Source organism: Heteronotia binoei, chromosome 1 (genome assembly GCF_032191835.1).
Source record: "Heteronotia binoei isolate CCM8104 ecotype False Entrance Well chromosome 1, APGP_CSIRO_Hbin_v1, whole genome shotgun sequence".
Taxonomy (NCBI): domain Eukaryota; kingdom Metazoa; phylum Chordata; class Lepidosauria; order Squamata; family Gekkonidae; genus Heteronotia; species Heteronotia binoei.
The window spans coordinates 106,397,381-106,469,469 of NC_083223.1; the positions used below are offsets into that span (position 1 = coordinate 106,397,381).

Here is a 72,089-nt window from a genome sequence, read left to right on the forward strand (position 1 = left end):
TCCTGCTTGCGGAGGGGGTGGTTGCTTGTTATTGATTATAAGGAAAAAAAACAAAGATAGATTTTGAGGAGCAAACAGCTAATCCAATAACAAACATTATTGAAGAAGGATGAGTTTGTAGAGAAGGTAAATGTGTACTGGGCATCCATTGAAAGTCATTCAGCTTCAGTACAAGTATCCTAGGAAGAAAAATTATCTTTCAGCATTAGCTGGAGCAAATAATGGAACAAATAATGTACTTTGCGAAAGTATTAGTAATCCTCAATGTAATCTTTTAAAAATGTAATAATAAGGCTCCAACATTTTAATTAATACAAAAACTTGAAGAAATTTTTGATTGCAGATTAAAATTCTCCTTTTCTGATTAATCAACAGATGAACATATATGAACATATGAAGCTGCCTTATACTGAATCAGAGCCTTGGTCCATCAAAGTCAGTATTGTCTACTTAGCCTCTCCAGGGTCTCAAACTGAAATTTGCTAACAAGACCTGCAGCCTGATCCTGCACAGGTTGAGTCAGAAGTAAATCTCACCAAGTTCAATTAGACTTACTTCACTATGTGTACATAGTCCTTTAACTGTATTTTCTCTTCCAGAACTTAGAATGTCCTGAGTGTTTCTTCCTTGTTCCATGGTTGTAATACGAAATATCCATATTCCTAAATAAATAGATGCTGTGATGAGAAAAGGTTACCTTACTTGCATGAAGCAGCTGGTAAAGTTAAAAGGTTCTCTTACAGAAAAAGCAAAAACTGATAACTTAATCATACGATAAATAATAGCAAGTTAACTTCCTGCTAGTCAACAGATTTTCAGTTCCCAAGGTACCAAAGGTGAGGGGTCAGCCAAATTCTTCAAATAACATTTTTTGTACAAGACAGTATCCACCGTAAAACTTTTAATCCACTTTCAAAAGAACTACTGACTGATTAGTGTTATAGAACTGCTAAATAAATCTGGAAATTGCTTATTTAATGAAAAAATCTTGCCTGTTTTCAATCTTGTGGCTGGAGAAGGATGAAAGAGATGCTTCGGAGCCTTTTTAAAATACATGGTCATTGAAAATCCATATATTTTATAGCCCTTTATAAAAGGCCTCTTATCTTTCCTCACAACAATTCTATGGTATCACATTGGACCAAACTAGGAAATTGCAGATAACAGAAGTGTTTGCAGATTAGACCTCAGGCAATAAATAAAATCTATTTCCCATGCCAGCCAAAATAAAGACTCCTTATCATTGTTTAAACCTTATGCTCTTTGTGAAACTTGCTAATATTTTAACCAGAGGGACTGTCTCTACTCTTTTTTTTTGCAAAAGGAGAACCAACAGCTGTATTTATCTTTTTATCAGATGTTACACTATAAAAGAGCACACGATACCCACAAATTCATGTTGCAGACTGCAATTAACTGGTACTCCTCAGGAAGGTGCTACTTAGGAAAGATGCTGATGTTTTACATTTTATTCCTTTTGTTTCCCTTGCACAGTGATGTTGCTGCCATGTGCCCACGAAAATGCAACTGTGACTTGTTAAGGAGAGTGCAATGCTATAAAGTTGGACAGATGCCTAAAGAGATTGCTTCCACTACCAGGAGACTTTACATCAGCCACAGCAAAATCAAACAGCTCCAGGTAGGATGCTTTGTTCATGGAGTAGCTGAAGTAGAGGCTGCCAGGATAGCCAGATGCACTGGAGGATGGGGCTCCAGATTTTCTGGACAGGTGGCAGAGACATTTCCTAAATTAATGATGGGGTTGTAGAAGTTGGACTTTTCACTACAGATGCTTTGTAGAAGAGAAAAACCAATCCCTTCTATAGAAAGTTGAAGAATTCCATTCTTTGCATCTGGTCACCCTAAGGCTGCAGTCCTGACTGTGCTTGTCAAGGAATAACTCCCATAAACCTCAACAGGTCTTATTTCTGCATAAATGTATCTAGGTTGTTTTGGCTTAATACATCTATACAGTAACTAAATGTATTTGCTTAAAATCACAAAGTAGTGAGATAGCTTTCAAGTTTCACAGAACAGGAAAAAGGGGAGGGGAAATGCTGATGGTAAGTGATGTCCAGCTTTAACATTCATGTAGCATCATCCCACTCATTTCATTGAAGAGTAGGTCCCACTGATTTCAATGAGACTGTAACTGCACATAGATATTTTTAAATAGGAATTGTCAGACAAAGCCATTGAAGAAACACAGACAAATACTAGCAATTTTTCCTGTTTTGAGCTGGATTCTACTTATACCTATATTTCATTAAATAACCGATCAAGTGATTATAACATTCTTTATGGCTCTATCAAAAGCATGGTGGAACATTATTAAATCTATTAAAGCTAATGGATTTAGAAGGATGTAACTCTGCTTAGGGTTACACTATCTATCCCACACTCCTCAATGAATTCCCAAAGTATTTATACAGCTTCCATTATAAATTAAGCCTTCTGTTGATAGTTTCATTTTTATCATTCATAAGTTTTAAAAATGAAAACATACCATTTTCAGCATATTGGTCTGCCTGCCTAATAACAGCCATAGAAATGTACGCACTTTAGAAATAAAAAATCCTGTATTAAAAAGACTATGACAGCTTTGGCTACCAAGGGCTTCACTGCTGAGTTTTTCAGTTACTTTCAGCAGCAAAGAATCCTGAATCCAAAACCAGCTAAAGAAAGATTTCTATAAAAGAATGTGAAATATTATGCCTCAGACATATTTGGAACAGGCACGCCAATTCCTAAATATTTGATCCTATCCAAACTAAATGGAGTTGTGACTTAGAGCAACGCTAAGTAGGTCTGCTCAGAATCCTTCTTGTTCCATTCAAGATAGAAAGCTCATGCTAGCTCCAGGGTTGGGAAATATCTGGAGATTTTGGGGGTGAGCAGGGCAAGATTTGGGGAGGGGAGGGACTTCAACAGGGCATAATACCATAGAGTTCACCTTTCAAAGTGGCCATTTTCTTCCAGGTGAACTGATCTCTGTCGCCTGAAGATCAATTGTAATTGCAGGAGGCCTCCAGACACTACCTAGAGATTGGCAATCCCATGCCTGAGACAAAATTCACAAATGCTAAACTCTGGGACATGCAAAATGCCATTTCTCATCATTGAATTACTACAAACTGATCTGAAGCTTTTTTTTGTAACCCTTCAATTCCATAAATGAATGGTTAGTAATCAGATGCTCTCTACTGAACACATATACACCATGAAAAGCAAAATCAACCTGTAGTTTTAGTCTCAGCTAAGAGTCCTATCACACAGTTCATTTGCTACCAAGCAGTGGAGTTTTTTTTGAGCAGAAACACAGTTCCGGCTGGCTTGGTGTCAGATGGTGTGGCCTAATAGGCAGATAAGTTCCTGCTGAGCTTTTCTACAAAAAAGCCCTGTGTGAAACCATTGTGATTTCAGGGGGTGTGGCCTAATATGTAAATAGCTGTCCCCTATATGCTACATATATTTGCAACTCCCTGCTCCTTGCATTCACCCATAAGATTTTAGGGTTCCCCTCAGTTTCTTCATTATTTTGGCCTGAAGAAGCACACATTTCAGGTACCCAACTGGTCTTCTAAACAACAGCATCAAAAAATATCCCTTTCAGTGCAATCCTATGCACATTCACTCAGCATTCAGTTCCACTTTATTGATTGGGGCTTACTACCAGAGAAATGTGCATAGGGTTACAGCCTAAGCTGCTATTTTATACACGCTTGCTAGGGATGAAGTTCCACTGAACTCACTGGAATTTATTTAGATGCTGAGGATTGCACGGTTACTCTCTCAAGAGCTTGAGCTGCTGACATGAAGCCAAAAAGAAACATTCAGGTAGCTCTACTATCTACTTGAACAAATGCATTTAAGTTTAAAGTAGATCTGTTATGGACGGATTTGTGGATTAAAGCTAAAATTTACTGGAGTAGTTCTGATATAGTTGCGGGTGGTATTTATTCTTGTACAAATAGGCCTGTTTGCTCATTAGTATAAACTGTAACCATAATTTTGTGGACAAGAGGAAATAGTATTTGCATGTCATGACCAGAAAGAAAAATGGAGGTTCTTTATCAATGTAATTTACTATTTTGTCAAATACCAACCTGATAACAGTAGAAATGCAAACTTCAAAAGTGCCTTTGAAAAGAACCATTGTTCTGACAGTTTAAATCTCCGAAATAAACATCTAAAATATGTTATCAGTGTAATCCCCTCCCCTGTCTTTCTCTGTGAAATAAATAAGTAGTGCTAATGTTTCTCATTCTGTCCACTTAATTTGTCTCTGACATAGCAGGATATTTTAAATAAATGACAAAATGGAGTCAAAATTAAATGAAGTATCTTCAAGACTACAGCCCTGAGAATTTATTTGAAGTAACAAGTAGATTGAGCAAAGTGGTCTTATTTCTGAATAAATTTACCCAAGATTAAAAAGCATGGTTGTAATCCAGAAACCACTTACTAAAGAGGAAGGGAAAAGGGATGTGGCTGAACAGAAGAACATCTGCTTAACTTGCTGAAGGTCTCAGGTTCAATCCCCAACATCTTCAGTTGAAAAAAACCAAGTAGTTGGCTATGTGGAATACCTCTGCCTGTGACCCTGGAAAGCCACTGCTAGTCTGAGTAGACAATACTGATCTTGATGGACAAATGGCCTGATTCAATATAAGGAAACTTCATGTGTCCATGTGTCTTCAAGTATCATTTAACAGAGAGGCTTGTAATGTTCCCTCTAAGCTGTGGAGTGAGCAAAAATTTTAAATTTATCAGAATTTTAATGTTAAATGTAACTTTGTTTTTTGTATAACTGAATGATGTTGTTAGCCGCCCTGAGCCTGCTCCGGTGGGGAGGGCGGGATATAAATAAAATTACCTACCTACCTACCTACCTACCTACATTTTTAAGCTATTAGCTTTAAACGTGAGCTACTGGCATTAAACTTGTGAACTGCTGCATAAATTAGGTTGCTCTGGGGCCATTTTTCCTAAGCTGAGACAAAAATGTGTGAGCTGGAGGCTAAAACATTTTGAGCTAGCTCACATTAACTCAGCTTAGCGGGAATACTGGAGGCTTGTATGTAAGTAAATATACTTAAAATCATGCTGCATGCATGCCCCACTGATATCAATTGAAGATTAAGTGTGTTCTTAATTTTCTCCCATTTAAATTATTGGGATCAACATTTTGAAAGATGCCAGCCTCCAGGTAGGACCTGGGGATCCCCCAGAATTACAGTTTATCTCCAGACTAAAGAGATCAGTTCCTCTGGAGAAAATGGATGCTTTGGGGAGTGGACTCTAGGGCATTGTACCTAGGGTTGCCAAGTCCAATTCAAGAAATATCTGGGGACTTTGGGGGCGGAGCCAGGAGACTTTGGGGACGGAGCCAGGAGACATTGGGGGAGGAGCTAGGAGCAAGGCTGTGACAAGCATAATTGAACTCCAAAGGGAGTTCTGGCCATTGCATTTAAAGGGACGGCACACCTTTTCAATGCCTTCCCTCCATAGGAAATAATGAAGGATAAGGGCACTTTCTTTTGGGGCTCATAGAATTGGACCCCCTTGTCCAATCGTTTTGAAACTTGGGGGGTATTTTGGGGAGATGCACTAGATGCTGTACCGAAAATTTGGTGCCTCTACCTCAAAAAACAGTCCCCCCAGGGCCCCAGATACCCGCGGATCAATTCTCCATGATTTTCTATGGGAATAAATCTCCATAGGGAATAACAGAGTTCCCAGCAGACATTTCCCTCTCCTCCCCCCGCTTTCTGACGACCCTGAAGCGGGGGGAGGGCCTCCAAAGCGGGGGATCCCCTGCCCCCACCTGGGGATTGGCAACCCTAATTGTACCCCACTGAGGTCCCTGTTCTCCTCAGGTGCAATCCCTAAATCTCCCAGAGTTTCACAATCTAGATCTGGCAACTCTCCCCTCCCCATCTCATTGGTGGCTGGGTAGGATTGCCAAACTTCAGGTGGTAGCTGGAGATCTCCCACTATTACAACTGATCTCCAAGCAACAAAGATCTGTTCATCTGGAGAAAATAGTCAGTTTGGAAGGTGAACTCCAGGACTTTTTTTTTTTGGTAGCAGGAACTCCTTTGCATATTAGGCCACACACCCCTGATGTAGCCAATCCTCCAAGAGCTTACAGTAGGCCCTGTAATAAGGAGTTCCTGCTACAAAAAAAAAGCCTATGGCATTATGTCCCATTGAAGTCCTTTCTCTCCCCAAATCCCACCCTCCACCCCATAAATATTCCATATTTCCCAACCTGAAACCGGCAACCCTGGAGGGACTTGGCCACCCTACCTCTTGAGCCTATAAATATTTACGCAAAATATTGGAGTGCAGTTGGATTTATTCTAAGTGTGACTAGGACTATAGCCTTTAAAATGATCTGTATGTTGTACACAAATATTTGGAGGGTGCTAGCTTGGCACAGAATATACTGTACATAACAAAAGTAATTTAGGAGCACACTTACAGCTTTAAACATTCAAAAAGAACTAATATTGTTTCACAAAATACATTGATAAAAGTTTGAATAATACAAAATTTGAGAGTCCATCAGTTTAAAGTCCACCAGGACGTGCTACTCAAGTGTAGCTATGTTGACATGCAGACCTGTCCATAAAGAAACAATGTAACTGTTTAAGGAACTTTCAAAAGTAATTTTTAGTAGGATACTGATCTCTGCCACCTGGAGATAGGCTGCCCCAATTTCATTCTGTATAACTCTTTCCTGCCCATCACTTCCATTCATTTAAATATATTTAATCAGGAAAATTCCAGATGGTTTATGGCCATGGAGGAGCTAGTGAAATGATCCTGCTGTGACAGCACATTGGTAATTTTGCCCCCAATAATTTTACCCCCAAAATCATTTTGCTGTGGTTTTTGCCTTTAGATTTCTGATGTCAGTCGAATGCTTGCCCTTGAAGAATTTGTTCTAACCTGCAGTGGGACAGAATCAGTGGAGAGGAATGCTTTCAATGCCCTGGCTGCCTTGAGGATACTGGAACTCTGGAAAAATAAGCTGAGACATATACCTACCTTGCTTCCAGCAAACCTGGAAATACTGAAGCTTGGTGATAATTTAATAAGTGTTCTGAATGAGTCCGATTTTGAAGGTTTGAAAAAATTAAGAGTTCTTGATATACAAAACAATCCAATTTTGGCTCTTTCTTCTAGTACCCTTTCCTCCCTTAGCAGTTTACAGAGTTTGATTTTGGATGGGAATAATATGGAATCAGTGTCAGGACCACTCAACCTTCTTAGCCTGAAGTACCTGAGCATGGAGAATAATAAACTGCAGTCTTTTCCAGGAAGCTTTTTCACAGCTCTCCAAACTCTTTTGTTCCTCAATTTAAATGGCAATTTGCTAACCAAAGCCCCTTCAGACTTGCCCAGATCCTTATTATCCCTGATGCTAGAAAGGAATCAGCTAAAAATGCTACGATCTGAAGATGTGAAACAACTGGCAAACTTGTCAGAACTTTGCTTGTCTGAAAACCAGCTTTCATCAGTTGATGGAGCTCAGTTTCTTTCCAGCCTGACTAGGTTGGAACTGGCTGGAAACAAACTCCAAACAATTCCAGTCAGTCTACCAGTCACATTACAAAAGATTGACTTCAGCAATAATCGAATTGAGAAAATTAAAGCCCAAGATTTCCAGAATCTTCAGAACCTAAAGCATTTGTTTCTTGACAACAATGTTGTTAAAACATTTGAGGATGGGGCATTCCAGAGATGCACAGTACTGTCTAACCTGGCACTTGAACAAAACCTACTTAGTTCTATACCACTAAGGTAAGTGATACTAAATGCCAAAAATCCTAAAAATGTAATTTTGTTAAGTTTAATGTATTAGTGGGATAGTTAAAGGGCATTTAATTTTGATAATCGATGCATTTTATACTGTGTTTCACAAGAAATTAACAAAATGTAATTGTCAATGTACTATTGTAGTATGTTCCACAAGAAAAAAACACTGAAAACAGAAAAAGGGGGAAAAACTTAACCCAAAACAAAATGAATTAAGTATCTTAAGGTTAAGAAAATATAAACATACAGGACAAATAATGTTGTTAGTCAATTTAAAAATTAACAAGTATTAACAAATATACAAAAATACATGCATTTATTTCAGATAATGGCTCTTATAATAGCTGCAGTTATCATTGATATGGTTGTCAAGTCCAGTTCAAGAAATATCTGAGGACTTTGGGGGTGGATCCAGGAGACTTTAGAAGTGGAGCCAGGAGACATTGGGGGTGGGGCCAGGAGCAAGGTTGTGACAAGCATCATTGAGCTCTGAAGGCAGTTCTAGCCATCACATTTAAAGGGATCACGTGCATTTTAAATGCTTTCCCTCCATTGGAAATAATGAAGGATAGGGGTGGCTTCTTTTGGGGTTCATAGAATTGGACCCCCTGGTCCAATCCTTTTGAACCTTGGAGGGTGTTTTGAGGAGAGGCACTGGATGCAAAATTGGTGCCTCTACCTTAAAAACAGCCCCCCTCCCCAGAGCCCTAGATACCCGCAGATCAATTCTCCATTTTTCCCTATGGGAATCAGTCTCCATAGGGAATAATGGAGTGCCCAGCAGACATTTCCCTCCCCCCTCGCTTTCTGATGACCCTGAAGTGGGGGTCACTTAAGTTGTTCACAGTGACTTGAAGTTTGGAGACTTGAATTTCTTGGCGTTCATACCCTTGTATCTGAAATTGATTACTTGATGCTAGAAGAAGCAGTTGTGAAACAAGGCAATAGTACATCCTTGTTGCAATAATTGGACTGCTAGCTGCCTTAAAATTTGAATTTAGTTGGACATCACTCATCATTCTTCTCCAGGGCTGCATTAGACCTTTCACCAAGGAAACAGCTTTGGACTGCTTTAAAAATTGGACTTGATTTCTGATGGCCACTTTGGGATGTTCTATTTCCTAAATTATTGAGTTGTGTCTGTGCTTTATGTTACATAGAATACACTAAGCTTTTGATAATATTGTTATTGTTTCTTTAGTGTCTGAGGCTGGTAATCACAGAGCAGCCACCCATTTCCACCCCCCACCCGAGACTACCCATCAGCCCCATTCTTGTGCATGCTGCATCTAGCAGCCATCAAAGTGTGACAGGGGGGAAGGGAGTGGGGACCAGTGTTCCCTCTAAGGAGTTAGCGTGAGCTAGCTCACAGATTTTTAGCCTCCAGCTCACACATTTTTGTCTCCGTTCAGGAAAAATGGCCCCAGAAAAAGCTAATTTGTGCAGTAGCTCACAACTTTAATACCGGTAGCTCACAAAGTAGAATTTTTGCTCACAAGACTCTGCAGCTTAGAGGGAACATTGGTGGGGACCTTAGTATGGGGTCAGCTTCTAAGATGCCACTGGACCCCTGTTATGTTTGGCAGCTGAACTATATAGAAGACCAGTGGCACCTGAAAGACTAAAAACACTGGCCTGCCCTCTTGGACATATGAAGAGGAATCCCTAAAGGGAAATCACAGATTGGGAGGAGGAGGTAGGGAGGCAGGGACTTTGTCTCATCTGCTCACAAACAAACAAAAAGGGGCAAAGCTGTTACTTTACTGAAATGCAAATCATGAAGTGATCTAATGGAGAAAATGGCTGCTTTGATGGGTGGACTCTATGGCATTGTACCATGCTGAGACCCCTTTCCTCCCCAAACCCTTCCCTCTACCAGATCTACCCCTAAGGACTCCAGGTATTTTCCAACACAGACCTGGCAACACTATCTCCAGACTACAGAGATCAGTTCCCCTGAGTAAATGGATACTTTGGAGGTTGGCCTTATATGGCATTGTACCCCACTCATATCCTTGTCTGCCCTAGGATCCATTCCCAAACCTCCAGGTGTTTCCCAGCCTGTATCTGGCAGCCCTACCCCCCCAATCCCCCACCAGTGGCCAGGGGGACCTGGCTATCCTACATAGGCCATGGTGCTGGTTTGGGTTTGACACCACTGGCTTTGGTTGTGGGAGTGGTGCCCAGCCTTATGTCAGGGGAATGGTGAAAGCATATGAGGACTTCCAGGCTGGGACAGCAGGATTCCTACCCCTGCTTACCTATCAGCAATTTTGATTTGATTAGAACAACTTTGTTATAAACAACTGTAATGGTCACGACATACCAGACACTTTAATGGCTGTCTGTGTAGGTTCAGCTGGCCAGGAGAGAGTTTCTGAAGATCCACCCATCTACAAGTCATGAAGCCTCAGTTGGCCTCAGAGCCACGTGGAAAAGAGAACTTTCTATTTGGATTCAGTAATCAATACCAATTCCCTTGCTGTGTTGTTAGCAGTTAAAGGGTGATTGGGGGTGGGGGTGGGGACACTGAAAGGTGTCCTTAAAAATATTTACAATGAAAATAATGAAGTAAGGAGTCCAGTTTTGATTAACAAGACAATGGAGGTTGAAGGGTTAAACTCTTTCTGCCCATTCTGCACAGTACAGAGGCAAATTGAGTTTCCTTGAGCCATTTTATAAATGGATGAGATGTTCAAACATCCTCTCAACTGTGTCAGTAAAAGTTGCCTTTGAACTGCTTCATAGTCTGAAATGCTAGAATGACTTGAAAATATAGAGTACTAAATGCACCATGGAACTGCACCACGGCACTGTAGGCTTCCCAAATCCCCCGCCTGGGCGGGGGACCCCCAATTTGGAGCCTCCTCCCCCTGCTCACCAAAGATCTGGAAAGCGGGGGGGAGGGGGAATAGCGGCCCTTCCCACCAAGCCCCGATCCCAGCAGCTTCTCCTTGCCCCTTCCCTTCCCACCAATCCCCAATGCTTCTCCTCGTCCCTTCGCTTCCCACCCCGGATTGCAGCAGCTTCTCCTTGCCCTTCCCTTCCCACCCAGCCCCGATCGCAGCAGCCTTTCTTCCGTTTTCCCAGGCTGCTTCCCGCCCCCAGTCAGCTGGCTGGCGGGGGTAAGCCCCGCCCTGCCCGCAAAGGACCATGTGCCTTTGCACCTCCGGAGGCTTGACTTGAAAGGCTTCAATTTGGGATGGTGTGTCTGTGTTGCTGTGAAGAAGCTGGCAGCAACTGGTGAGAGGCCAATCCCCTGCTTCAGACTCGCCAGAAACGGGGGAGGGGGGGAGGGAAACGTCTTCATTATTCCCTGTGTGGAGATCGATTCTCATAGGGTATAATGGGGAATTGTTCTGGAGGTTTTGGGAGTTCTGGGGGAGCTGTTTTTTTGAGGTAGAGGCACCAAATTTTCAATATAGTATCTAGTGCCTCTCTCCAAAGTACCCCCCAAGTTTCAAAACAATTGGACCAGGGGGTCCAATTCTATGAGCCCCAAAAGAAGGTGCCCCTATCCATTATTTCCTATGGAAGGAAGACATTTAAAAAGGTGTGCTGTCCCTTTAAATGTGATGGCCAGAACTCTCTTGGAGTTCAATTATACTTGTCACACCCTTGTTCCTGGCTCCGCCCCCAATGTCTCCTGGCTCCACCCCCAAAGTCCCCAGATATTTCTTGAATTGGCCTTGGCAACCCTACGGCAATGAAAATAGAGCAGTACTAGGTTCCACAAATACCAATCATCAAAAACCCTCGTTGGGTTTATAAAGGCAACTGTATTGTAATGTGTTCCACTGTTTGTTGTACGTATTATTGTGCATTACTAGAGTACTAAGGTTGCCACTTTTCTGGCCTTTTCTGGCCACCAGCGGAAGTTGGGGGAGTAGGGTTGCCAGCTCCAGGCTGGAAAACTCCTAGAGATTTGGGGATGGAGCCTGGGAAAGGCAGGTACCTCAGTGGGGTACAATGCCATAGAGACCACCCTTCAAAACTTCCATTTTCTCCAGAGGAACTGACCTCTGTAGTCTGTAATTGAGCTGTAATTCTGGTGGATCCCTAGGTCCCACATGGAGGCTGGCGTCTGTTTAGTACTGCGTTACTGTCTAGTAGGGTTGCAAATCCCCAAGTGGGGGCAGGGGATCCCCTAGTTTGGAAGCGCTCCCCCCATTCAGGGCCATCAGAAAGTGGGGGTGGGGGAGGGAAATGTCTGCTGGGCATTCCATTATTCCCTATGGAGACCGATTCCATAGGATATAATGGAGAATTGATCTACAGGTATCTCAAGCTCTGGGGGACTGTTTTTTGAGGTAGAGCCAGTCTTGAATTCAGCAGTTTACAGGAGCACAGCTCCTGAACCTTTCTGAGAGTTCCCCCTCCTGCTCCCCACCTACCTATCTTGTCCATTGAATAGTAGGTACAGCTGCATAACAATCCCTGGATGAGCTCCACCACCTATTTTTCTTCAAAATGACCCCAGAACCAAATTTGTAGCATAGCATCCAGTGCCTCTCCTCAAAACACCCTCCGAGTTAAAAAAGATTGGACCAGGGGGTCCAATTCCATGAGCTCCCAAAAGAAGGTGACCCTATCCTTCATTATTTCCAGTGGAGGAAAGGCATTTAAAAGGTGTGTGGTCCCTTTAAATGTGATGGTCAGAACTTCCTTTGGAGTTCTATTATTGTGTCACAACCTTGCTCCTGGCTCTACCCTCAAAGTCCCCAGATATTTTTTGAATTGGACATGGGAACCCAGAGTCATCTGCTCATGACCTGAGTTCGATCCCAGCAGAAGCTGGTTCAGGTAGCTGGCTCCAGGTTGACTCATCCCTCTAGCCTTCCAAGGTCGGTAAAATGAGTACCCAGCTTGCGGGGGGGGGGGGAGTGTAGATGACTGGGGAAGGCAATGGCAAACCACCCCGTAAAAAAGTCTGCCGTGAAAACGTTGTGAAAGCAATATTACCCCAGAGTCGGAAATGACTGGTGCCTGCACAGGGGACTACCTTTACCTTTTTAAAAATCCACACTGAGTCTTAGTGAGAAAGGGAGGGTATGAATAAATATGAGAAGTTTTATCCCCCCACCTTGGTTTTCATCATAAATGTGATACATAAAGTATTCTTTATTGAAGATATATGTTGTTCATATTCTTTTCTTCAGCCTTCCACATACTCTAGCCAGATTAGATCTGAAAGGAAACAACATACAAAGAATTCAAGAGCAAGAACTGAAGAATTTAGGGCAGCTACAGGTTTTGAATCTACGAAACAACAAGATAACTGCCCTGGACCATGGCCTCTTGAAATATTTGCCTCGCCTCAGGCATCTGTATCTGGAAGGCAACCCATGGAATTGCACTTGTGACCTCTTCAGAACCAGAAGAGTGCTCACAGCCAAAGGCACAGATGTCAAAGGGGGACAGTGCTCTGCCCCCACAGAAAGCAAGGGAGAGAGCTGGATGTCTTCAAAAAGGATTCTGCATTTGTGCATTCATGACAAGTTCTATTCAGATGAAGAGAGCAAGGAAATCAGAAAGAAAGCAAATGCTGATCATCCTTTCAGCCTCAGAGCAGACACAGATGATTATTATGACTATGAAACAGATTAAGTACAAATATCTAATAAACTTCTGAGTATAGCTTTCTCTGTGCTCTCTGAAGAAGAGCTACAAACAAATGATTAACTCATGGGAACTTTTAAAATTTGAAATAAGGCCACACAGAATATCAGATCCATCCTATGCAGAGAAGAGTGTTTAGACTTGTTGAAATTAATAGGCAAGTGCATATAAAGAGGCTGTGGTTCTTTCCTAGGTTTAAGAATTTGTAGCGAGCTAGTATTAATGGTGTTTAGACATTAATACCGTATTAGTTGTATAGGCAGTTGGCAGCAATGGTTCTAAAATAACAAGAAATTTTTAAAGAAACTGCTTTAGTATATATTTAATACAAAATGTTTAGGATTTTAAAATACAAATATGTATAATAAAAGATCTTGTATGGTCATTTCTACTTTGCTTGTTCATGAGTACACATTTGGGAGATATTTGTGTATCCAGAGTTATACCTGTTTCCATCTCCAGCGATCTGAAAGTACTAGTGAGATGGATCATCTCAAAAGAAACCACAGCCCTCAGTTTGCAAGATCTGAAAATGGCTGGAAATGATAGGACGTTTTGGAGAATATTAATTCCTAATTCCCAGTTGGGGGCAGGGGATCCCCCGATTTGGAGGCCCTTCCCTGCTTTAGGGTAATCAGCAAGAGATGGGGGGAGGGAAATGTCTGTTGGGCACTCCATTATTCCCTATGGAGATCAAGTCCCATAGGATATAATGGAGAATTGATCCATGGGTATGTGGGGCTCTGGTGGGGGGGAGCTGATTTTAGAGGTAGAGGCACCAAATTTGTAGTGTAGCATCTAGTTCCTCTCCTCAAAACACCCTCCAATTTTAAAAAAAATATTGAACCAGGGGGTCCAATTCTATGAACCCCAAAAGAAGGCACCCCTATCCTTCATTATTTCCAATGGAGGGAAGGTGTTTAAAAAGGTGTGCAGTCCCTTTAAGTGTGATGGCCCGAACTCCCTTTGGAGTTCAATTATGCTTGTCACAATCTTGCTCCTGGCTCCACCCCCAAAGTCCCCAGATGATTCATGAATTGCACCGGGCAACCCTATTAATTCATAGGATCGCCATCTGGGTTGGAAGCGACTTGACAGCACTTAATGCACACGCATGTACAAATCACAGACGCTTGCTACGGCAACGATTTTCCAGCGGAATACCTACACCAGCCATTAGATGGCACTGTGTATGAGGCACTGCACATGCTAAATGTAACCGAGCGACTCCGTGGGCGAACAAGAGCGTCGTCCCTTCTTTCTTAGGCGGAATGTGGTCGAAGGCGCTTCCTTTAGGGGGCCACGTCATTCGCTCCATCAACCCGGAAATGACACTGAGAGGTGGTTTTCTGGACCAATGAGAGTGTTGTGCGTAGGCAAAAGGGGAAAGGTCATCGACGCTATGGAGATGGTGGCGCTAAAGGAGGTTGCCGGGCAGATAAAACCGTGTCAGTAAGGGCTAAGTGAGCGAGATGGTGTCTGCTTCGCGCTTCGGCTGAACCTTTCTTGTGACCTCTTAGCCTCTCTGGTTGCCCTCGCGCCCTCCTCCGTCCTCTCCAATGAGCGGCGCGTACGAGTTGCTATGGCGGTTCCTGCACGCCCTCCTCTTTGCCCAGCGCGCGCTCTTCGCCTGGTTCCGAGAGCAGTTTGGAGGACGCGGCTCGTGGGTCAGCCGTTGGCGGCATGGCGCGACTTCGGTGGCCGTGGCCGCCTCGCGGGCTCTTGTGGTGCCGGCAGCTTTTGCCTTTCATAAGCCCGCCGCAGCGGGGAGGAAAGTGCTGAACAACCAGAGCCGGTGGCGGCGGGATGGGAAGTCCTTGCAGAAGCTGCCGGGCCATGTGGGCCTGGTAGTGACCGAAGAGGAGCCGAGCTATGCGGACATGGCCAGTCTGGTGGTGTGGTGCATGGCTGTGGGCATCTCGTATGTCAGCGTCTACGACCACGATGGTGAGTTGCTTTCAGTGGCTGTCTTGCTGTGGCTGTCCCTTCCCCGCGCCCTTGCAGCTCTCGCGTCCTCTGCCTCAGCTTTCGCTGCGTGTTGGTTAATCCGCAAGAGCTGCCCTTCCCTGGCCCTCATGCTGGAAGGAGGGAGAAGTGCCCTTTTCCTCCGGTCGTTTCTCTTTTCGCCTCGGTTGTTATAAGGAGCTACTGTGTTGCCGGCCCACTTAAGCACTTGTGAAGTACTGATGGCGAGGAGGAAGCTGGGCTGTCGGGGCCAGTAGAACAAAGCATCGGCTTTGTCTGGCTCCTAGCTGCATTTCTTAGTTGCTCTTCTCCCATTTCCATGCTCTTGTCTTTGGAAACCCATAATAACATCTGCCCGACTGGATTCGTGTTCACGCCTCACTCTTAGGCCGCTAATTAGGTCATTCTAGAGTGAATAAATCTTTAAGGCATAGAATCTTAAAGGGACTAGATGAATTTATCCAGTTTAAACCTCTGTAATTTTGGGGTAGATAAATGTAAAAAATGCCACCAGTGTTTTCTGGGCTTTTCTTGAGGGTGGTGTCAAATCAAATGAGAGAAAATGAAATTTAAAATGGGAAGGGACCACTTAATCCAGTGGTAACTAAACGCTTAATGTAGAAGAAGACTGCAGATTTATACCCCGCCCTTTTCTCTGAATCAGAGACTCAGAGCTGTTTACAATCTCCTATATCTTCTCCCCCCCACGATAGACACCAACACCCTATGAAGTGGGTGGGGCTGAGACAGCTTTCCCAGAAACTGCCCTTTCAAGGACAACTCCTACAAGAGCTATGGATAACCCAAGGCCGTTCCAGCAGGTGCAAGTGGAGGAGTGGGGAATCAAACCTGGTTCGCCCAGATAGGAGTCCACACACTTAACCACTACACCAAACTGGCTCTTCAGAGGCATCTTGCTGTGGCTGTCTCTTCCCCGCACTCTTGCAGCTCTCGCCACATGTAAGAGCCACATAGAATAAACGTCAGATGTTTGAGAGCCACAAGACATGAGTAAATATTGCACACATGTCTTTATTAAAACTCATAGTACTTTCTTTGCACAGAAAGATAAAATGCATGTTATGTGCTTTACAACAAGATCATGCAAGAAGGAGACTTTTTTAAAAAAAAAGCTGGGGATAACAGTTGCCATAAAACCAGCATAGAGGAATCTTAGGAAATTATTTGTTGGCACTGGGAGAGAAGGAAATGCACATGTACCATATAAATCACTGGCCACTGTTTGCATCATTACGCATCTCTCTTTGCCTTGACACCAAGGTTAGTAAGTACAGCTACAAGAGCTATGAAACTAAGGGAGAAGCCTGTACCACGTTCTTAAATTCCATCCCACCTTCCAGTGGCTCTTGTGCTCTCTTTCCCCGTTCTAGATCTCCAGGTGACCTCTATGATGGTGGTGAAGGTCTTGCAAGCCTGTCTATTCCCTCTCTTTCTCCACTTCACACACAGTGGAAATAGTTGCTGACCTATGAGTCAGTGCTCAGAGGCTGACTGAGGTTCCAATGCTAAACATGCTTATGCATTAAGTTCCTCCTTGACCTCCAGGAGCCGCACAATATGAATGGCTCCTGAACCACAGTTTGGCCACCCCGGCTTAATTCTATCCTGTGATGTTTTCTGTTCTCAAACGGTCTGTCTGAACTGTATTTATCCCAGTGAGGTAAAACATACTTTCTAATCCTTATGCAGAAAAGCAGGATATAAATTTGTATGTGTTATTTGTGTCTGTCTCAGCACTTTAAATAGCTTTAGTGACTTGAAAGCTGATGTAAAATGAAGGGGCAATCCAAATCCCAATCCCTACTACTATGTATCAATTAAAAATGCTTTGAAATTCAAGCAGATATTCCAGAGTCCTTGATCATGTTTAGGATTGCTACTCCATCTCTCACTGAGGATTGGTTTGTGATCTCCAAAGTATATATAATATTGTTTGAAAACAAAAGCAACTGGGTTTTAGAAACAGTTCTGTATCACAAAGCAGGAGTCAGTTTGCACCTTTATGACCAACCAAGTTTTATTCAGAACGTAAGCTTCGTGTGCTCTCTAAGCACACTTCATCAGACGAGGGGATCAGGTATTGTGTATCAGTCAGTCATTGCCTGCTGTTGGTCTGGAATGGCCAGAACAAGCAATGGTACTGGTGATGGCTCACTGTCAGATTCCTGTGTTGTCTCTTTCTGCTCTGTATTCATATATCTAGGGGTACTGTGGATATAATTGAGAGAAGTTATCTTATCATTTTTGGTGGTGATGGAAAGTGCCATCAAATGAAAACTGACTTCTGGCAATCCCATGGGCGTTTTTTGAGGCAACAGATGTTCAGAGGTGGTTTGTTATTGCCTTTCTCTGTGTCACAAACCTGGCAATCTTTGGAGGTCTCTCATCCATGGCCAACCCTGCTTAGCTTCTGAGATGTTGTGAGATAGCCTGAGCTATCCAGGTCAGGGATCATTTTGGTACCCCAACAAAATTACTTTGAAGGTATGAAGCCTTAATCTTTCATCCTTTATAAACTGACAATGTTTAACTAAAACTCTGGTATTTTTATTTAAAAATAGTATCAAAAGTTTAGTAGTTTGAATGAAATCTGCAGTCTCCTGAACAAAGAATATTTGAAACTGGTGATTAATCCATGTTGTAGATATGGTCACAGGGGACCAGTTGCTCAACCTTAGCTCTGCTTGCCAGGGCTCAGTGCCAGCCAGCCCTGTTCTACCCCGCCTTAGTCACAGCTGCCTCCATACGTCTTTTGCAAACACAGTGGTAGATGGGTCGTGATTCCTTCTGAGCATTTTTCCATGGGGCAGATAGTACTTCATTGGTTCAGTACAGTCTGACTCACTACTGTACTTTCAGCAAATGACTGAGAATTTTACACGATGCCATAATATACCTTACAAGGACAAAATAATAGTCAGCATTTCACTCTCTTACTATGTCAGTATTACTATGTCAGTTTGAACAATATATAATTGCACTTGAAAACCCACCAAGTGATTCAGTTGCATATGTTTAACACTAGGCATCTATCTAGTCCAAAGTCATTTACTTGAAGTCATTTACTTTTTGTTCCTCACACATGTCTCAGGAAATTGATTTTTTCCCCTGTTCCTCATTGTTGGGTCAGGGATGAACAAAACAAAGTCTAGTTCTGCTTTTCTCACTAATTACCACAGCTTTATGCCTGATAGAATCTGATAAAATTGTTTTTGTGAGAGAGGTTATGTAAAAGATGCTTAATAAGAAACACCAGTGCATCACACATTAACTTAGCCAGTCAACATTATATACAACATTATATTGTTGAAGCTTAGTTAAAGAAATTTGTATGATGAGTACTTTTCAAAGAATTCATAGATATGTTTGTGTATTTTTTCCATCAATACTTACATGATATGATGGTTTACGGGAAACTGGAAGCAATTGTGGTAGAATCCTGTGTAAAACTGTTAATCTGTAGTTGAATTAATTAATAAGAAAATTGGAAAAGGGCATACTGTATTGCCTCTGCTTGCTTTTAGGCATACATTGTAGTGTTCTTTTAAATATGTTATAAATTAATCAGGATCAGCAGCAAATGATGCAATTCTGTGTAGGCTAAATTTTATTTTGTTTGTCTGGTTAAAGATGCAAGCATATTATTAATTAAGATGCTGGTGTTTGTCATACTTTGAAGTGAATCACTGGAACTGTATGGAAGAGGGAAGTGTTTTCCACAGACTAGATACTTTAAAAGCCAAAGATAAATGTTTAATGTTCTAGGAAGCTGTTTAGAGATGTACAGATCCTGTTTCTCAGAGGTACTCAGACCATGATTTTTTTAAAAACAAGGCATGACTTCTTTTTAAAAGGTCCAGCCCTATAGTAAATTGTAGTTCAGTAAAGTCAGTGTATAAACACAATACTATACCTCCACATTAATTGTTGTAATTAATCTTATATAATATTGTACCTCCATATTAATTGTTGTAATTAATCTTAACACATTGCAAGAAAAAGGGCATCATGGATGCTTGCTCATTAACAGGTTTGGTTGATGGCTGCTCCCAAGTTGCAGTCATTTTTAATACTTCATCTGCTTCCCCCCATTGGGGATCCAAAGCTGCTGACGTTGTTCTTCTCTTTTACTCAGGACTGACCCAAGGGTTCCCTCTTGAGAGAGCCAGTTTGGTGTAGAGGTTAAGTGAGCAGACTCTTATCTGGGGAAAACGGGTTTGATTCCCTACGCTTCCACTTGCAGCTGATGGAATGGCCTTGGGTCAGCCATAGCTCTCATAGGAGTTGTCCTTGAAAGGGCAGCTGCTGTGAGAGCCCTCTCAGCCCCACCCACCTCACAGGGTGTGGAGGAAGAAGATAAAGGAGACTGTAAGCCTCTCTGAGTCTCTGATTCAGAGAGAAGGGCAGGGTATAAATTGGCAGTCGTCTTTTTCTTCTTCTCTCCCCCGCACCCCAAAAATGAGTTTAGAATGAATATTTTCTACTATTTATCTGGCATTTGAAGTGAACAACATAAAATAAAAATAGGTGCTTTGATGGGTTTTAAAAATAATATAATTTTTTAAAGTTGTAACTCTTTTGTACTAGGCCATCAGTTTGTATAATCATAGGAGTTTCACTTTATGTGTTTTTGCTGACACAAATTGGGTAATAAGTTGAAACAAAGGTTTGAAGCTATTTTGTGTCCTGTCAAGATGGTGGCTGGTATAACAAATCTCTTGCAAAATGACACAGAACAGTGTATAAACTTTCAAATTTCCCAGAACTCTTAATGTCTTAGACCATGATCTTAAGATTGATGGAAAGGTCAGGAGAACTCAAAAGCTTGAATACAGTTTTGGGTCACTTTACAAAAGAGATCAGGCCCTAAGTGGTTTTTGCAGCATCCAGCATAGTGAAAAGTTCTAGAGAACTCAAATGCTTGCATACTGTTTTGTGTCACTTTGGCTGGTACTAATAAAAGACATTACATAAAATCTGCTTTTGTCTTCAGATATTATTTCTTAGAAAACTGTCCCTTCAGCTATTCAGAAGTAATATTGGAATGCACATCAGATGCCTTAGCTACAGAAGTATCTTGTATTTTGCCTGCCGCAAATGTGGCCTGTCTGCAGAAAGTTAAGAATAGAAAGCGCTAAGGAAAATCAGCAAACAGATACATGAAACATTTAAATACTGAACTGTAAATACAGATTTTTCATCCATTCTACAGCAAGATACCTAATCTTGTGGTAGAAACTGTCTCAGTCAAAATTATATCAAATACATGTATTCTCTTCAGTTGCTGTGTCTTTCTGTTCTGTTAATCGTGTATATGAAATACTGATTTAGAACTATGTAAATGGTCAGAAGTTTCCTATTTCTGGTGCTTATAATATTTGTCTACTCCCTGACTAATGATCCAAAATCTACCTCATTTTTTTCCTGCAATTCACTAGATAAGAAGTTTACATAGAAAGGTTTCTATATAAGGCAACTTAGAACAGCTTCAAAGTGTAAAATAGCAAGAGTATTGGCTTTCTAAATGTTGGCAATGGATTAGCAAATGCTCAGTGTGGGTTTTTAAAAATACAAAATCAGAAGTGAAGGATGAAGGAAGGATCAGAAGTCAATGTTGGATTAGGATTTCGAATCAGAGGGTCATAGGCAGAGATTACGGTAATCTTGCTGACTGCAACAGAGAAGTGAAGCAATGAAGTGTTCTTTTAACATATATTCAGGTGGGTAGCTGTGTTTTTCTGAAACAGCAGAACAAAGTTTGAATCCAACAAAGACCAACCAACAATTTTTTATTCAGAGTACAAGCTTTCGTGTGCACTTTAAACTTCAGACAACCACACAGTCTACCACAATAGGTGGAGCTATATGCATCCAAAAAGGAAGTCCAAGAGCAGGAATAATATATAAAAATACACTAAAAAAGAGGAATGAGAGAGAATGGAACCAATGCTGGGCAAGTGCCCCGCCTGGCCTCACTGAAAACGTTTGGTGGATGCTAGGAAACATGTCAGCAGCCATCACAGGTCCCACATGGGGGAACCCCTGATATAAACTTAGATAGAGTGAAACGTATGCATCAGGAGTCCCCCATTCTTTTAGAAACTGTGGGCACCTTTGGAATTCTGACACAGGGTGGTGGAGCCCGTCACAAAATGACTGCTGCAGAGGCATAGCCAACCACAAAATGCCAGGAAGGTCATATATAGTTTTAATAGTAACTATTCAACATTTCAGGCAGAATCTCTATTTAATAGGATGCCTTTTAAAATGAACATATTGTTTATTGTATTTTCTTGCATGCATACATACAGATTGCCTACAGTCATGCTGTAGTGGCAGCTACTGCTAAAGGGATGTCTTCATCCACTTTTCTAAAAAGAGTTGGCAGATGCTAGCAGCGTGTCAATGGCTGCCATGTTGGGGATGCATGATATACAGGATCAAACAAGGATTTTAAATTGGGCACACACACCCAACTACTTGTAAGAGAGGCAAGAACCAAATTCATTTAAAAATGACGGTAAATAAATGTATCCTCACCTGGTGCTGAACAATCGCTTTAATGCAAGGCAGATTGAAGAGAGGAAAGTATTCCAGTTGGGCAGGGCCTCTGATGATCACAGGCAAATACAGGTATAGATCCTTCAAGAATAACGGTCCCCAAACATTTAGAACCTTAAAAGACCACTACCCTGATTTGGGTCCAGAAACAAATTGGCTACCTGTGTGGTAATTTCAGTATTGGATAAATATGGTCCTTGTAGAAGAAATTAGTGAGTAGTGTGGTTGCTGTGTACTACACCAGTTGAAGCTTTAGAGGTAGTCCCATGTAAAGATAATTATAAGTAATCTAAGGCAGGGGTGTCGAACTCATTTGTTATGACGGCTGGATTTGACATAAATGAGACCTTGTTGGGCCAGGCCATGTGTGTCATAAAATGTAATGCCAGGTAGTGGACATATAAATTTTATAAAGGGCACAGACAAACACAATTAAAGATTTTTTAAAAATTTAAAATAAAACATGCTTAAAACATTAGCACACTTGAAATATTTTGTTTTACAGTCTCTGATAAATGTCACCTCTTGTTATGAAGCTTGGGAGTGCTTCAGAGAATGTCTGTGTTATACCAGTCTTGAATATGTTGTTCAGGTGTGCACATCTGTAAGTTGCAAACCTACTTTTGATTTATTGACGTTCGTTACAGAGATCTCATGGTCAATGCTTTGAACCTAAGACCCACTAGAAGGAAGAAAGTCTTGACTCAGTAGTTCTGCAATGTGATTGATTGAGCCTGGCAAACTTAATCATACAGCAGAGCTATAGAGCCAAGCTCCTTCATTGGCTGAGGCTCCTCCTCCCTTTGGGGAAAAGGAGGGGGAAGAAGGAAAGAGTGATGAGGAGAGGTTGCTTTGCTAGCTGGCTTATCAAAGGGGAGAAACACAAATGGTTACCGAAGAAAGTGGTCAATGGCTTGTGGGCCTGATTGGCACCCTCTGGGGGCCAGATCAGGCCTGCGGGCCATATGTTTGACACCCCTGATCTAGGGTATCTGTAGCATAGATACACCGTGCCAGCCCAAAACTGAAAAAGCACCCACATTACAGGGGAGATGTGAACACCCATCTTTAATTTACTAGCACTCCCAAACTGTGAAACTGCTTAAAGAATGCAATTCTGGAAAATACTTAGAAGGGTGACTGTTAGTCTTCCCTTCAAGTTTTCCAGTCAGCTAGAAATGGGTAGTGAAGGTGAAACTGAAGTAGTGGATGACACAAATGTGGAATGGGTTTTCTGTTCCTGTTTTTATCAAGTTATTAAGTTATTTTTCTCACTAATTGAACACCTGTTTCTATGCATTTTACACAAATCTGTTCAAAGTCTGATGAAGGTATTGGGTTGCATCCTACCACTGTTTCTGTGGTAGGAGAGGAAGTAAGGAGTTGATCTTTTATAAATTCCCTTCCTAATTGCAGTCCCCTGCTCCGTGTGCCTTTTTGTCTTTCTGTGGTCACAGGGGGCTGCTGAGGAAATGGGAAAGCAGGGAAAGATCTGATTTTGCCATTGGCATATCTGTTGGGTGCAACCGATTAGGCTTCCGTGAACGGAAGGGATAGTGCCTCCCCCCCATGGCTCCTCCCATTTCCAGGCAAATCCTGTTCCCCTAAAGCAGCATTTAAGGGGGCATTTTAATTAGCAGTGGAAGAGGGAGGTGAGCAAGTTCCAATCTGTTGCCAGAAATAGCTCTTCAACAGAGTTTGATGTTTATTTTTATCTCATTTTATATTGCTGCTTTCTGTTTAGTCTGGGAACCATCCATAGACTAAAACAGTAGTGATCACTCTTCCAAAGAAAAAGAAATTGCATCTTTGGCTTAATGTGAAAATAATAACTGCAGTCTTCATTGAACTTCTTGATTTAATGTGTGTGTACAATATCATGGGCAATGTAATCATTGCAGTTAAACTGTGTAATGACTGGATGTGGTTGTAGATTTATTTTTATGTATTTATTTATTTTGGTGCAACACAACTTCTTTTGAATAGTACTGTCCATGTTAATGTAATCTTTAATTTGGCTGGTAGAGTTAACTCAGGATAGTTTTCAGTTTACAGAACACTACTTCCAGGTATATATGAGATCAAAAACTATACTGGCTTGAACATCCTAAACTGATAGGTGGCTTTTTGTTAACTGAAAAGCGATGCTACTTTGCATCTTTATATTATGAATATTGAGAATGCTAAACACAATTGTGTTGTACTGTATTTACATTACTTTGGGTGCTCTTCTGAAGAGATGTAGGTAGACAACAATGTCTTGAAAAAATTCCAGATCTTGCATTAGTACCAAAAGCAGCAGTAAGACTAACTGGTACTAGTTAGAGCAGGGGTGTCAAACTCATGAGGGCCAGATCTGACATAAATGAGACCTTGTTGGGTGGGGCCATGTGTGTTAGAAAATGTAATACCAAGTAGCAGAGATAGAAACTTTATCAAGGACACAGACCAGCAGATTTTTAAAAAACTTAAAACATGCTTAAAAGGTTGACACTCTTGCAATATTTTGTTTAATAGCCTCTGATAGCTGACACCTCTTGCGCTGAATTATTGCATCAAAAATCTGGAGGCAATGTCTGTGCTGTAGCAATCTTGAGTATGCTGTTCAAGTGTTGTTCAAGTGTGTATAAGCTGAACACCTAATTTTGACTTATTGACATTCATTAGAGAAATCTCGTGGTAAACGTAAGTTGCTTCTTATGCTGGTCAAGAACATGTGAAGGCACCATGACACAGACTGGGAGCTATGTGTTTATCTACAAACTATAGTATTCCCCAGAGAAATAACTACAGTTTCTATGAGGCAGTGCAGGAATACAGAGACAGCAATGTATAGTGGTCAGTATCAAAGCTCCCTCTAAGCTGTGAAGTCTTGTGAGCAAAAATTCTACTTTGTGGGCTACTGACATTAAATACAATTTCCAGGCATTAATTGAGCTGCATCAGCTGGAGGAACTGGTCGAAATTGCTATCTCCTGGTTGATACAGGCCAACAGTTTGGGGATGGGGTTTTTTTTTGGGGGGGGGGGGAGAAGAGAATAGAGGTAGGTGGTTTAGATGCACGCATTTTAGTAACCTTGATCTCATTATGACCCTACAGAAGAGGCAAGAGATAAGTTCTTAACATAGATCTTCATTAATAAAAATATTATAATAACGATCATTGTAATGTTATCATAGTAATCCATCTTGAGTACATATGAGAAAGGTGGACTATAAATAATGTAAATAGAGGTTACATTTGAACTCTTAGGAAGTAAGGTTTGGAATTCAATCAAAAATAACTTGGCATTGATTAAAATAAAATAATTGGGTAGTTATTTAACAGTAACGAATATTAATGCTTTAGAAGAACTTAAACTGTAGAAACCAAGTGGACCCAAAATATGTGTTTTAAAAAATATGAAAGCTAACAATCAATTTGGAGACAAATATGGAAGAATACAGCAAGTGTATTGATTTTTGTAGTTTACAGAAAATCAAGTTCGAGTCTCAACTAATTAAGTGCTCACTATAGAAAACTTGCACCAGCCGTTTTTGCCTTGTTTTAAATTTGGGTCCATTTTCAATGTCAGTGGCAGCAATTAGTATTATGTCTATCATTCCTACTTAGCAAGATGAATTGATGCACTCTAAGCAGTGTTTTCTAGAGTCAGGTACTGTCTGTGTTGGACTAGAAAAAAACCCTGAATTCTGGTCGAGAATCTATGGGAGTTGCAAGATCTTTCTATGCAAAGTCACCTCTGCAGTCCTATTAATGGTTCTAACAAGTAGCCATGGCAGCAGTATAATACCTCATGTGTTGTTTTTGCTTTGTTTTGCTTTGAAATAAAAGGCTAGACTTAACTGGAGCGGTGTATAACAGTGCAAACCTGTTTTTCCAGTGGCAACATCACCTTTAACTCTTAGTAGTATAAAGGCAAACTTTGGGGGAATTGTTAGGTTAAGAAATATTTCAGTTAGTGGCTGGGTTCCAAAAAACCAAGTTTCTAGTTCTGCACACCCAAGATAGCTAATGTGCATCAAACAGCACTTCAGCCTGCAGTATACTCCTCTGGACACTGAAATCAGAAGAATTTCAAAAGCTGTTAAAAGTGTTTAAAAGGAAAAAAAGTTACTTGAGATGGAAATAGTAGTAGAAGAGTTGGTTTTTATAACCTACCCAAAGAAGTCTCAAAGCAGTTTATAATTACCTTTTCCTTCTCTCCCCACAGGAGGGTAGGTGGGGCTGAGAGAGTTCTAAGACAATTGTGACTAACCCAGCAGGCTTCATGTGGAGGAGTAGGGAATCAAATCCAGTTATCCAGATTGTAGTCCGCCACTCTTAATCACTACATCACATTGGCTCCTCTAGATCTTTGGGGTTTTTTCATATTTTCTGATGTGAAAATCTATTCCTAGGGGTTTTGGAGGGGGGTTAGCTTTAGTGACTTGCTCTGTTTCTAGCAGTAACATTTGGATTGCTTACTTTTTTATTTTACTTTGTTTATTTTACCTTGCTGAGTGAGACTCAAAGTAGATTATAAAGCAATGTTATTAAATTACTAATAAATACATTCAATAAAACTGGATTATATATAACAGAGAAATATAAACAATATGATAAATCTAATAAACTGAATTATTTGTCTAGAGATCAGTGAAATAAAGGCAGTGTAATAATCCAGTGAACAATGCAGGGTGGGGAGGGGATAAATTTTTCCAAGAAAATTAAACCTACAATCTTCTTTCTTTTATAAACTGTCCTCTTGCATAATTATGTTTAGGATTTTTCAATAGTACTTCTCCATGGTAGTAATCCAAAAAATGCAGAACAAACTCCATATGCATAACAGTCTATTTGATTTCACTTTTCAGTGTATTTTAATATGTTACAAAGATTCATGTCTTTAAAGCCAAGATTTCAACTTGGAGGTGGCGCTAATCAAGTAAGCACAGTCAAAATTCCAACTGTATGCCAGTTTTTTTGGAGATGCTGAAATGAATTCTCTGGATCATGGCTGGGATTGTTGTTTGCTACAAAATTGTCTTGGTTTCTTGAGTTCTGTTTGCCCCAAGATTACTTTGAAGAACCTTTGTGGTTAAAAAAATTGCTGCAGTAACAGTATTCCAAAGTTTATCATAAAGGACACAGTATCCACTGAAATATTTAACAACCACCTGTCTATACTTGTGTAGTTACAATTAGTTCACTTGGCTTACATTTTGTAGCTGGACCTTCACCCCAGGAAGTGTATGCACATTTTCTTAATCTGATGTCACTTGAATTGTACCAGGAGGCTGTGTGTGAAAGTGATCACACATAATAACCAAGATACAGGATGTTTCAGGTATTGAAGGTATGAAACACCTGTCTGCTTCCCTCCCAGAGGCAAGAGAGCTACCCCAAGTATCTGTTTTCTTCTTTCCTGGAGAACTCTGGCTGTCCCATCCTGTCATAGTATGATACTTTGGCTGTTGGCTAGGCCCAGGAACATGAGGGAAGAATTGAGAGCCCCCTTAAACTGAAATGGCACTTGAGGCATTTTGAAATTCCAGATTAACAAAATATTTTATTCAGCATAGAGGGGAAAGGTCAGGTGAAATCAGGGGTGAAAAGTCTGAGGTAACTCAAAATAGAACTCTGAAGTAAATCAGTATATGCACAGACATTAGTTCATATGTTAGACTGTTGAGAGTTTCATAAGCTTCTACTAGTGACTTAGGATCTTTAAGATGAAAGGCTTTTGCTCCAGTGTTTCCCAAACACTGCAGTCCACTTTCTTTGAGTATTCACTGACTTTTAGTTTTGAGAAGACTGGGACACTCTGTCCAGTACCCCGAAACCTTCTCTAAACATATTAGTTCTCTTCTTGAGTTTTCATTGACTCTTAAGATCTCACACAACAGTCTTTAACCACACTAGACCAGGTATATTTGCACTCTTCAGAGCTATTTCCCTGTTCTGGCTGGGTAGAGAATTTTTTTCTCTTATCCCCTTTTCTTGGCCTGAATGGGAGTCTTCTGCTAACTACCCACTCCTCTTGCCAACTTCCCCCAATTCTCTCAGTGATTTTCCACACCTTTGATCATGGTGTTTTTTTGGACCACCTTTCTAAACACATCCAGAAAGTACACAGTATAAATAAATTCTGACCTGGTAATGTTATCTGTAAATGTAAAAGGGGAGAGAAAAAAAAAGCCAAACTATTAAAATAGAATTAAGTATTAATGCTGTTTTTTATTAAAAAAAATTGGGGAAATTCTGCAAAAACCATTTCTACCTCATATTGTATGGTCAGATGTTATTGAATCCTTTCACATGGTAACTGTACTCACATTTAATTCATTCATTAATCTGGTATATAATTTCAAATGTTTCCGGATGTGTGTGTCATCAATCAGCAAGTAACGTCCAATACACCTAGAAGTCAGCTGCTCCTATCTGTCTGCCTACCCCTTTACAAACCCATCTGACTACCAGTTATCTTCTGGAGCCCTGCTTTGGGGGCCTTGCCTTCTGCGATTAGATGGGTGGCAACTTGAGAAAGGGCACTTTCAGTTGTGACATCAAAACTCTGGGACTATCCCTAGGGAGCCTGTCCCCTTCCATTGCTGTCTTCGACCAGTGAGTCAAGATTCTTTTGTCTGATGTTCTCTTAGCGATCCTATTTTCCTGCTGTGTTATTAATTGATGTTATTATGTATATATGTTTTACTCTATTGTATATGAAATTGTCTGTGTTTTTGTTTGGTTTTAATGGTTTCAGGATTTTATTATATACACTTTTGATTTTCTAGCTATCTTGGTATCCTTGATAAGGGCAGAAAGGCAGTGTATAAATTTAGTAAGTAAATTAGTTATGAGGGTAGTTTTTAGTAAGTAAATTAGTTATGAGGGTAGTGAAATACTGGGCAACCATCATGTAATGTTTGAATTAGTGATGTGCACACACAAAAACCAGATTCAGGTCTATTGGACCAGAGAACTATCTGTATTTCCCAATATTCTCAAATCCCAGTATCAGTATAATATTGGGATCCAGATAAATAATCAGGAAACTAGAATTTAGTCAGCATTTTAAAATGCCTTCCCTTCATGCCCTGGTTTCATGCCACTTTGGCAGCACACTTCCATAGGTAAAGCAAAGATATTTAAAAATGCCTTCCCTTTACTCTCCAGAGTCACGTCGCCTCAGCGGCATGCCTTTAATTGAAAGTTATGCCTTCTTCAAGCCCTGCTGCAGCAGTAGCGGCAATGCAAATTGGCAATATAGCTGGCCCAAATAATATCGGCTTTTATTCTGGCCAGCTTTATCAGTAGCCTAATCGGATTGTCTAATCTGCATTTGGTTGAATAAATACCCCTAAAATACTGATAAGGATTTTTTAAAAAAATTGGTTTGGTTCACAGTGAATGCACACTCCTAGTCTGAATCTCTACTTAATGTTTCCCTATGCTATCAGATCTGTGCATATAGTGTGGCATCATTATATGGGCTTTGGGTTCATTTTTATGCAGACTTCTTCCTAACAACTCAAAATATAACAAATCCAGACCTCCTTAGACATAGATAAGATATTGCTTGTGTCAGAGTTCCTGTCAAATAATTGTCTGTAGTCAAGAGTTAAAATCAATCATAGAGTTTCTCAAAAATGATAGTGAACTGATATGTATAATCTTCTCTTTCCTCTCCATGCCTAGGTATTTTCAAGAGAAATAATTCAAGATTGATGGATGAAATTCTAAAGCAGCAACAGGAATTATTAAACCTTGACTGTTCCAAATATACCATAGAATTTGCAAATCAAGACAAAACAGATCAAGGTAAGACTGCTTTTGATTTTGATTTTAGCTTTATACGGATGCAAAGAGCTGGCATTCATTCCCATTGATCTTTCAGTGGGAGAGAATGGGATCTCCATGAATACAAAAGGTCAAGTTGGCTTCTAGGCATGTGCTCAAGTCTCTAAAATTTTGCATACATTTAAATAACTCTGTGCCATGATAAATATCCATTTGGACTTTGCTGAACTATGGCATATTCCACAAATACTGTTTTGAGTGTGTTTGCAAAACTTAATTTCTTTGCAAGATAAATTCCAAATACTGACTAAGGCATCTTGGGCAACTGATCTGATTGGAGAAGAAGGTAAAGGGATAGAAAAATGCAGCGTTACTCATCACACACTTATTGGGGGAAGATAACTTTGTTGCTGTTTTCCATCTGAAGTTTAATATCTTTGCAATATTTTATTACAGTTTTAAATTGCCAACCTACATTAAATGTGCTGTCTCCAGAGGATGGAAAGACAGATATAGTAAGAGCAGCTCAGAAATTTTGCCATTTAGTAGCACAGCAGCAAAGCAAATGCACAGATCTGGATGTGAATGTCTTGGACAATTTACTAAGTAGTAAGTATGGCATGGAGGGGATTTGTTTTGCTAATTTTCAAATGTATGTTCCACATTTACAATGTTCAGGGTATCATATTCAAGCTAGCAGGCAACAAATGTACTAAAATACAGTGTGCTAAACAACGAAGTACCTGATAAAAGCTGTAGAAGTTTGCACTCCCAAATGCATTCAAAAACTATACAAGACAGTCTTCAACAAGCCTGATGAAGGATAGCAATGTGGGTGTCTTATGGACTCTTTTCAGCAGACCATTCCATAATATAGGAGCTGCAATGAAGAAGGCACAAGGTCTAGCAGAAGCTGTATAGAACTGCTGAATGGCAGGACCAGATCTACATGTTTTTTTTGGGGGGGGGGGAATTAAAAAATGGCGCCCCCTTATTGGCCATTCTATCTTATGGTCCCATAGAATACAATGGACTCCTTACCCAATTTGGCAAACCACCCCCCCTCTGACGGCACCCAGAACAAGCACCCCCCTCTGCCTCCCCCTAGATCCGGCCCTGCTGAATGGAGGGTACTGTAAGAAAGGCCTGCTGAGCCGACATAGATTGGTGAATAGGCTCATACAGAAAGTGATGGTCCTTCAGGTATACAGTTCATCACTGACTTTTTCGATAAAAGAACCAGCACTTTGAATTGAACTGAGAAAACAAACTGGAGGTAGTAAAGCTGTGTTAACATAATTCAGGTCCTACTAAAAGACAGGCAGGCAATTTTACATCTGTTGTAACTTGGCTGCCTTCACAAAATTAACTTGAAGAAAGATTGGATGAAGCAGTTTTTGTCTACTGAAATGTAGCTTTAGAAAAACTGTAAAATGCTATTTGAAAGATTTAGCTGTTTTGAATAATGTCAACAGGAAGACTGCACTTTTATAATAGTAGTAATTGTTAAGATCATCAATATATTTAATTCTCAACATGGCCAAACATGTGGATATTAAATCCAGAGATTGAGCCATGACCAGACAAGACAGGGTTTCTGCTCACATGAAAAAGCCTCAGGTTTGGAGAAAAACAAGAAAAGTGAGAGGCTCAGGAAGGAGAAAGAAGGAATAGTAAGGGAGGGGGGAAATGAGATACCCCATGTAAGTCCTTGCAGTTCACTTACTTGTAAGTACTGTACAAGAAGTAGTTTTGTGAATAGTGAAGACTTGTGAGCTTTGTAGCTAATTTAAAAGCATTAATTTGTACTTGACACTTTGAAGAGAGTATGCTTTGATTTGATTAGAGCTTTAAAGGCCTCTGTTTCTTTGGAAAACTATAATTTTACTGAGGGGGCACTTATGTTTGCAATAGTCTGTTACTTCTTGAGTTCAAGTATCTAGTTACGGCATGAAGATGGAAGCCTCTGGTTTGGGGTGATAAGATGCACAGGGGTCCACAATTATGTTTTCATCTGGGGACCTGGTATGCACATTGTCTGATCTGGAAATGTCTGCTTCAGCACCAAGCATAAGAAAGGACTTGTCAGTCATGTCACATCATGGTGGTTTGAAGTACTAGGAAACAGGATTCTTTGTGCTTCTGAAGCTTTGTGTGTGTTCTAGCCAAGTCAAAGTAAGGCAGGGGCAGAGGTGACTGCAACCTGGGACTGACTAGCAATGATGCCCCAGTCATTTTAAGGAAATAATTTGTTGTCCAACAACTACAGCTATGGTTTCTAGCATTAAAACAAAAACAAAAGACAAACAAAAAAAACCCTTCCATGTTGCCAAGCAAATGGCCATGAGGGAAAATCAAACAAATGGGTGTAGGCTTTCTCAAAATGGATACTATTGCAAAAGTAACAATGTCTCCAATCTAAAACAGTATATTATTACTTAAGCTATGGAAGCTGCTGTAAGAAAAATGTTCAAGAAATTTCCATTTGTATATATGGTTCTCAAAACTTTTTCAAGTCTTTGTTTCGAACTGTATTTGGTACAGTCAGGAAACTTATAGTACAATTGAAAAGAAAATAGCCCTGAATCTCAAGCACGGTCCAGATAAGTGGAATGCTTGGAATAATATCTATGAAGTCAATAGAACTACTTTAAAGTAAATACGTACAGAATTTCAGTGCAATTATTACACAACTTAAATGGCTACTTTCAGCCATTACTGCCACACCTACTTACCATCCTTCTTAAGTGTTTCCCTTGAAAGAGGGACATGTGAAGAACTACAGCTTTCATTGCTGTACCAGCTAAATTAACACAATAGTTAGTTATAAAATCTTAATATTTGGCTTGGATCCTGCCTAGAACTTCTGCTTGCACAAGAAAAGGGAGGTGACTTTCCCCCCTTCCCCAGCAGCCCCAAATGGACTCCCCTAAAAAGCTTGTTGGGAGCAGGAGGCCACCAAGAATTGCTGGTGGGTTTGGGATCTGAAGTCTCCTGTAGAAGAAGGGAATTGTGTAAAGTCACTCTCCCATGTCTATGGAAATTCTGGGTGGGATCCATCATCCTCTTATGGCCTCTGAAATTTCTTGGTACCATCTTTCTGCAAATATGTGTTACATGGGATGGTGGAAATGTGCTAAACCTCTACTAAACTAAGTGGGTCTTAAATCTACAAATCAAACTTATTACTCCTTGTATAGGTACAAAAGGCTTTCCTGACCCTGACTTAATACTGAAGTTTGGTCCTGTGGACAGCATATTAGGATTCCTTCCTTGGCACATCAGAGTGACAGAGATCATGTGAGTGGACAGTGCCTAATAGTATGTAATTAAAAATACTGTTTTTTAAATTGGGAGCAGACTTGTATTAAAAACAGCTCAGGGTACATCAATATCTATGGATGCATTAATAAAAATGAAGTCTGTTCTTCCTTTCATTCTCTGCACAGTGCAAATTCCAAATATTTTCTTTAAAGATATTTTGATGAGTTCTCTTCCTTCATCAATGAGGTGTAGTCTGCTAGTTTTTACACAAATAAAAAATGTGTGTGGCCACTATGGATGGATGTTTGTACCCCTGAATTCAAATGAACAGAACAGGCAGGGGCAGATATTTGTTAACCAAATAGGTATTCAGTATTATAAAGCAGTACAGAGGCAATTCAGGACGCCCTAAGAAAGAAAGACAGGCAGCATTTCACAGGACTCTGTTGTATACATAAGGTAATATTCTTATGTTCCAGTTACTTAATGATCTAGAATAACTGCTGTCCCCAGGTTCTGCATTTGCTGTTCCTTATAAGGATTGATTTGGGACAGCAGTTTGTGTTGGATTGCACCCATTTATTCTTGGACAAGGTCTTGCTCCAGTTGTGGAGGAGGTTATATAAGAGCGGAGAAGAGAAATTTCTGCCAGTACCCTTCTTGCCACATGTCTTCCCTAGTGCCACATTATTCCCAAGGGTCCTCTGTCCCTTATGTGTGGCTTGATAGAGTAGAATAGGAAGTTATAGTGGGAAGGGGAAGGTGCTGTTTTTCAGTTGCCTAGAACCAACTTTCTGAAGCATAAACTGAATTGCACATTTCATAAATGATAGCTGGGTATGGCTACAATTTTATTCTGTAGACTTCGAAGAACAAAGTGGAAAAATTACTTGCTGTGGGCAATATATAAAATTTATTGCCTTCTCTAATAATATAGTAGACATGTTCATTGCAGTTCTGTGCAATTAGAAAGCTTGCTGAATTGTTTTATTTTTAAAAACCATACTTAAAATCATACTTCAGTATAATTTTTTAAAGGGAAGCTATTAAAGTGAAATTATGAACACCAGTTTGGATGGCCTTGGACCCTTGGTGACTTTGTCACTTGGAACCCTAGTTATTCTGTAGTCCTTTTTCCACTATCTTCTTCTCTTCTGTTAATGTTTAATGTTTCTGGAATTGCCCGTGGCTTCTAAACTTGAGTGGTCTGCATACTTAAATAGATGACCTTAATTAGTCTTATTTCATAGTTTCATGCTTTAGTTGAATCCAAGTCAAAGGTATGACTAATAAAGAATATATTTTGCATCAAACCAGATAAATTATTTAAAATTATAGTTTGGGATGAATGGCATTGGAGTCATCTAGTGCATGCACCACAGTGACCATGTAAGACACTTAACTTTTCTTTCTCAATTATGTTTGTTCCAGTTCTTTACCTTCACATGTGAACATCAGCTATGAAGACTTTTTCTCTGCCCTTTGTCACTATGCAGCCTGTGAACAGCGCTGGGGAAAATGATTTCTTGCTGAACATTATCAGGATTTCTTTGGAAAGGACCCAGTGTCTCTGTTTACAAATACCTGTGATATAAGTTCAGTACATAGTCTTTCTTAATTTATCAAATTCAATAAAGTGTCTTACCTTTCTAGAATTTGTGTGCGTGTGTACTCATCATCCTTGGAGGTGTGGGAAAGCAATCCTTTACTGCTGTGACTTATGGCATAGCAGAAGTTTGTAAACCAGAGCTGCTTGAAGGCTACAGGGCTCTCCTTCTTCCAGTGACCAAATCCTCAGTCTAAGGAGTACTTTGCATCCAGTTATGAAGGAACCACTCAGTGTAGCTACAATCAATGGGTACCATTGGACCTCATGAAAGAAAAGGATGTTCTGTTGTCACAGCTTCCTCCCTGGACTTCCATAATGGAACAGCTAGGAGTATACTTGCTTAGTTACCTTCAAATGTTTCTAAAACTGTGCATCAATTTTCCTGGCAGGTAAATGGAATTAAATATTGCAGCTCATAATGAGCTGTAAATTAATACAAGCATATGAAGTTCAGTTAAGCAGTTCCTAGAATGTGGAAATACTTTTAAATAATAGATTGATTTTCAAGCATTTGAACAACTAAAGGCTTCAATTGTTAATTACATTTTTTTCTCCCACTGGAAAACAGTGACTAAATAGGCAATTTGGTGAATTGTGTAAAGACTTTGGCAGAACTTGGTAGATGTTTAGTTGGATTATTATATGTAATTGAATCCTATAAATTTGGTTTGCCCAAATGTAATGTAAACTTTAAGACGCCTGTGTTACTATTCTGATTTTACCAGTTTAAAACAGGGTCTGAGGTGAATGATAAGACTTCCCCACTTTTTAAAAACAAACAAGAAACCTTGATTTGAATTTGTCAGTCACACTTCAAATGACCTGTCTTCATTTAAATAGTCAATCTATGTATTTACTTTTCAGCAAAATGTAGTGTGGTATTCAATTTATATTTTGTCTGCACATAGCAGCAAAGGTGAGGAAAGTATTAAGTCAATATGCACTGAAAATTTCTAAATTCTGGGATTGTAAACTGACATGACTAACTACACAATGACTGTGACAATTCTATGATTGTGTGATTGCAATCTATATAACAAATATAAAGAAAAATAAAATCCATGGACTAATTTTTTTGTCAACTGATTTCCTACAGTTAGCTTCTTTTAGGTGCTACATAATGTTTACAGTTGCTGTGTTCCTTCAATGCTTTATCCTAATATTTCATCCCTGAACTGTATGATTGGCAAGCATTCAAAGTAAGTGTATGTTCAGGTGTTTCTTTTCAAATGTGTATTTTATTAGGAATAATAAAGTTAGGTTGGTGTGATTTTTTTTTTTGTTTAAAAAGGGAACTGAAATATATTTTGTAAATTGTTTTTTATAAATGCCACAAATTGAGGAAATATAGCAGATCATACTAGGAGTGAAAAACATATTTTCCTCTCCTTTTAAAAAGATCAAGTATATAATAAGTTACAGAAGCCTGTAACAAAGTAAATCAGTCCATTTTTACATTGCTTGTTTTTTAAAAGATCTGTTTCATGGTGCTTGTTACTGTGACCAGTTTGTATTAATTGGGGTGTTGGAAGCTGCTTCTGTTCCACTTGTGTTCCTCTGATATCTGCTGTGAAGATCATGAATATGTGCAGTGCACTTTAGAAATATTTGTCACCATATAGGAATCTAACTTTCATTAGGAGAAAGGAACTTGAATTACATAACAGAAGGATGCTAACCAGTAAAACTTGTGTAAATCATCTTATTCGAAGATAAAACTATCATCTGAAATGCCAAAGCATTTCTGGTGCCACAAATGGGAGGCAAGAGTGAGGGACTCAGATCCATTTTCTTCCCTGACAGTTATTTTTCTGTTTTACCACCAGTCTGCTGCAGATTACCAAAGAATATTTATAGTACCCAAGCTTGAGTTTGTTTCTCCCTCTTTACTTAACTATGTTCTGTATTGGGGCCAGAGCATAAAATGAAGTTAACTGTGCCAAAAACATTGTGCATATTTGAATGTATGTCATTGCAGTAAGCTCTCCCCCGATCTTGTCTTGTAAAAGTGTAGACTGCAGCAGTAACATTCTGTATATCTTTGCATATCTGTAAATAATATGTAAAGCAAGTTTTTATGGTCAAATAATTGACTTGACTGGACTTAATTACTGAGCATAAAATCTGAATGTGTAAAACAAATAAATATATCTTTCTACAGGAAATGGTGTTACATGGACATTCTGTGCATACAGAGCTCTCCCTGTGGCTTATTCTTGGCTATTGCTATATAAGGCACAGAGAAGAGATTTTGCCTTCTTCATAGAGATCTTCAGGAAACACTGTTTGAAAAGTAGTCCTGAACATTTGAAGTGTTTGCCAACATATTTAAAAAGTTGTGCTTAAAATATTCCACCTTCCTCCAAAGGGAGCCATTATTACATATATGAAAAAGTCCATGGATTTTTTTTAAAGAAATGAAAGTTTGTTTTATGGCAGAATTTAAAAAAAAACAGGTAAAGGTAGTCCCCTGTGCAAGCACCAGTCATTTCTGACTCTGGGGTGACATCGCTTTCACGTTTTCACAGCAGACTTTTGACGGGGTGGTTTGCCATTGCCTTCCCCAATCATCTACACTTTCCCACCAGCAAGCTGGGTACTCAGTTTACCGACCTCGGAAGGATGGAAGGCTGAGTCTACCTCGAGCCAGCTACCTGAACCCAGCTTCCTCCAGGATCGAACTCAGGTCATGAGCAGAGCTTAGGACTACAGTACTGCAGCTTTACCACTCTGCGCCACGGGGCTCTTGGATGGCAGAATTAGCCCATCTTTATGGGAGAGAGAAACTGATGCAAAATAACTGAAAGTAAAATCACTTTTAGCTCAACATGGTAGAGCAAAAGTTAAGTTACCTCTGCAATCCAAAGAGCAAGTTCAGACATTAATTGTACCTAGAGAGCTTTATTTAAAGTACTTGTATTCTAGTTTTCTGACAGTCCAGATTCAACAAACTAACTTTAAAAACAAAAACAGGTCATTGTTCATGTCCTGCTTAGTCCTTTCCCTCTAACTGATGGAAAAACAAACACATTGGTTATTTCTATCCTCCCAATATCATACGACAATTTGCTTTTGAAAGTTGCCTTAGCTTAGGTAAAGGCAGCGTGGAGAGTTAATTGGAGAAATGCAAAAAAAAAGTTACTCAGAAGTAATTGTGCTTTATAGTCACTTCACTCTACTATTTTAGATCAGGGGTGGCCAACGGTAGCTCTCCAGATGTTTTTTGCCTACAACTCCCATCAGCCCCAGCCAGCATGGCCAATGGCTGGGGCTGATGGGAGTTGTAGGCAAAAACATCTAGAGAGCTACCGTTGGCCACCCCTGTAGTAGATGATGTCTCTGTTTGACATCAGGTTCAGCAATGTTGACCCAATGTTGCTGTTTGTGATTTAGTACCTTACCTTTACTTGTTGCTCGAGCAAGTGTATGCTTGTTAGCTATTGGGAAATCCAACCTACTAATCCTGTAGAGTAGCTGGTTGTAATCGTTTTCCTCTCTTACTCCCACTTCCACCCCCAGTTTCTCTATTGCCTGCTGCCTGAAACTCATGTTTTCCAGCTTGCTTCCATATTAATTTGTTCTTTCTCTAAAGCTGGATCTGTTTTGTTGGTTTTGTTTTTTATGTTTGTTGGTACTTAGAGGTTATGCTGTTCCATAGTGCCATCTGCATTGCTTGGTTTCACCTTGGTTTAAGTCAAGGTTCTCCAGCCGCTTCCAACTTGCAGGCACTTTTTGAGGGTTCCAACACAAAATGGCTGCTGCAAGAGGTGCAGCAAGCCACAAAATGTCAGAGAATGAGGTTATAACTCTTGCTTTGAAAAATAAATACTTTAGTGCTTACACAGCATACTTAAAGTCACGTTGTGAAGATTCTTGTGCTGTGGTAGCAAACAGACAACCTTTGGGCAAAAACTCATACGGTGAACACCAGAAAAGGTGTTGGTAGGGATCCCTAGTTTAAATTGATGCCACTGGCTTTTGTCAGCGACCAAGAGCTAAAGAGTTGGGTATGTTTACTTGTTTTAATAAAAAACCTGATGGTATTGTGTCAATTGCAAGGCAGTAAAATTGAGTGCATACTACATACAGGGTTTCCACATATCCAAGCAGTCTGTTAGAATGCAGAAAAATCTTAACTTCTTTTTTTTTTGCTCTGTGTTTGAAATTTATGGGCAACTAACACATCCCTCTAGTAATGAGAACTGTCAGTGCTTACTCCCTCTAATTCAGTCTCCCAGCTAGGGAGAGTTTAAAATACTCTGTGCCGCCCTCCCACCTCCACCCTGCTGAGTCCTCAGGACTGCTGAGTTCTTTAGCTAGTGGATTTCTTTGCACTCCCCCAGCAATGATGCATAGAGAGCACTGGAAACTTGGCGATGATACTCCTGAACACCCTGAATTCCTACGAACAGAACGTTACACCAATGTGGGGTAGAGGACAGAGTATTGGGCTAGGATCTGGGAGACCCAGGTTCAAAGCTTGCTGGATGACCTGGAGCCAGTCACATACTCTCAGCCTAATGTACCTCAGGGTGGTTGTAAGGATAAAATAGAGATGGGGTGAATGTGGTTAGCCACTTTGGGTCTCCAAGGTAAGTAGGTAGATGTTTCTCTCAGAGAAATGTCATATTTTCACCTAGAAATGCGGTCTGGGAATGCAACTCCGATGGTTTGAAAAAGTGTGGTACAGTGTACTTGGGGCTCTGCAGTTGTCTGCAGATCAATGCTGAATGTCCTTGCAGCAGCAAATCTGCTTCAGGAAATGTGTAAAATTTGGACCTTCAGGCACTTTCTGTAAAGAATCCTGCAAATCTTGATGATTGTGGCTTTCACAGTCCCTGCATAGTCAAGTTGTTTTTCTTTTTCATAATGTGCTGGAATACCAACTATGCTACACCTGTGACCTTGGTGAGCTTCAGCCTGCTGTACTACTTACCATTGTGTTATGAAATATTTTAGAGGCTTTTGGGTTCCATCATTACATAATTTGTAATGGTCATTGCACCACATCTGTGATTCCTCTCTTGGACAGAGCTATCATCTCCAGACAAAGGAAGTATCTGAAAGGGTGTGTATTGAATGTCAAAGCTTAATACAGGTGCTACAATATTGTTTAGAGTCCATTTATTGTGGAATTGCTTGACGTTTTCTTGGAGGGTCCCTGTGAAGCAAGTGGAATCTCTTGTTCACTGCTTGAAGTCTTCAATTTTCATTCTGTTTCCAGTGGACTTTTGACTTTGAATACCATGGACTATACTGACATTCTATTTTTGTATGAATTAATTTTTCTTGCTTGTATTGTACTTTGTGATTTATACCATTTTTCATCACTCCTTTTCATTAGACTACTGTTTGAATACATAATGGAGTGATTTTTGTGTTCCTTTAATATTTTCATTAGAGCATAGTCATATATTCATAACGTTAACATCATGACCTTCCAAAACATGGCTCTTATTTTAACTGGGTTTCTGAAAATGCGACCTGAAGTTGGATAATGAAGGGGGGAGTTTAAGGGTGATGTGGCTGTGGTTCCATCAGTACCATCTATACCATCTGTTGATGTTTTACCTGTGCAGGGACCATAGTGGTATAGGGTAGAATTTGCTAATGAATGTATGGAAATCACTGTTTGAGGTAACAGACGACAATACATTACCCCTAGCAAAACAATACAGAATGGCATAATGGGAGTGGTGTGGCTTTGTTTGACAAAGGTATAGAGTTCAGTAAGCTATATTCCTTTAGAGGAATAAAGTCCTGTACAGAATCACCTGTAGATGGAAAATATTATGTATGAAAGGTAATTGAATATTGAGGACGTCACAGAGTGGTAAGCTGCAGTATTGCAGTCCAAGCTCTCCTCACAACCTGAGTTCGATCCCAGCAGAAGCTGAGTTCAGTAGCCGGCTCATGGTAGACTCAGCCTTCCATCCTTCCGAGGTCGGTAAAATGAGTACCCAGCTTGCTGGGGGAAAAGTGTAGATGACTGGAGAAGGCAATGGCAAACCACCCCATAAGAAGTCTGCCATGAAAACATTATGAAAACAACATCACCCTTGAGTCAGAAATGACTGGTGCTTGCACAGGGGATTACCTTTGCCTTTTAGTATCACCCTTCTGCCCAGAATAATAGCAATGATTTTGAAATTCAGAAGAATGAAACAACCAATGGCGAATACCTTCCAATAACAGATGACTTCAAATGGCCTCACATTGGCTGGGTAAGTACATATTCAGGTCATAAAAGTCTATATCTTGAAATGTCCCTTGGAACCAGCAAAAAGGTAACTGGAACTGAATTCTGAATAGTGTCTAGGTCTTGTTAAGTGGATAAGAGCCTAGGATCCTTGGTCAGCTGTGGGGGGGGGGCGGTTTCCACTGAGTGGGACAAGTAATGTGCTTTGTTGTGATGTCCTAGCACAGGGGTGGCCATACTTGCTTAACGTAAGAGCCACATAGAATGAATGCCAGATGTTTGAGAGTCCCAAGACAAGAAAGAAGGAAGGGGAGAGGGGTAGAAAGAATGCAACTTTAATTTTAAATACATTCTTCAAGCCACTGGCTGGCTTATCTTGGAGAAATGATTTAAAGAGAGAAATCTCTTCTCCAAGCCAGCCAAAAGGGCGGTGGGGGCTTCAAGAGCAACACAATATGTGTGAAAGAGCCACATGTTGCTCCCAAGCCACAGTTTGGCCACCCCCATCCTAGCATATGTCATGCTCCACTTCTGAATTCCTGTTATTTATCAAAAGCTCACCAGTTCTTTTTTATTGCAGAAATATAAGGAGTAATGTACAAGCATGTTTTTTTTGTCCCAACTACCTGGGGAGAACTAAAAGGACTGGGGAGCTAAAAGAGTGTTAGAGCTGAAACAGCCCCTTTCTGATCAACTTTATTCTCTTCTGCTCCCTTGGATCTTTGATTCCCCCCTCTTTTTTTTCTTTCTGTTGTCTTTATTGTCCACAGCAGAAACATGAACAGAAATCTATATTACTTTTGGCTTGCCACTTCTGTTTGCAGTGGGAATTTACTTCCTGGGGGTGGGGAGGAGGGGGGGGGTGGGCAGGAACAGAAAATGAATGTTCTATTTCAGTCAACCTGGTATGTTGCTTTAATTGGTAATTGCAAACAACCTTTCTGTGACTTGCCCATGTAAGGGAATGGTTGCCTCTGAATATGTGCAAAATACATTTAATTTCTCAGTGAATAATCTTTGTCAAATTCCTTCCCTTCCCCTGCAAAAATAAAAATCTGAGATTGGGATTTAAGGACTGAAGAGCTGTAATGATCAGGAAGGTGTAAACTACAGAACCTTTCACAACAGCAAAAGTCATACTTTACTACAGAAAGCCAAAGGGCAGATGGGCATTATATCCAAGCAGTGTTAATCCTAGAATCACTCACTTTAGAAAAATATGGTCTTTGAATCTGTGCTAAGAATGATCAGTTCTCTGAATAGTAAAACTACATTTGCTGAGTGCTATTTCACCCTACACAATAACCACTCATATCTATCTACCTGGTATAAGGGTAATTTTTTTGGTTAGAGGAAGCAATTTGCAGGCAGGTGTAATTCAGGAACCTCCTGCTTTAGTAATTAAGGCTCTGATTAGTTGCTGGCACCACCCACCCACCTCCAGCTTTCCCAACATAGTTTTGCATTTTACATTGCAGATTTATGTGCTGTAACATCTTTTGGCAGAAGAAGAGTATAGGTACTGATGAACAATACATTTCTAAGAGTTGCATCCATCCAAGGCTGAAGTCTGTTGGCTTAGACAGGTAAAATTGCTTAGGAGTGTACTGTAAAAATAAAAAGGACATGTAGTATGGTCATAAGCAAATCAATTAACCTAGATATGTGATGCTGTGTCATATTGCAGATAGTTGACATCTCATATAAATTGAAGAGGAGAGGCAATAATTAGCACTAAAGGCTGAGATACATTCTACTTGTAGCCTATAGTTCATTTCCACATTATATGTACTTTAAAAGTCTGGCAGTTAGCTTATATCTTCATAAGATAGTGACCACAAATTGAAAGTATGTAGACCATACTTTTTTTTTTTTTTTAGGTTTTCAGACTTTTAGAACATACCTAGTGGTGTGTAAATTTATTAATAGTGCTTGTCAGTGTTGCTTCACCTGGCCCATGGCATTGTGAGATATCTGATATCAGGCCCCATTCAATGAGCTGATAGCTCCCTTCAGTGTAGTTATCTCCTCTCACCACAAAATTTCTGGCTATGAGCCTGGGGATGCCTGGGTGGTGGGAGCAGGGAAAGAAGACTCTTTTCCAGAGGCTTTGGTAGTTCTCATCAGTAAAGATGGTCAAATTTTGATATTTGGAGGTTATTTAAAGCCAGAGTAGGTGAAGCTCATATACAGTGTGTGTTGCAGATATAGAAAGGCATAATCAGATCTATCAAGACCACCAGTATGGCTAATGACAAGATTTTTAAAAAACGGCTTCATTTAATAACTAGAAAACTTGCACTAATGTGAATAGGAAGCATCAGCACTGGCAAAACAGACCCAAATCGACAATAGGCAACCACAGGGGTGGCCAAACTGCAGCTTGGGAGCCACATGTAACACTTTCACACATATTGTGTGGCTCTTGAAGCCCCTACTGCCCCATCAGCTGGCTTGGAGAAGGCATTTTTCTCTTTAAATCACTTCAAGCCAAGCCAAGCCAGCCAGTAGCCTGGAGAATGTATTTAAAGTTGCTTTCTTTCTACCTCTCTCCCTCCTTCCTCCCCCATTTTGCAGCTCTCAAACATCTGATGTTTATTCTGTGTGGCTCTTACATTAAACAAGTTTGGCCACCCCTGAGCAAGCATAAGGAATTTCTTTAAATATCTGAGAAGCATAGAACCAGGCAAAAAGGCAAATGGGACTTCAGATAGCAAAAGAAAGGATTACTAAAAAACCCTCCAAAATAACTTGAATTCTTTGTATTGGTCTTCACTGTGGAAAATGTTTAGATAGTTGCCTACACTGAAGCCACTCTTTTCTGAGTTAGATACAGATGGTGGGAGATGAACTCCTAGAATTTAATGTCACTAAACCTGGAATGCATAACAACAAAAATTGATGTGCTTTTCCAGAAGATTAACAAGTAGCCCATACAATGCCCCATTTTTAAAATAGAATCCAGGAATTGCAGACCAGTTACCTACCTATACTCAGATTTGTTTGAGTCCAGTGGCACCTTTAGGATCAAGTTTTATTCGTTTGTTTTATTTATTTGTTGGTCTTAAATGTGTCGATGGACTCAAACTTTGACCTGCCACATTAGACCAACACAACTACCCACCTGAATCTCCCTGTATCCAAAAATTGATGGAACCTTATCAAAGACAGAATGATTAAGCACAGAGAACAAATCACACTAAGGAAAAATCAGTATGGTTTGTCCAGTATGAAGTCCTGCCACGTCATCATTTTGGAATTCTTTTGAGAACAAGCATGATCTGGTTGAAACACTTCTAAAAAGATTTTCACAGCAAAGGCTGCTGAGTAATTTAGCAATCATGGGATAAGAGGACAGGTCTTGCTATTTGTTCATATATGTAGTAGAGTAGTGAGTGAGCAAGCAATGAAGTGAACAAGTTTTCAGACGACCCTAAATTCTTCAAGATAGTGAAAACAAGCAGTTTGTGAAGAGTTCCAAGAGAATTTATTCTATCCGGGCGAATGAGAAACAAGCAAATAAGGTACAATATAAGTAAGCATGAAGAGATGCACATTAGGGCAAGAAAATTCCTAACTTTACATGTAAACTTAAGGTATCTAAACTGGTTGACTGACCAAGAAAGTAATCTTGGGCCACAGTCAGATGCACTGTTTAACCCATCAGCGTGGTGCTTCTGTTTTTGTCCATCCTTATTTGAAACAGTTGCCTGATCAGACATCCTGACTGTAATCTGCCTCACCTGACAGATCAGATGGCCCGGCCTGATGCAATCTTTTTTTTTAAGCCTTGGTGGATGCGCACAAGCAATTTTGGTTTTGTATACATGCACTTCTAGGAGCATGGACTAAACAATGATTGTGTTACAAATCTCAACCTAAAAAAAAGTAAACTGGGAAAAAAAACATTTGTGGTTACTCAGAATGTGTCTCTTGTGGCATATGAGGCCCCTGCAGCCCCCTGCCACCTTTCTCCAATGATACATCTCCAGTGATGAGGTTAAGCACATGGTGCTAAGATTAAAAACAAAATGGTGCCAATCCAGGGATGGGATGGAAGCTGCAATGGTTTGATGATGCTGGAGCGATCAGACAGGGAAAATCCATTCATGCCCCATCCAGCATTTAGTACCTGACTTTATGTGCTGTCAAATAAGTCCGGAACTTAGTCAGGGTAGGACGGGTTGCCTGCAACTCACCGACCATTCCTAGATGTTGCTGTCTGGACATGCGCTTAAAATCTGACATGCATCCATGGCTATGTTGGATGTTAATGCACATCTGACTGTGGCCTTGGAGTTGTGGTATATTGTTCAATAAAAAATGGAGCACTAAGGAGTATTAGGGAAAGGACTGAAAATAAAATGTCCAGTATTCCGGTGTGATTGCATGTTTCCTGTTTACCCTGTCACAAACAGGATATCAAAAGTTGCAGAGGGAAGGCAATATAAAATACAAAGAGGTTGGAGCATGCTTCTTATGCAAGTTTAGGGCTCTATGATACAGATGGTACAAAAAAGTTACATATATGAAACTTATAAATTAGGTAGGGAGCGGAGAAAGTTAATAGACTTTTTCTATCACCTTCATATTGTCACAATTCAGGGGCACCCAATGAAACCAAGGGTCAGCAGATTTGGTACAGGCAACTAGGAGTGCTTATTTACCTGCATATTCAGAAGCAGCAAACCACTCAATACCAGTTTGACCTCTGTTCTTTGGCCCTCCAGGGCAACTGGTTGACCACTGTTAGAAACAATATGCGGAACTAGATAAACCATGGATCTGAGCCAACTGAAATTTCTGAACTATCTTCAGGGAAGATGTTAACAAGTCTTAGGGTTGCCAAGTCCAATTAAAGAAAAATCTGGGGACTTTGGGGGTGGAGCCAGGAACAAGGGTGTGACAAGCATAATTGAACTCCAAGGGAGTTCTGGCCATCACATTTAAAGGGACAGCACACCTTTTTAAATGCCTTTCTTCCATAGGAAATAATGGATAGGGGCACCATCTTTTGGGGCTCAAAGAATTGGACCCACTGGTCCAATCGTTTTGAAACTTGGGGGGTATTTTGGGGAGAGGCACTAGATGCTATACTAAAAATTTGGTGCCTCTACCTCAAAAAATAGCCCCCCAGAGCCCCCAATACCCACGGATCAATTCCCTATTATTCCCTATGGGAATCGTTCTCCATAGGGAATAATAGAGTGCCCAGTAGACATTTCCCTCCCCCCCACGCTTTCTAAAGGGGGGGAGGGCCTCCAAACCAGGGAATCCCCTGCCCCCTCCCTCTCTCACACACACAAATACTTACTAGATCTTCTTCCTGCAGAACTCTGCTTGCTGTGAAAATGAAAGCGAAAGAAAGGGAGCGGCCGTTCTCCATGGAAACTATTACTGACCCTTTCCAATGAAGCCCTTCCTTTTTCCTGTTTCCTGCGCAGCCTTAAAGGCGCACATTTTACAAACGGATCAGGAGCTCTACAACTACATGATGCCTACACGCATGTTCTCCCCCCACCCCCGCTTCCGGATTTTTGGAGAGCGGGGGAGGAGGCCACCAGGGCGAGGGGGTTGGGAAGCCTAACAAGTCTGCATGTTGCTAAAGTACGTGGCTGTTGCCAGCTCAGCTTTTTCCAGACATGGCTGCAGCTGGTGAATCAGCCTCAACTGGTAAAAGGCAACTTCTGATATGTATCTATTTAAAAACAAAGTTGATCTAAAAGTACCCCCAAGCTGTGCATCTGATCTTTTCTTTTGGTGGGCGGGGGAACCTTTTCTAGAGCCAGTCTGGTGTAGTCGTTAAGTGCGCAGGTTTGATTCCCCCACACCGCCACATGCATCTGCTGAGTCACCTTGGGTCACTCACAGTTCAGTCATGACTGTCAGCCCCACCTACCACAGGGTGTCTGTTGTGGCGAGGGGAAGGGAAAGGAGATTGTAAACCACTCTGAGATGCCAAGTGAAGGGTGGGGTATAAATCTAATTTCTCCCCCATCTCTTCCTCCTTCCTCTTCCTGGGTCAGCCTTAGACTCCATCCATAGCACTTGTCTGGATTAAGCTTCAATGTATTAAACACCTTATCTAGTTGTTCACTGTTTCCAAACATCAGTTTAACACTCTCACTGTCCCTCTGGATTTTGACACAAAGAAGAAATAGAACTGTGTATCACTTGCATACTAATGACACTGTGTTCTAAACGTCTGGATGATCTCCTACAATGGTTTCAAGTAGAAATTGAAATGCACTGGGGACTAGATTAGAACCCTGTACTACCTGGGAAACCAGTAACTATGAATTGGAGCAGAAATCCCCAAGCATCACATTCTGGCCCTTGCCTACCAAGAAAAAATGAACCTGCTGCAATACTGCATCTCCCAGTCCCACATTAGGACCAAACTAGTTGAGATGGGCATCCCTAATTTTCCTGATGACATTTTAGAGGGTGTGTTCTCACCTGGGGATTTATTTAAACTGCATTCAAGGGACTTGATTTTAGTTGGAGGAAGCACCATGGCATGGGGAAGGAGGGGATCTTGAGGAGGGGGGAAGGGGTGAAATCATTCTACCTGCCTCTTCCATCTGTGCAGCTGCACTTACAGAAAAGAAAGGAGGAAACAGTTGTCTACTTCCCCACATTGATCCATCAACCCACCACTGTTACTCCATGCAGGTCCCATAGCCCTAGAAGTCAGCTTTGCCAGATTCAGACCAGATTGCTGAAACAAAGGGAAAGCATGAAAGATCCAGAAACCTTGCTTACATGGCTTGTTGGATCCAGCTCTGTATGTTAGTTAATGGGAATGGGATATCTAGATTAGTAGCTATTGTGTTAAATTAGGTGTATTGCAAGCTTACTACTGTCCATTTTATGCATTTTCAGAAAGTAATATTCTTGTGTATAATCCATGCCTCATGCTAGTTTTTTTCTCCCTTCACTGGAATGCTCTTAGAAATTTGACATTGTGGACTCTTTGAATAACAGTCACTAGGGCCCAGTACAGGAAAGATGGTTTGCCTTTGTACAGGGGTGAACCAGCCATTAAGGACACCAGGGAAAGTCCCAGCAGGTTAATGACCTGAGGGACCAACTCCTCCATCCTGCTGGGGCCATCTTGGCCCCAAGCAAGAGGCAGCCCTCATTTTGTGCAGGGCAAGCTAGCAGCTTTCTTCACAAGCCAGTGACCCAAAACTCATGTAGGGCAAGAAAATAGCTACCTAGATTGCCCAAGCACAGTGCCCATGGACACATGTACCCAGTTGAGCCCTTTGCCAACTGGGGAGGGGGTGCTGCTCAGTCTTATGTAGTGAAAAAGCCAAGTGCTACACAGCAAAAGCAGTGCTTGATCAAATCCCTTCTTTGGACTGTAGGATCCTTTGTTTCCCTGGTCCTTTGCCCTTCCCAGCACAGTTGCCTTCATGCCTTGCTTGTAGGTCTTCAGGCTGCATCTGGATGGATGGCCTCTTTGGAAAACACAGTGTTGTACTAGATGGATCATTGATCTGATCCAGCAAGCCTGTTCTTATTATCATTACTGCCAATTCCACAGTTGCTTTTAGGAAGAGGCAAGTAAAAATGAACATCACTTAAAGAGTGGCTTAGAGATGACTCTGAAAGTACACAGCTACTGCTGTTGAAGTTATGCAGGTCATTGCTCCTATATACATGGATGCCAATCTCCAGATGGAACCTGAATATCCCTGGAATTACACAGTTCATCTCCAGACTACAGAGATCAGCTGCCCTGGAGCAAATGGATGTATTGAAGTGTGGAAAATACGACATCAGACCCCACTGAGGTCCCTGTCCTTTTCAGGCTTCGTCCACAAACGTCCAGGAGTTTCCCAACCTGGATCTGGCAACTTTACCCTGCCCCCCCATCTCTCACTGGTGGCCAGGGGGGGACCTGGCAACCCTTTCTATACATGTCCTGGAGGAAGATCGGATGCCCAGTAGCAATTTTCAGCAGCATCCCTCTCTCATACATATTATTTGTGCAAAGAGAGAGAGAAGAAAATAATCAATGATGTGTTTCATCAGGTTTTAGTATCACTCTCTTAACAATACTGGGGGGAAAGCGACCAGAAGCTAATAATGAAATCTCAATGACTAGGGGTGGCCAAACTTGTTTAATGTAAGAGCCACATCGAATAAATGTCAGATGTTTAAGAGCCACAAGACATGACCATCAGATGTTGGAGGGAGGGAGGAAGGAAGGAAGGAGAATTATGCAACTGTAACTTCAAATGCATTTTTAAAAGCTTGGAGAAGTGATTTAAAGAGATAAATGCCTTCTCCAAGTCAGCCAACAGGGTGGTGGGGGCTTCAGGAGCCACACAATATGTGTGAAAGAGCTACAATTTGGCCACCCCTGTATTGCAGATTATATTGATAAGAACATAAGAGAAGCCATGTTAGATCAGGCCAATGGCCCATCCAGTCCAACATTCTGTGTCACACAGCGGCCAAATATATATATATATATATATATATATATATATATACACACACACACACACACACACACACACACACACACTGTGGCTAATAGCCACTGATGGACCTCTGCTCCATATTTTTATCTAACCCCTTCTTGAAGGTGGCTATGCTTGTGGACGCCACCACCTCCTGTGGCAGTGAATTCCACATGTTTTCACCCTTTGGGTGAAAAAGTACTTCCTTTTATCCGTTTTAACCTGTCTGCTCAGCAATTTCATCGAATGCCCACGAGTTCTTGTATTGTGAGAAAGGGAGAAAAGTACTTCTTTCTCCACTTTCTCCATCCCATGCATTATCTTGTAAACTTCTATCATGTCACCCCTCAGTGACATGATAGACATGATTGCAAAGGTTTGCCAGAATTGATATTTTGCATTCTAAAATGCAAAAAAAGGTTTTTACGAATACACTCAACAGTTGATATATTATAAATCAAAATAAAGACCAGACCACACCAGACCTGTAGTTAGAAATGTTATGGTGAAAGAACAGGGGAGGGCTAGGGTAAGTCCTCATCATTCCAAATCCTGCAACTCATTGGGTAGGGTTAGGTCCCCTGGTGTTTTGGCATAGGGCCTGGTGATATCATATTACATGGAATAGCAGTAGTTCCTCACACTATTAGATATGTAAACACACAGTAGTTGGGTATAGTCACAAATTGACAGGCTATTTACCAGATTAAAATATAAAAATAACATTGAAATCAACTATGTGCAAAATAGAAAATGGCAGGGCTTTTTTTGAGCAGGAACACAGTTCCAGCAGGCTCAGTGTCAGGGAGTGTGGCCTAATATGCAAATAAGTTCCTGCTGGGCTTTTTCTACAAAAAAAAAGCCCTGGAAAATGGAATTGATCTTTTACTGCCAATTATTGCCTCCCTTGTCTAATTTGATGTGCAGTAGATGCCACAAGCAGGCATACATAGAAATCATAGATATCTGGCACACTATCAGCTATTCTAGGAAAAGGGATGGTCATACTCTGAACCTTTATTAATTTGATTAGTATGCCTACATTTTTCTCCCAAGAGATGTAACTAAAGGTGGGATTCAAAATTGGTTGAGAAAGTTGGGGTGAATAGTGGAGACAACATTTAACTAATGCCTTAATTACTCTAATGCAAGATTCTTAAATTACACCAACCTGCAAATCACTTCTAGCCAAGAAGTTCCTTCCCCAGTACTAGGTAGTTAACTGTATGAGGTTATTGTGTAGTAAGGGAAAGAGAGGGGGAAAACACTCTGGAGTCTCGGCATTCAGAGAAGGGATAATTAATGGTTCAAATTTATTTAGCTCTTGCTAAACGAGACCTTGCTTTTATGTAGTGAGAGATGGTAGGATTTAAAATTGCCTGAGCACCATGCCCTTCAACCGTTGACCTTCTGCACTGGAGACTATTTTTCTAGAGAGAGAAGTTCCAGAGCTCAAATCCCAGATTTTGTTTTTTGAGGGATGGAGTTTGACAGTGGTTATTCATCTTTCATATGCAGCCGCACATTGGGACTGTGCCTGCACAGGCCAGCCATGGACATTCAGTTTTCTAGCTTAAAAAACCCGAATGTGGGTGCTGTGCTCCTCTCAGAGCTGGTGCACGAATGGGATTTCCCATCAACGCGAAACGTGCCCTGACAGCAGACACCCCTCCCCCTTCCTTCAGGTTCCACTAAGCCATAACGAGCCCTCTAATAATGATTTTTTCAATTGACTAAAATTGTTAATTTTCACAAATACTTCTACTTCTCTCTCTCTTTGGGCACAGTCTGCTCTGTGAGAGCTCATGGCAGAGTAGGAGGGAGGGAATGTGTGTCTGTACAGAAGATGATGAACAACAGTTACAGGTAAGTGCAACTCTGTTTTCATCTTTTGTCTTTTTGTGCAGCCCCACATTGGGACCATTAGCAAGCTACTCACCAAGGAGGTGGGGTGAGACTCTCACTGGAATAGGGTCTGTAGAATAGCCTTGCCCACATCTGCTTCTTTTCTTGCCTACAGATTTAGAGTATAATGTCTCATGAGTGTATTTTCTGTTGACTAGGTTTCAGCTTTGCAGATATCCGGAAAGTGAACCTGCCAATGAAAGGCACCCAAAGAACTTTGTGCCAGTATAGAGTGTGTGCTCATGTCAAGATGGCACCACTCCCCAGATGTGTTATAGCAGATCAGGTGGCAGCCAATACCCCTCTGGAAAGTGATTGGGCTGAAGCCTTTCTACCCTTCTTGGAGCCCCAACAACAATTAAAAAGTGACTTAGCCATATGGAATGGTCTGGTTTTTGCTAAATAATATAGAAGAGCCCTCCTCTTCAGCATAGAGAAAGAAAGAACACTCTCCTGTGCTAGGTGGAATTTTGAGATTACCTTAGAGAGGAAGTCTATACTAAGTAACACAACCCATTATTGAAAATTTTAAGAAAAGGAGGGTCCACTCTAAGAGCTGATAATTCACTAACCCTCCTGGCCAAGGTGATTCTAAGAAGGCTACTTTCCTAGAAAGTAAGGGCAAGGAACAGGATACTAAGAGATCAAAAGGGGGTCATGATGAAACCAGTGTGGTGTAGTGGTGGACTCTGCTCTGGAGAACCAGGTTTGATTCCTCACTCCTCCATATGCAGCCAGCTGGGTGACCTTGAGTCAGTCAAAGTTCTCTCAGAGCCCTCTCAACCCCATCTACCTCACAGGGTGTCTTGTGGGAAGAGGAAGGGAAGGCAATTGTAAGCCATGCCAAGAGTCCTTTTGATAGTGAAAGGCAGGGTATAAAAACTGACTCTTCTTTTTTCATTAGACTAGCTAACATCAAGGGTAAGGATCACTGTGGTGCAATACAGGGTGCCGGAGAAAAAAATCTTAGACAGCCTCTCAGAAAATGCTTTGTCAACTTATACACAAAAACAGTGGACCCTTGTGCCTCTTCATGAAATGCTACAATGACTGTTAAGTGTGTTTTAACTGAGGATACAGCCAGACCTGACTGTACCAAAGCTAGTACATGCTCTAATACTGATGCCATTGGGCAAGTAAAATGTCATTCAGCCCTAACAGTGGCCCAGGTTTCAAAACAGGCCCACTTCTTGTCATAAGAGTACCTGGTTGAGAGCTTACACGCCTGTGATAGAACATCTAGAACCCCTTAAGTAAGATTGCCCTAGGTCAGATTCTCCAAGCCTTGCCACATTGTGATGCATGAGCGCACCATGCATAAGGAGATCTGAAAAGGTGGGAAAGGTGATGTAGTTCCTCTTCACTATATGAAATAGTTCTGAGAAACATATCTGGCAAGACCAGAAAAAAGCTACCAGGATACCATTGGTCCTGTCTTCTATAATCTTCCCAATAACTCTGTTCAGGAGAGGAAAGGGGAGGAGTGTAGAAAAGTGTGCCTGACCAAGATAGCTGGGACACATTCCCCAAAGAAGCCAGACTGCTGCCCGCTAGTGAACAGAACTCCGGTGCCTTCTTGGAATCTGCTGTGGCAAACAGGTCTACCTGGGGAGAATCTATGTGTCTAAGATTGCTCTGATATATTTTGTCCTGATTGGACAACTCATAGTTGGTCTAGTAGCCTTTGCTTAGAGTACCTGCCTTTGTGTTCAGTGACCCTACTATATGAATGGGTTTGCGAATTGTTACCCTAAGGGGTTGTAAGGGTCTCCTGAATTTGTTGGAGGAGTTAGCTAAGAGGCCCAGACAATGTGAGAGGGGGTAACAAGCAGGATCTCCACCTATGTTTATGGGGATTTTTCCCTCAGTAGAACTCTCAAATGAATCAGGCCATAATTAATGAAATTATTTTTATTAATAAAAGTTAAAGAAATAAAAATTAAAAAGTTATTACTTGAAGAGCACTCTAAACACACATACAGGTTCAGAAAATAAAGGTAGTAGCGTATAGAGACAAAAAGGAACTTATTCTATGGGACTATATTACCTGCCCAGAGAACATAGATCCAAGTAGAAGGCTGAGCAAAACGAACCAGCGTTCCACTCAGGTTTACCCAACCTTGTGGCTGGGGGTGTAAGTCTGTGGATGTCCAAACACTCTCTCTCTCTCTTGGACAGAGGGTGGTTGATATAGCTTTGGGCACTAGCATGATTGCTTCTAGAACAATGGTGTGAATAAAACAATGTATCTGAACCAGGGAGGCTGCATAGCTTTCCCATGGGGTATAAATGCAATGTAACATTCATGTGAAAATGTCTATTGTGCTTAGTAACCTCTAACAGACAGGACAAGAGAACTATTACAAAGGGATATTATGGGATTAAAATGGTTTTGACTATAGACTCACATAGGATGTACCAGATAGGGGGAAAATCAGGCAAGGCTAGTTGTACTGCCTTTTCTGGAAATAAATCTTTGGCACTGATGGATTTAAAAGAGGGAAGAGAACTGCCAAAAGTCAGACCTTTGCATCTTTAGGATCACTTTTCCCAGACAAGCCTCTGGCCAGTATTTGATGACACGCATTCCATGTGATTGTAGGACCTATTTTGATCCTATTAGAAGACCAGATAACAGTCTAGAGGCATGACCCTGTGAGATATTGAGAAAGAAGGTTGCCTGCATCACCTTGTCCAAGGTACCAGACTAGTCCTTTGAGGGAGGAGGGGCCCAGGCATAACAGAATAGCCCCAATACTTATGACTACTTCTAAGCTGCAGTGGCCTCTGAGTAAAGTCTTTGGGAGCCTATGCCCCCCCTTTCTGTTGAAATAATACATTATTATGGTGTTGTCCATCTGGATCAGCACCTTCTTGCCTCTGAGAATGTCTAAGAATGAGGGGAGGGCAAGCTACACAACCTGAAGTTCCAGAACATTAATATGAAGAACTTCTTGTGTCAAACATCACCAGCCCTGTATTGAGGGGCCTTGACAATGGGCACCCCATCCTAGTGAGGATGTATTTGCAGCCAAGGTGACTTGAGGAACCCCAAACCCAAAATGAAAAGCCGAAAATAAATTAGAATCTTCTAGCCACCAATGACCACCCTTGGTATTGGTATTGAAAAAACCTGGAGGTGCTTGTCAAGGTCATACCTCTTCATGAACCAAACCTGTAGGACCTGCCTATGGAGATCCAGGCCTTTTGTGGCGCCTTTAAAATGGAGCTGTTCCACCAGGCTTTTGGATGAGGCAGTGGATGTCCATTTGTTAGATCGGTTAGTCTCCCCTGCTGTACCATCATGTCATACCATCAACAGTGCTGAAAAAATTATGCTATTAATATAGCATTGCCATTTCATCATTATTCGGGCTCTTTGTTACTGACAGGAGCCAGTGGGTTATGTAACATCATAATACATGGTATGTAAAGTGCTGATTAGATTCTGAGCTCAATGCTGTAACTGATTCTATTATGATTTTAGCTGTTTTTGATTGTTTGTTTTATTACTGTATATTTGATGTACTCCGCTCTGAGCCCCCATGGGGGAATGGGTGAAATATAAATAAACTAATAATAATAATAAGTAATCTAGACCGTGAAATTACAGCAGTAGTAGAAGCCATTAGTTCTAGCATCCACTGGATGGATTTCACTGGTTGCCAGTGTTTCCTAATGCATGCTGACACCATTACTTTAATACTCCTGGCGCTGTTAGATGGCAAAAAACCTATGATGGAATCAAGGGAAGTACCAATTAAACAAGTTCGTTATTAAAGTTTCAACATTCAGAATGGTTTTGCTAAGAGGGTCCAGGTCTGGATTTCTCCCAGTTAACCATCTGACCAAGATGGTTACAAGTAGAAATGATAAGGTGAACCTATTCACATAAAAGATTGTGTCTCTGGGCCACAATCAATCAGTAATCTAGATAAGAAAATATAAAGCAGCTCTGTGTATGGAAGCACACCATTATAAGAGCCATGCACTTGGTCAAGACCTTGGGTGCTGTAGCCAAACCAAATGGAAGGAAGGTATATTGGAAGATCTGGGAACTTTGTCTGAAATGCAAGAACCTCCTGTGTGACCGGTGGATTGGAATGTGGAAATAAGCGTCTTTTAAATCAAGAACTGCAGATCATATATTGGAAGTAAGAAATTCAATCATGGAAGAAAGCAAAACCATTCTGAATGTTGAAACTTTAACAAACTTGTTTAATTCTCTCAGATCCAAAATGGGTCTGTGTCCACCATCTTCCTTATCTACTAAAATACACTCAAATGAAATCCATGGGGCTGGAACCCTTCAGGGACCTGCTCAACTGTTCCCTTGTTGACAAGCTCTTCCAGTTTAATCTTAAACTTTGGGTAGGAGTTGCCGACAAAATGCCCTCTTAGCAAAATTCAGAAGGCCTTTCCATCTGGTTAGAGAAGAGGTTCAGGACTGGCTTGCTCCTAATCCTATATATTAAAAAGTCCTGTGGTAGTGGCACTTTTCAACTGTTCCATTGGCTGTTATGTGCACCCCATCAACCATTACCCCATCAACCACCACTCAAAGTCTGTTGCATTCTATTGGCTGAGGACTGAAGCACAGCTTCGCAGAGGAGAGAAAGAAAGCCTTCCCTCAATTGGTGCTGCTTTGCGAAGGAGATTTAAAAAGCCTTCATTGGCTGAGGGAGGGAGGAGGAAAGAAACAACCACATAAAGCCTTCCATCAATTGGTTGTGGGCTCTTCCCCCTTCCTCCTCTAGGGAACCAAACAGCCAGAGAGACATAGACAAAAAAAATTGCATCCCTTGGCAGCAGAACAGCAACATTTTATTCCAGGTACAGAGAGAAAGGAGGAAAGAGAGAGAGCAAAAGAGAGAGAGAATATGGAGTTCTGTGTTTAAGATTGGTCCACTGGGGAAGCTGCCTTTGCGTTCCCCTCAGTGCCTCTTGCTAGAGATATTTAGTGTGACAAAGTAGGGCAGGTGGATTTGAGCTACTTGGATAGGAGACCAAGGAAAGCTGAATGGCTGGGGTAAGTAGGCAGAGCCACCTGAGTCTTCCTGGTAAGCGTGTAAAAGGATGAGAAGTGAGCACAGTCCCTCTGGAGGAAAACTCCATCCTCTAGGCTGCTCCACTTTGTTAGTCTGAAGAAGTTGGTTGAAATACAACAGATGGTTACATTCAGCAGCTCCAAAGAGTAGATTACCCCAGTGAGATCACAAAAGTGTGTACTTCCAAACTGTGTTTATTTTGGCTGCTTTGTGAGTGTGTGTGTGTGTGCCTGCTCACTTTCATTTAGTGGAAACAGCTGCCTTCTCAATATACCTTGCCTCCCTCTATCTTTTCCTCCCCTCCTCAGCCCCCCCTCCATGCCATGACATTCACTCACAGCAAATTTCTAGCACCTGTTGTAGTTCTCTTCACAATGGGCCTTGCTAGTATAAATATAAACACAAGTGATATTGAGCAGTAAGTTCCTAATAATATTCATAGTATGTAAAAAAAATTCAATTCCATTCAGCTTTGTATTAGATCTTATAATTACCATGGTTTATTTCAGGATGATAATTTTGAAGACAATAGAGAGGTTGCAGAGAGCATTTTGCCAGCCAAATTCAGAAGGCTTTTGCCTCTGTTTAAAGAAGAAGGTAAGAACTGGCTTGCTCCCAATATGAACACTGAATTGTAACAAGAGGCTGATAACTTTGAAGAAAATAGGAATACTCCTGAGGAAGACTTTGACTAAATGAGCCTATATCTGGTTGCTCATTGGATGGACTTTTCCCTGTAATATTATAGGGTTGTACTCAATACTCCCTCTAAGCTGTGGAGCCTTGTAAGCAAAAATTCAACTTTGTGAGCTACTGGCATTAAAGCTGTGAGCTACCATATAAATTAGTTTGCTCTAGAGCCATTGCTACCACTTGCTTGACACAGTAGACACTGTCTACTGTGTCAAGCAAGTATTCCTACTTGCTTGACACAGTAGACAGTGGTCGCCCTGAACGACGCTCTGCTCTAGTTGCCCACGAACTTCTCAGGTTGAATATTGACATAGCAGCTCTCAGTGAGGTCCATTTCCCTGAGGAAGGTAGTTTTCAAGAACACGGTGCTGGCTATACCCTCTACTGGTCGGGTAAGTCAAAGGCTGAGAGCCGCCATTCTGGAATTGGCTTCATGGTCAGGAACTCCATTGCCTCTAAACTCAAAAACCTGCCAACAGGTCACTCAGATCGCATCATGTCCATGCGCCTCCTACTTCAAAACAAGCAGCATGCAACACTCTTCAGTGTGTATGCCCCAACCCTTCAAGCAGATCCTGCAGAAAAGAACAAGTTCTATGCTGATCTACGCAACCTCGTACGGAAGACCCCTACAGAGGACAAGGTGATCATCCTTGGCGACTTCAATGCCAGAGTAGGTAAAGACTCGGAAGCCTGGAAAGGAGTACTTGGCAAACACGGCATTGGCAACTGCAATGATAACGGGCGCCTCCTGCTAGAATTCTGCACAGAGCACCAGCTCACCATCACCAACACTATCTTTCAGCAGAAGAACAGCCTGAAGACAACCTGGATGCACCCACGGTCCAAGCACTGGCACCTTATCGACTACATTCTGGTGCACCTGAGAGACCTTCGAGATGTCTTACACACCCGAGTAATGCCCAGTGCAGAATCATCGTCTTGTACGCTGCAATCTCCGTCTTCACTTTAAACTCACACCCAGGAGAGGAGATATCCCTCCGAGGAAGCTTCAGGTTGGCAGCCTTCAGTCAGCCGAAGTTAAAGCTGCCTTCCAGGCAAAACTCCAGTCAAGAATTGAGGACCCCAGTTGCCCCACAGACCCTTCTCCAGAAGCACTCTGGGAACACCTAAAAACTACCATCCTGTTGATCTCCGAAGAAGTCCTCGGGTTCTCCACAAGGAAGAACAAGGACTGGTTTGATGAGAACAATCAAGAGATCCAAGAATTACTAGCGAAAAAGAGATCTGCCTTCCAAGCATATCTTGCTCAGCCCTCCTGTCCCGGGAAAAAAGCAATCTTTCGCGCTGCATGTAGCAACCTCCAATGCAAGCTTCGAGACATTCAGAACGAGTGGTGGACCAAGCTTGCAGAGAGAACCCAGCTGTGTGCAGACACTGGTGATTTAAGAGGGTTCTACGAAGCCCTGAAGGCAGTATATGGCCCATCATATCAGGCTCAGAGTCCCTTGCGTAGTGCAGACGGCCAAGTGCTCCTCACAGACAAGGCAACCATACTGAACCGGTGGTCGGAGTATTTTCAGGTTCTCTTCAGTGCCAACCGTGTAGTTCAAGATTCAGCAATCCACCTCACCCCACTTCAACCAGTGAAAACAGAGTTGGATGAGATCCCCACCCTAGAAGAGACAGTTAAAGCCATCAAGCAACTGAAAAGTGGCAAGGCAGCGGGAGTTGATGGAATCCCACCAGAGATCTGGAAGCATGGGGGCACAGTACTACATAGCACGCTTCACAAAGTATTTGTCACCTGCTGGGAACAAGGCAAACTACCACAGGACTTTCACGATGCAATCATCATCACTCTACACAAGAACAAAGGGGAAACGTCAGACTGCTCCAACTACCAGGGGATAACCCTGCTCTCCATCGCAGGCAAAATCCTTGCCAGAATACTCCTGAACAGACTGGTGCCCACCATTGCAGAAGAACTCCTCCCAGAGAGCCAGTGCGGCTTCAGAGCTAACAGGAGCACCACCGACATGGTATTTGTTCTCAGGCAGCTCCAAGAGAAATGCAGGGAACAGAACAAGGGTCTATATGTGACTTTTGTCGACCTTACCAAAGCTTTTGATACCGTTAGCAGGAAAGGTCTGTGGCAAATCTTGGAACGTTTAGGATGTCCCCCAAGGTTCCTCAGCATGATCATCCAGCTACATGAAGACCAGCGAGGCCAAGTCAGACACTGCAACGACCTCTCGGAGCCCTTCCCAATAGGCACAGGTGTAAAGCAAGGCTGCGTTCTCACGCCAACTCTCTTTACGATCTTCTTTAGCATGATGCTTCAAAGAGCCACAGTAGATCTAGATGATGACGATGGTGTCTACATCCGCTATCGCACTGATGGCAGCCTGTTCAACCTGAGGCGACTAAAGGCTCACTCCAAGACAATGGAAAAACTTATCCGAGAGCTACTGTTTGCTGATGATGCTGCACTCGTCTCCCACTCGGTATCAGCTCTGCAGCATATGACGTCCTGCTTTGCAGAAGCTGCCAAGCTATTCGGCCTAGAAGTTAGTCTGAAGAAGACAGAAGTTCTCCACCAGCCTGCACCCCAGGAAGATTATTACCCTCCCTGCATCACTGTGGGTGAATCAGTTCTGAAGACAGTCCAGCAGTTCAGCTACCTGGGGTGCATCATCTCCTCAGATGCCAAGATCAACAAGGAGATTGACAACTGGCTGGCAAAGGCAAACTGTGCATTTGGCCGACTGCACAAAAGAGTGTGGAGCAACATGCATCTGAAAAAAGGTACAAAGATCAATGTTTACAAAGCGGTTGTGATGACAACCCTCATCTACGGCTCCGAATCGTGGGTTTTATACCGTCTCCTTGAGCGCTTTCATCAGCGCTGCCTTTGCACCATCCTCAACATCCACTGGAGTGACTTTGTGACCAACACTGAAGTCCTCAAGAGGGCGGAGGTTACAAGCATCGAGGCACTGCTGTTGAAGACGCAGCTGCGCTGGGCAGGGCATATTTCTAGGATGGAAAACCACCGCCTTCCCAAGATTGCTCTGTATGGCGAACTTTCCACTGGCCATCGAAATAGAGGGGCACCAAAGAAGAGGTACAAGGACTTCTTGAAGAAATCCCTTGGCACCTGTTGCATCAACCATCACCAGTGGTCTGACCTAGCCTCAGATTGCAAAGCATGGAGGCACACCATCCACCAGGCTGTCTCTTCCTTTGAGAACGCATGCATAGCTGGTCTTGAGGACAAAAGGAGATTAAGGAAGAATCGCACTGCTACAGCACCAACTCCAAATCAGACTTTTCCCTGCAGCCACTGTGGCCGGATCTGCCTGTCCCGCATTGGTCTTGTCAGCCACCAGCGAGCCTGCAGCAGACGTGGACTACTGCACCCTTCTTAAATCTTCGTTCGCGAAGTCAAGCCGAGAGAGAGAGAGCCATTTTTCCTGTGCTAAGAGAAAAATGTGTGTTAAAAATCTGAGTTAGCTCACACTAACTCAGTTTAGAGGGAACACTGGTTGTACTTCTGACAAAATATTTATATGATTCTTGAAAAAAGTTTTACTAAATGGGTTAGCTAGCATATCACAGTGTATTTATTTGTACTGTCTAACAACTGGCAGAAGTCTGGGGGAGATATGAGGGAGTGCATCAAATGATGACAGTTTTTAAAATCTCTCACCAGCCACCAGAGCAGTGTAGGCTTCCCAATCCCCAGGTCCCAGCGGGGGATCTCCCAGTTTTACAGGCTTCTCCCCTCCCCCAGCCAGCTGGCCGCTGGGGGAAGCCCCACCTCCATAGCTACCATGCACCTCCATGAACAATTCCCATAGGGAATGATGGGGAATTGATCTGTGGGTATCGGGGGTTCTGGGGGGGCTGTTTTTTGAGGTAGAGGCACCAAATTTTCAGTATAGCATCTAGTGCCTCTCCTCAAAGTACCTCCCAAGTTTCAAAAAGATTGGAGCAGGGGTCCAATACTATGAGCCCCAAAAGAAGGTGCCCCTATCCTTTATTTCCTATGGAAGGAAGGCATTTAAAAAGGTGTGCTGTCCCTTTAAATGTGATGGCCAGAACTCCCTTGAAGTTCAATCATGCTTGTCACACCCTTGCTCCTGGCTCCGCCCTCAATGTCTCCTGGCTCCACCCCCAAAGTCCACAGATATTTCTTTAATTGGACTTGGCAACACTAGAGCAGTGGCAGGCAATGGGAGCTGGATGCAGGGGATCCATTGCCACATGTGGTGAAACTGGCAGCCCAAGTATAAATAAATGGTTCATTTTTAGCAACAGTAGCAAATCCAGGGAAGACAATTTGACTTGGGAGAGAAAAATATAACAGATCCCTAAATAAGGGTTTTCTTAGGACCCAGAATTGTCCAGGCCTGGGTTAGAACAGTTAATACAAGGCCAACTATTTACACAGATGACTGTGTATGAAATAGAAACTGTTTTCCTCCCATACTCACACAAGGACTGCTTATACTTAGGGCTTCTGGGTTAGCTTATTGAAGATGCTGTACATACCAGGAATGACAATGAAAGAAGGAGAGAAAGTGCAGAGAGATTAGAATGAATTTGGTCAGGAAGGGGTTAACTGGCTCAGCGCGAACAGTCTTGCATTGTCCACTCTCACACTTCTTCCCAGGCAACTGGGCCAAAAACCATTTGCATATTACTCCTTATATCTATGCAATGGCGAGAGCTACAAAATTACATTTTTTTTACAAAAATCTGGAAATTCCATGGTGGTGGTTGTGGAAAGAGCTGTCAAGCTGCAGCCGACTTATGGCAAGAGGCGGTTAGAGGAGGTTTGACATTGCCTGCCTCTGCATCACAACCCTGGGCTTCCTTGGTGGTCACTCATCCAAATACTACTTAGGGCTGATCCAGCTTAGCTTTTGAGCTCTTACAAACTGGGCTATTCTGGGTCATTATGTCAGGGCAATTCAATGATAGGGCATGACATTGGGAGGAGCGTGCCCCCATGGCCAAAGGCCTGGATCAGACTCATGTATTGCTGAAGTTTTGAAACTGATAAACCAAATATTAAATTTTGTAACCACAGCAAAGGGAAAGTGAGGTGGTAAATGCCAAATAAGGCCCCTCGAGTGATAGGTATGTAATAAGCATCCATTTGCTTTCAGCATGACTACTTTGATGGGCCCAGAGCCGGTGTACCCATTAGGCGACCTTTGTCACGGTCTCAGGGTGCAGGCAGGCAGGAGTCCAAAGCCAGTCCAAGGTCAAAGTCCAGAAAGTCAAGCAGGAGCCAAGTCACCAATGCAGAATCACAAACCGGAATCAGAAGTCACTTTCCAAAAGCCAAAAGGTCAGGATGCCAAGGAAATCAAGCAGGTCAGGATCAGGAAGGAATGTGTATGCAAGCCAGAGGATAGACTTGTTGCTTCCACAAGGTTACCAGGTCCTGGGTGGGACCTATATGGGAGTCTCAATCAGCCTGCTCCCTGGGTGGCAGTGACTCTGCTAGAACTCATGGCTGAGAGATCTGAAGCATCAGCGTGCCTCATGTCTTCGCTCTGAAAGTTCTTTAAACTCTTGCTTTAAACTCTTGAGATGGGAGGAGGAAAGCTTGGAGGAGATTGATGGTCAACAGCTGACACTGGTGCCTGGAGAGTGATTGATGGGCCAGCTGCTGTTTGTTCAGCTGAGGGAACTGTCTGGCAACTCTTCCAGGTCTGTTAACCCTTCCAGCTCCTGCTTGTCAGGGCTCATGACAACCTTAGGCAGTCACCTATAGCATGCCTCTGGAGGGGGCATCAAATTGGGCACCTCCCACATTACTCCTGATGGCCACCACCATGCCAGGACAAAAGCTGGGAGGGTGGTGGTCACCCAGCGGCATCACAAGAGTACTTGCTCCTGCTGTTGCTGTCACTGTGGTTCTGGAGTTGTGACTCAAAGATCAAATCCTGCGCATTTCCAAACTTAGAAGCAAAGTGGCACTGAATGAACTCGGGAGTAGAAGTGTTGGGGGTCCGGGGGTCCAGCAATGATGAGTCCCAGTGCCGCCGAGCTGCTGAGGGCAATTGAGATGAGGTCAGCAGCCACCTCTCTGCCCGACATTCCAGGATGCCCCCCTCCTGCTGCTGCTGTCGGTGTCGGAGGGTGGGAGCACTTGGCCGGTTGGGTGGGGGACAAGAGAGAGAGAGAGATGCGAGCCTGGTCTGGGCTGGTCTGACTGGTCCAGCCTGGCCAGAAGGGAGGTAGCCTGGGCCTGGTGGGAGAGTGGGTGCCCCCTCCTCCCATGCTCTGTCGGAAGAAAGTCTTGGTTCCAGGAAAGGCCGCTGCTTCCCAGACAGGGTGGGACTGGGCACCAGCAGTAAGCCCAGCAGCAGTGGCATCTCTCCATCCAGGGGATGACCAGGTTGCTGCTCCCCAGAGAAGGACAGTGTCTCCTATCGGCCCCCTCTGCCCTCCCCCCAGCAAGCATGCTGTCACCTTGCCCCCAGGGACCTGGCCGGTGAAAAGGGAGGATGGAAGTTCCCCCATGCTTTTCACAGCAATACCAGATCTGTTTACTTAGAAGAAAACAACAAGTAAGATTATGCTGAAATGTAAGCTGTCTGCAAAGTGTTTAAACTTTTAGAGTTTAAACTGGGGGGGGGGGGGAGGAGCAGGCAGCAGGGAAGTTGGGGTGAGGGGGCCTCACCTAGGATGAGGATGGGCCAGCACTGGAAAGTGAACAGGGAAGGCTTTTATATGAAGTAGTTCAGCTAAAAGATCAGTTTACCTTTGGTGAGGATCTGTGTTCAAGATGTTCTGTATTTGCTGAGACAACTGCACTAGCAAATTCTAGGTGTTAAAGTTTTCCTGGAAAGCTAATCTGTGAACAACACACAAATGTATCTTGTGGCACTTGGGAAGCTTTGCTCAATAGGCTGCAATCCATTTCACTGAGGCATGAAATGACTACTTTTCTGGCATTAATCCTTCAACATTAATCTAGAGACGATGAAAGGGTTGCTACTGCCAATGGATGTTAGTATAATTGTTTGCAGTAAGTACTTAAGGTATTATTAACTCTGGTGCCCTTAGGAGAGTTCAATTGTTTAAAGCTGCTCTCACTTCCAACTATTATCAGCTTAAGGGTGTTTATGCTGTTGATGATTTAAATGACTGGCAGTGTGATGGATATTCCTCAGACTAAGAAAAATTACCTGGCTTCTGGGTTCATTGTGAAGGCAAGCCATAATACAGAAGCAACCTGCTGCACATCTAAAAAAATGCAATATATATGAATGATAATGTTGCCAACTGCAGCCAGAGAACTTCCTGGAGATTTGGGGGTGGAGCCTAGGGAGGGCAGAATTAGATGGGAAGGCGCTCAGCAGGGATGTGATACCATACAGTTTATCCTCTGAAGCTTCTGATTCTGGAAGAACTCCAGGCTCTATTTGGGAGCTGGCAAGCCTAAAGCAGCTGTAATAGGGAGCCACAAAAATGCCAGCTCCTTTTCTACTAAACTCCATGCCATGTGACTACTGTGTCTGAGACTGTTTAACTATTAGCTGGATCAGCATTCATTGGTATGACTCAGACTGTTTTGACAACACAACTTTCTGCCACACAACAACATAGGCCTCCTTTTAAGCTCTGAAATGAAGGCAGTGCTTTTTTATAAAGTCAGGTTAATTACAGGCATAAAGTATCTTGCATTTCATTTCCTGTTCCTTTTTCAGACTTCTAAACCAAAGTGCATGTTAATGTGTGACATGAGTTGGTGGTTAACAGGTGCCTGACCTGATTCTCAGTTATAAATTTGTGTGTTGACTAACCTTGAAAACCTCTCAGGTCGAAAGTTTTGGTGCCATGATAGGGAAAGCTGCCATCAGTTTAGCTTCAGATGGCAGGAGCAACCAAGGCAGGTCCTCCAAAGATTACTGCACTGTACATGAAGGTTTATATGGAAGAAGGAGGACTTTAAGATATGTTGGTCCCAGGCGATGTAATATTAATGCCAGCTCCTTGAACTGAGCCCGGAAGCAAACTGTAAACTAGTGCAGATGGAACAAGACTGAATTGATACAGTCCCTACAACCTACTCCAGTCAACACTCTACTCACATCATTCTGTACCAACTGTAGCTTCTAGACAGTCTTCAAGAGTAGTGCCCTAGTGCCCACTACCACCAGTAGAGTGCATTGCAGTAATCTAATCTAGATGTTACCAGGGCATGCCTCACAATAGAAAGATCTTATCTTCCCACAAAGGGCCACAGCTGCAAAAGTCCAAGGTTGGTGAAAGGCACCCCAGTCACCATTGCCACCTGTTTATTCAACAGGGAGCCCAGACCCAGAAGTATCCCCCAGCTAAGAATCTACTCTTTTAGGGGAGTGCAACCCATCCAGAACACGGGATAACCCATTTCCTAGGTCAGACCCTCCCCCAACTAATAGCACCTCCATTTTGTCAGGATTAAGTTTCAGCTTGTTAGCCTTCATTGGCAACCCTGACTATTTTGTATGCTGTATCATGGGGATAACATGGAGCTCCCAAGATTGCTGCCTTTTTTAGTCCTTTTTAATTTCTTAACATCATTGGGACTTGTATGGGTTATATACTTGACAATTATACTTTAGTTCTGCTGTAAGTGGGAGGCCAGATGTGTGCTAATAATGTCAGCTGTACTTCTAGAAGAATTTTAAAAAATCCACGTTTGCAGTTTGGAAGCTGAAAATTATATTCCTTTTATGTTGGTGCAATGTCACATTTGGGGGTGAAAATGTCATAGTGCTGATGTATTAAGAATCATGCTTGCCTGCAGTGCTGTGTAGTTTTATAGGTTTGGGTCAACAAACTGAATTTTATGGTTATGTAACTTGCTATTTACATAAACTTGCTACTTACATGCAGGAGTTCGGTACAGTTTCGCTTTCCTGTGATCAGGAAAAACGAAACTACATCAAAGAAAGATGCTTAGGATTTAAGTAATCAGTAAGTGCTTAGGTAATTAAATGGTACAAGTTATAAGGTAACAGGACTATTGCCAGGCTTCAAATACAGGTACATTTAAAACATGTGATATCTGGAATATCAAATGGCACATCATACAATTACAAAAATTACTGAAGAAACTGAAAAATTGTTGAAGAAATTACATGAAGAAATTGAAATCGTTAAAGACCTATTCCTTGGCCCAACCATCAGCTAAAAGGAGTACTGCAACAAAGAAATCAGAAGTAGGATGGTCATGAACCAGGAAAACATGGCTCATTTTGGTTTGTGATTTGTGGGATGCTTGGTTTGTGAGCTACGAACCATCATGGACATTCAGGTGCCAAATGAACTGGTTTGGTTTGTGAACCTCATAATGTAGTAGAATGTCTCCCCTCACAAGCTAGAGATAGTCTGCATCCTTTTTAACCATATCATTTTCTTGCTGACAGCATAAGCTGTGCGGTGCAATTCTAAACAGTTTCAAGCCTCTTTGCAAAAACAATCTTTTAATCACTTCCTTGTCTGTCCTTCTCTGTTGCCAGGATATAGTTTCTAAAAGTACTATGATACCATTGGAAGCAGTGCCTGCCCAAGGGCGCATGGCACCCCAGGCAGGTGCCCCCACTGCTTCCCCCCACTGCTGCCCCTGCCAGCCCTCCTGCAGCACTGCAATCCCCCCAGGGTGCCATGCTGAGGCGTGGCACTCACCTGCCCCCTCCTTCTCTTCCTGTCCTGTCACCTATCCCCCCCGTGCGCTATCACAGCAATGCACTGTGATCATGACAGGAGATGGTGGGGAGGTGAAGGGACGGGACAAGAAGGGAAGGAGGGGGTGGTGATGGCGGGCAGGAGGAGAAAGAGGTAGGCATGCGGGGCCCAGGTGCGGGGGGGGGAGGCAAAGGGACGGAAAGGGAAGGAGAGGCAGGCGCATGGACTGAGGAGGAGGCAGGCATGCCGCGGCCAGGATGGACAGGTAGAGAAGGAGGGGGCAGGCAGAGGCGGAGGAAGGAGCAGGTGGCACGTGGGCAGAGGAGGAGGCTGGGGTGTCACGTAGAATGGGGGGGAAGGTGAAGGGACAGGAAGGGAAGGGAAAGGAGGGGCGGTTGGTGGTAGTAGTGGTGGCAGGCAGGTATGTGGGCAGTGGAGGCAGGTAAACTAGGTGCTTGCCTGGGGCACCAGGAGGAGGGAAGCCCAATTCGAGGCCCCCACCTCCTGACACCCTAGACAACCACCTAGTTTGCCTAGTGGGTGAGCCGCCCTGATTGGAAGGGATATGAATTCTAACTCCAGTACACATTAAATACCCCTAGAAAACACTCAAGGTAGTCAGTCAGAAAAGCGGAGAGTGAAAACAGTAATGCACTCCATATCACATTGTGCTATTTACACACAATTCCATATCCCTCTCCTTAATAGCTGTGTCTAGAGTGGCATACCTGGGGGTACAGAATAAAACAAAAAAATCATGATGGATTACAAATTAATATCTTCGAATGTAAATGGACTAAATTCACCACAAAAAGAAAGGAAATATTTCATTGGATTAAGAAACAAAAATGTAATATAATTTGCCTACAAGAAGTACACATCAAACGAATAGATTACGAATGTTTATGGAATAAACAATTGGGAGTGGAATTTTATTCATTGATTAAGGAGAAAAAAAGGGGTGTTGTTTTTTATATTAAACAAGAATTAGCCCAAAATTGATTTTTAAGGACGATGATGGTAGATATATTGCAGTGGAAGTGATGCTGAACTACAAAAAAACTTTGTTATTGGGACTGTATGCCCCAAATGGAGCAAAAGACTCTAAAGACATTGTGCAACAATTAGATCAAGTGACGTATGAGCAAATTATGATAATGGGAGACTTTAATGGAACAGTTAAAATATTTTGGACTGATCTGGGGGAAAAAATAATGAAGGAAAATTACCAAAGTCATTTTTCGAAATAGTGAACCAAGAAAATTTGGAAGATATATGGAGGAAGCTTAACCCCAAAGAATGTGACTATACTTTCTTTTCAGCAAGGCATAATTCTTTCTCAAGAATTCATATGTTATGGATTACAAAAGATCTTGGACTTATAATGAAAAAAATAGAGATTCTTCTTAAAATAGGGGCAGACCACAATCCATTAATGTGGTCCGCAAAATTTGTGAAAAGGACCAGAAGATGGAGGATAAATGAAGATTTGCTATAGAAAAAAGATATAGTGGTGTCTCTAGAAAAAGAGACTAAAGCTTTCTTTCAAATAAATGAAAAAGAGGACATTCAATTTCAAACTGTGTGGAACGCGTACAAAGCAGTAATGAGAGGTATCTTAATTACATTGAACAATAAAGATAAAAGAGCCAAAGATAAACAAATGCTGGACATTCAGAAAGAGATTGCAAAAAAAAGAAAGGGAACTCAAAAAGAAACCTGGAAAAAAGAAAACTATAAGGGAGATTACAATATTACAAAGCCAATTGAGACATTTGTTAAATAAAGAAGTGGAATGGAATTTGAGAAGGCTACAACAGAAATCCTTTGAAGGAGCAAATAAGCTTGGAAAATACTTGGCTTGGCAAATGAAAAAAAAAGGGGAGAATAAAATTATTAACAAAATTGTATCGGGAGGCAAAGATATTGTTGACCAAGCAGGAATCAAAAGAGAATTTTATAAATATTATGCCAAGTTGTTTAAAGGCCAAAAGGTGAATAAAGGAAAAATTGATGCATATTTACAGAAAATCAAAGTAAATCCCCTAACAGGAAATATGGCGAAGGTCTTAAATGAACCAATTGAAAAAAAGTAGAAATTGAAACAGCAATAAATTCAATGAAATTGGGAAAGGCACCTGGTCCAGATGGTTTTACAGCAAAATTTTACAAAGTCCTTGCGGAGATGTTATTACCAAAACTTCAGAAATTGATGAATATTATAAGGACAGATGGGAAAATACCTAATACATGGAAGGAAGCAGTAATCTCGTTGATACTAAAAGAAGACAGAGACACTACGAATGTAAAAAACTATAGACCAAATTCATTACTTAACAATGACTATAAAATATATGCCAGAATATTAGCAGAACGCCTTAAACAGCATTTGAATATTATTAAAGATGAGCAAGCAGGGTTTCTTCCAAGGAGACAAATCAGAGATAATATTAGAACAGTTATAGATATTGTTGAATATTATGAGAAACATCCTGAAAAAGAAGCAGCATTATTCTTTGCAGACACAGAGAAGGCTTTTGATAATGTGCACTGGGATTTTATGTTTGCAGTGATGGAGAAATTGAGATTGGGAGAAGACTTTATAAGAATGGTGAAGGCAATATATACTGAACAACAAGCAAGACTTTGTATAAATGCAGATTTGACAGAAAAAATGATAATTAGTAAAGGAACAAGACAAGGTTGCCCTCTATCTCCATTGATATTTATAATGACTTTAGAGATTTTGCTTATGCAAATTCAAGAAGATAAAGAGATAGAGGGACTGAAATTGAGAGGTTTTTCTTATAAATACAGAGTATTTGCAGATGATGTAATGTTTATTAATGAAAATCCCATACATGTAACACCATTGTTGCTTCGTAAGATACAAGAATATGGTGAATTGGCAGGTTTGTATATAAATAAAGAAAAATAGAAAATTTGGGGCAAGAATATGTCAAAGAGTAAACAGAAAGAATTACAAAGCTTAACAGAGTGTGAAGTTACTTCGAAAGTAAAATATTTAGGTGTGGAAATCACAATGAAAAATATTGACCTGTACAAAAATAACTATGAGAAGCTTTGGCGTAAAATTGATGGAGATCTGATAAAACGGAATAAACTGAACTTGTCTATGCTAGGCAGAATCTCTGCAATTAAAATGAATGTTCTACCAAGAATTATGTTCCTGTTTCAAACAATTCGAATAGTGAAGGATAATAAACAATTTAGTAAATGGCAAACGAAAATATCAGAATTTGTATGGGCCGGAAAAAAACCAAGAATCAAAATGAAAATTTTGATTGATGCAAAAGAAAGGGGAGGTTTCCAACTGCCTGATCTAAAACTGTATCATGATGCAGTATGTTTGGTGTGGATCAAGGAATGGATGACGTTATTAAATAGAAAACTACTGGTACTAGAAGGTCATGGAAATATTTTTGGTAGGCATGCATATATGTGTTATGGAAAAAATAAGATGGATGGTTTTTTCTCACATCACTAGAAGAAACTTGTTAAATGCTTGGTCAAAATATAAAAGATATGGGGATGAGAGGAAACCACTTTGGATTGTGCCAACGGAAATAATAAAGTTATACTCAGATACTAATGAAGAGAAGTGGTTATCATATAAACAATTGCTAAAAATACATGTAAGGAAGGTGGAACTAAAATCGGCTGAAGAATTATAATATAAATATAATTGGTTTCAACTGCAACAAATTAAGAGTTTGTTGGAACAGGACATTAAAATGATGGAATAAGACAGGAACAAACAGAATTGAAGAGAATGTTGTTTGGTGACAATAAAAAGTTGATTTCAAGAATTTACAAATTACTACTGAAATGGTCTACAGAAGATGAAGCAGTTAAATCTCAAATGATAAAATGGGCAATTAATATAAATAAAGAAATACAAATGGAGTAATGGGAGTATTTATGGAAGAACTCTATGAAGATATCGACATGTTATAACATTAAAGAAAACTGTTTCAAAATGTTATACAGGTGGTATATGACACCTAAGAAACTGGCAAAAATGAACAACAAGGTGTCAGACAGATGTTGGAAATGTAAAAAACATGAAGGATCTTTCTACTATATGTGGTGGACTTGTAAAAAAGCAAAACAATTTTGGCAAATGATCCAGCAAGAGATCTCAAAAATTTTGGATTATGACATTAAAAAGACACCAGATATCTTCTTGTTGGGATTCCAAATAGAAAGTTTTCCGAAACAAGATAGAACGATTATGTGGTACTTGCTTTCAGCTGCAAGGACATTATATGAGCAGATGTGGAAGCAAGATAAAATGCCAGAAAAATGGGAATGGATTCTAAAAGTTATGTATTGGAGTGAAATGGACAAGCTTACAAGAATTTTAAAAGACTATGATTTAGAAAAGTTCAAAACTGAATGGGAGAAATTTCAAAAATATGTTGAAAAGGAATGGAAGGTAAAGGGACATTTGGCAATTTTTGATATGAGTTGAATTTTTGTGGAATAATGGACTAAAATCATAAGTGAATAATTTTTTTTTATTTCTTTCCTTTTCTTTTGACAAGGACTAAAAATAAGAATGAAGATGGATTATAATTATTTTATATGGTTTTGTTTTCTTCTTTCGTTCTATTTGTTATAAGGTTTTTTGTATGAAGATTCTATAATTGATAAAATTACCTTTTATTTTTAACAATTTAAGTAAAAAACACCGGCGGGGGTCATGAAAAGGGGGGGAGGGAGGAGGGAAAATGTAATGTATTTGTACTAACTTTTCAATAATGGTTGATGAATATTACTACAATATGTTGCAGAATAATAAACATTGTTTTACAAAAAAAAATAGTGGCATATCGGGTGGAAGCCATCATCCACAAAAAAAGGAATGGTATTACTTCAGTGAGTTTTAATCACTAGAGAATTCTCCATGGTTGGGGACAGAGGGTGGCTCTCGGGGGTGGGGGGATTGTCCCAGCAACACTCACTTGAATGTGGTGTACAGCAGAGGGCAATCTTTTCCCCAATGCTATTTAATATCTATATGTGCCCCTTGCCCAGATGGTCTGGAGATATGGGCTGGGTTGTTGCCAATATGCTCATGACACCCAGCTCTATCTACTTATGGATGGCTTTCTAGATTTCACCCCTGATGAACTGGGTGAAGCACTGCAAGCCGTGGCTGGTTGGTTGTGCCAGAGCCGACTGAAGTTAAATCCATCTAAGATGGATGTCCTGTGCCTGGATCGGGGGGGGGGGGGGTGGCGGCAGGAAATGGGATCAGGCTCCTGCCCTTTGATGGTACTCAGTTAGTGCCATCAACAGAGGTGAAGAACTTGGGGGTATTCCTGGATACCTCTTTATCTATGGAGGCCCAGGTTGCCGCCACGGCAAGGGCCGCCTTTTTCCATCTGAGGCGGGCCCAACGGTTAGCCCCCTACCTTAACCCCCATGA

The 72,089-nt window shown here is 41.5% G+C and overlaps 2 protein-coding genes across 3 annotated transcripts; both read left to right on the top strand.

The window, feature by feature from the left end:
- Positions 1–1,425: 1,425 nt before the first annotated feature.
- On the top strand, positions 1,426–13,831 carry LOC132571783 (nephrocan-like). 2 transcript variants are annotated; one of them, XM_060238580.1, is made up of 3 exons: positions 1,426–1,639; positions 6,911–7,812; positions 12,987–13,831. In XM_060238580.1, exons 1-3 carry the CDS (start codon positions 1,451–1,453, stop codon positions 13,432–13,434), a joined length of 1,539 nt encoding a protein of 512 aa, XP_060094563.1. In that variant the 5' UTR covers positions 1,426–1,450; the 3' UTR covers positions 13,435–13,831. The 2 variants fall into 2 exon arrangements, with proteins under 2 accessions (XP_060094563.1, XP_060094571.1); XM_060238588.1 differs by lacking the exon at positions 1,426–1,639 and adding an exon at positions 3,477–3,837.
- A 746-nt stretch (positions 13,832–14,577) lies between these two features.
- On the top strand, positions 14,578–34,698 carry NUS1 (NUS1 dehydrodolichyl diphosphate synthase subunit). Its single transcript, XM_060238598.1, has 5 exons — positions 14,578–15,393; positions 29,678–29,800; positions 30,236–30,388; positions 32,980–33,079; positions 34,475–34,698. Exons 1-5 carry the CDS (start codon positions 15,006–15,008, stop codon positions 34,563–34,565), a joined length of 855 nt encoding a protein of 284 aa, XP_060094581.1. The 5' UTR covers positions 14,578–15,005; the 3' UTR covers positions 34,566–34,698.
- The last annotated feature ends 37,391 nt before the right edge of the window (positions 34,699–72,089 follow it).

Bases quoted from the DNA above. Each gene is read 5' to 3' on its own strand.
- LOC132571783 (XM_060238580.1), top strand. From the start codon at position 1,451: ATGCTGATGTTTTACATTTTATTCCTTTTGTTTCCCTTGCACAGTGAT. The intron at 1,640-6,910 runs GTAGGATGCTTT...TTTTGCCTTTAG, and splicing joins GCAAAATCAAACAGCTCCAG to ATTTCTGATGTCAGTCGAAT. The intron at 7,813-12,986 runs GTAAGTGATACT...TCTTTTCTTCAG, and splicing joins CTTAGTTCTATACCACTAAG to CCTTCCACATACTCTAGCCA.
- NUS1 (XM_060238598.1), top strand. From the start codon at position 15,006: ATGAGCGGCGCGTACGAGTTGCTATGGCGGTTCCTGCACGCCCTCCTC. The intron at 30,389-32,979 runs GTAAGTATGGCA...CTCCTTGTATAG, and splicing joins CTTGGACAATTTACTAAGTA to GTACAAAAGGCTTTCCTGAC. The intron at 33,080-34,474 runs GTGAGTGGACAG...TGTTTGTTCCAG, and splicing joins ATCAGAGTGACAGAGATCAT to TTCTTTACCTTCACATGTGA.